This window comes from Columba livia, assembly GCF_036013475.1.
Source record: "Columba livia isolate bColLiv1 breed racing homer chromosome W unlocalized genomic scaffold, bColLiv1.pat.W.v2 SUPER_W_unloc_4, whole genome shotgun sequence".
Lineage (NCBI taxonomy): Eukaryota > Metazoa > Chordata > Aves > Columbiformes > Columbidae > Columba > Columba livia.
The window spans coordinates 1,606,301-1,678,389 of NW_027042999.1; the positions used below are offsets into that span (position 1 = coordinate 1,606,301).

Consider the following 72,089-nt stretch of genomic DNA (forward strand, 5'->3'; position numbering starts at 1 on the left):
GGTAATATACGGTAGCTGCACCAATAAAAACTGGGGAATATACAGGTAAAATACGGTAACTGCAAGACTAAAAATGTGAAAATATGCAGGTAATATACAGAAGAGTCACCGCTAAAAATTCAGAGAATACACAGGAAAAATATGGTACATTAACCACTAAAATTGTGACGAATATACAGGCAAATAATGGTAGCTGAAGTGCTAAAAGTGTTCCGAACATCCCAGAAAAACACGGAAGCTACACCACCAGAAATGTGGCAAACATATGGGTAAAATATGGCAGCTGCACCGCTGAAAAGGTGGCGAATATACAGGAAAAATACAGCACCTTCACCACTAAAAATGTAAAAATATACAGGTAATATACAGGAGCTGCACCGCTAAAAATATGGTGAATGTATAGGAAAAATATGGTACCTGCACCGCTAAAACTGTGATGAATATACAGGTAATATACGGCAGTTGCACCGCTATCAAACGTGGTGACTATACAGGTAAAATACTGTACACGCACTACTAAAAATGTGGCGAACATACGGGTAAAATACCATAGCTGCACCAATAAAGAAGTGGGGAATATACAGGTAAACTATGGTAACTGCACCACTAAAACTGTGATGAATATACAGCTAAAATATGCTACTTCCACCGATAAAAATGGGGAGACGATACTAGCAAAATACAGGAAACGCACTACTAAAAATGCGGCACATATACAGGTAAAATACGGTAGCTGAACCAATAAAAAACTGGTGAATATACTGGTAAAATATACAGGTAAAAAACTGGTGAATATACAGGTGAAAAAGCTGCATGGCTTAAAATGTGAAGAACATACAGGTAAAACACGGTAGCTGCATGGCTAAAATTTTGTCGAATATACAGGAAATATACGGTAAACACACTGCTAAAAATGTGAAAACATACAGGTAAAATACGTTACCTGCACCGCAAAATATGTGGCGGGTATACAGGCAATATACGGGACCTACACTGCTAAAAATTTCACGAAGATACAGGTAAAATACAGTACAGGAACCACTGAAATTGTGGTGAATATACAGGTAAAATACGGTAGTTGCACCGCTAAAAGTGTGATGAACATACAGGAAAAATATGGTAGCTTCAGCACTAAAAATGTGGCGATAAGGATGTCATCCATGTATTGAATGATTGTCGTGGTCGGGTCACTGCGCCAAACTGGTGTCAGCGCCCGATCCACCGTGATCTGGCAGATGGTAGGCGAGTTGATCATTCCTTGAGGCAGCACTTTCCTCTGAAAGCGTAGGTTAGGACGTTGACTGTTTGGAAACACGATAGAGAAAGCAAACCGCTCCTTGTCTTCTTCATGTGAAGGTATTGAGAAAAAGCAGTCTTTAATATCAAGAACGGCACAAGGTTGCCCCTCTGGTATCATAGAGTTCATGGGCAGCAACGTTTGAACAGGACCCATTGGTTGAATTGTCTTGTTTACTTCACGCAGATCATGGAGGAGACGAAACCCTTCACTGGTTCGCTTGGGTATTACAAAAACAGGAGTGTTCCAAGGGCTGGTAGAAGGCTCTATGTGACCCCGTTGCAGTTCGCGGTCGACTAACTCGAGAAGAGCATCCATTCGAGGCTTTGATAGGGGCCACTGCTCGACCCACACTGGATCGGACGATTTCCATGTCAGTTTGATCGGTGGAAGTGGGTATGCGGCAGTGGCCCTCACGGTAAATTTGTCACCCTGGTTTTCAATAGGGCTAAAGCGTCCCTTCCCAACAGGGGTGGGACTCCTGGCAAGACATACGGGAAGAGAATAATGTTTTTTTCCGGTCCCTTTTCTGTGTGAATTGTGATTGCAACCAATTGAACACTCTTCCGAGCTCAGGTTAGTCCCCCAACTCCACCCACCATTGGAGCATCTTCCAGTTCCCAACACGGAGGCCAGTTTGCCTCAGGGATAACTGTAACGTCTGCTCCGGTATCGATCAAGAAGGGGACACTAATGGTGGTGCTATTTGGGGTATTATAAAGGGAGCAGATCCCCCACACCACTGGCGGGCTATCACACGTTACGGCCAGAGCCACCCTGGGGTCTCGCCCCCAGGGGGTGGTGCTTGCTGTCCCTGAGATGAAGGCAGGTTTGGCTGGACAGCCGGTTGTGCTGTAAGGTTGGTCACCTCTTGAGGGGGCAGTGGATTCGGGGGAACCGGTTTTTGGGGCACCGGGTTTGGAAGCACTGGGTTCGGGAGCACCGCACTCCATGTGGGGTTGGCGTAATTGGGCCGCCTCATATCCCAAGTGGGAGAGGGCTGTGCACGGCCCAATTGCCCTCTCCCCCACCCGTTTCCCTGGGTCTTAGATCTGCATTCCCTGGCGAAGTGCCCCCTCTTTTCACAGGCCCAGCACGGTCCTTTGGGTCGGTTTTGGTGTGAGGGGAGCGCTGTTGACGGACTTGACGGATCCCCCAACTGAGGGCAATTTGCTGTGACATGGCCTGCCTGGCCACATTTAAAACATACCATCATGTTAGTTATTGCGGTGCGAACAGATGCCTGGATCGGGGCTAGGTGCTCTTCTTTTGCAACATGTTTAATCATGTCCGCGATGCTGGACCCTGCTGGCAGTGATCGCAAAATATCTTTGGTCGTTGAATTGCACTGCTGGCGTAGGCATTCTGCTGCGACTGGGCCCTTTGCCTCTGAAGGCAGTGTCGAGGAGTCGATCGCTGCCTGGAGGCGATCTACAAATTGCGTGAAGCTCTCGCTTTCACTTTGTTTTATTGTTGACCATGGCGATGGTTTGGCAATAATTCTACAGGCTGTGTGAATAGCCTCTCTGGCTGCACGTGTAGTTGCCGTGACTTCTTGGGCCCGCAAGCCCTGGGCCTGTAACTGGGGGGTGATCATTGTTGGATCCGAGCCCATTAGCCGCTGCAGGTTAGAACCATGTAGCGGGTGATCCGCCCCAGTTACTTGGGCCAGTTGTTTCGTACAGTTGTCCTCCCATTCTTTAAAAACGATCATCCCTGCTCAGTCAAAGAACAGCCTACAGGCTTGTTTAATATCAAACGGGAGCATGTTGTCTCCCCCAAAAGCACCGTCTATGAGGGTGGAGACCATGGCAGAATTAAGCCCTTTATCTGTGTGAACCCTTTGTCCCCCATCTGACACGCGGACCGGGAATGCCAGCACGGCCGATGGGGCCCAGTTGGCACACGCTATCTTAATCTTCCTCCAATCCGTAAGAGGAATTTTTTCCCCTCGCGGTTCCGCTTTATTTCAGAAGGGGATATTTTTGCTTTTAATTCTGTTTGTCCCCATTTCCTCCTCCGAATATGAATCCGTATCTGAATCGGAGTCGGAACTCGACTGATCAGTCACTTCCGTATCTGATCTGGAACCGGAACTTGACTGACCGGTTACTTCCGAGTTCCGGCCCAGCCCACCACCCTTGTGGGTGGGCCGCTCTCTGCTCCGGCCCCGCCCACTACCCTTGTGGGCTGGCCGTTCCCTCCCTCTTGGCTCGCCCCGCCTTCTGCTCCGGGAGGTGTCCACCCCCCAGTGGCACCTCTCCAGATGAACACCTTGGTCGGCTCTCCGCCCCTTGTCCATGCCTCCACCGCCCCCAAAGCTATTTTGTCCATTGTTCTCTTCCACCCGCTCACGCGCGCCAGCCAGGTCCAAAAATACCTCCACATTCCCGCCAAGAACATCTTCGTCCCGAGTTGGGGGCCATCTTGGGGGGCATATGGCGGGGGTCTCCTCCAGACTTCCTCAGACCCTGGTTTCTCAGCGGCACGCCTGGCTTCCTCAACTAACCCGCCCCAAAAGGATTTAGCTCACTCCTGCGCCTCCGTGAGCGGGTCGGGGTTCGGGGATTGGGGGTGGGTTTCGCCCTCTCACAGATCTTTGGGCTCGGCAGTATCGTCATTATCTGGGGGGTGCGGGGTCTGCGTAGCCGCCCTGACCCCCAGTTGCGGGGTGGCCCACAAGCAAGCCTGTGCTGCCTTCCAGGTCTCCTGCGCCTGCATGGCCTTCCGCAGGGCCTGTACAACTTTCCCCCACGACTTAAGGTTTTTCCCACAGCCCGAGGACATCGTTTCCTCGGCAAACGCTTTAGTGCACTTGTCCCACGCCTCAGGGTGGAGAATATCCACCGGCTGGTCAATGACCCCGATTTGCAAAAGCCTCGCAACTGCGAGAGTAAAGTCTTTAGGCTTACAATCAATACCCATTGCTTATGTAATTGAGATATGACCTTCACGAGGGCTTCCATCCTCCTCGTGGCTCCGGAAGTGTCCTCCTCGCCAGGCTGGTCCTACCGCTCCGGCCGCTGTTCACCTGAGTCCAAGCGATTTTCCCGGGTTTCGGCACCACTTGTTGCCTCTAGGAGGCAGTAGCGACCTGGTTCAGGAACAGCACGGCGACCAACCCCAGGTCGCTCGGTCCATCAGCTCACAGACACCAATGTGGTGGATGGCAAATGGCATTTATTGGCAGGTAACACAGGTTTATATACCTTGAGTTTACAATGTCACTTCCGTTTGCTTACATCACACACTCCTACCTGTCTAGGGAGGGGCTACTACCTTTCCGTACAGCGCGAGATCTTCCGGCCGCCAGACCCTAATTACCTACACCCGGATTACCCTCCATGGTGTTTCACAGGCTTTCTTCACTCTAGAATGATGAATCCAGGCATTCTGTTCTCTAATATTGGTAGCAATGAAGGATATCAGGAGGTCTTGAAACAGACCTTCCTATTATGATTCCAAAGTTCTCTGCAAAAGACTTCACATACACATAAATAAAATGTGGCCCTCTATCAGAGGATATAACAGCTGGAACTCCAAACCTTGGTGTTATTTCATGGATCAATGTTCTAGTCACCTCCTAAACTTTTGCTGTCCTGGTAGGGAATGCTTTTGGCCAACCTGAAAATGTATCAGTTAATACCAACAAATATCGGTACCCCCCTTTTCCTGGGAGTTCTGAAATCTCAATTTGCCATTGTGGTCCAGGCGCATTCCGCTTCCCCATTTGACCCATTTCTAGCTTGGGCATATTTTTGGGATTAGTCTGGAGGCAAAGATCACACTGCTGTCACCTGTTTTACAGTGATATACAAATTTCTAGCTCCTTTTTCCCTAATCAAATGTTTGCATAGTGGTTCTACTCCCCAAAATCCTTTCTTATGTTCTTCCCTTACTAAAGGCCAAACTAGGTGAAAGGGGACAATAAGTTTTCCCTGGGGGATGTGAACCCACCCTTCCTTATTATATGATTCCTCTAAATCTATGATGAGTTTCGATTCTCTTTAGTATACTCTGGCTTACATTTTAAAGAGACCTGCCCACCAAGGACTAGAGCACTTTCTGTTTTTACCTTTTGCTTAGCCGTTTGTTTTGCCTCTCTGTCCGCCAGCCTTTTCTGGTTCCGAGCTCACTTTCTGGTGTGCCTTAATATGCATGGTTGCCATTTTCTTAGGAAGTTGAACTGCTTCCGGTAGTTTCAATATCTCCTCCGCACGTTTGATATGTTTGCCTTGAGAGTTCAAAAGTCCCTTTTCTTTCCAAATTGCTCTGTGCACATGCACAAGCCTCACGTTTAGCTGCTTCCGTTTTCAGAGTTTTCAATAGGAATGTCTTTTAGATCTGGTCGATTGGATTATGTTGCTTCGATGGTCTCCAGGCAGTCATGATGAACTGGTTCTCCAAAGTTACCACTGAGGAAAGAAGCTGGGTTGACAATGTTAGTGACGATAATTTCTACACCATCTTGTTAGACACTGTGTGGGATGCTAGCACAGTCATTTTCTGACCCATGGTAAATCTCCAGGCCTCCTGTATATTCAGTACCACTGCGGCAACTGCCTGCAGGCATCCAGGCCACCCCTTTGCAGTTGCGCCTAACTGTTCGGAGAAATAGGCCACTGCTCGTTGATATGGGCCAAGATCCTGTGCCAATATACCCAAGGCTATTCCCTGTTTCTCGTGAAAGAATAGGAAAAATGGTTTACTCACATATTGGAGTCCTAGAGCAGGGGCTGACATCAAAGCCTTTTTAAGTTCTTTAAAGGCTCGTGTGGCTTCCTTATTCCATTGCAGGTGTTTCTGGTCCATAGGGTCCAGGTCATGCACATCTCCTTGGTTCTAGTAGCGATTAAAATGTCATCCACATATTGTAGCATCTGTCCCTCATCAGACGAGGATTCCCAGGATTCAAAATCTTTAGCAAGCTGATTTCCAAATATTGTCGGGCTATTCGTGAATCTTTGTGGCAACACCGTCCATGTGAGCTGGGTTTTACATTTATTTTTAGGGTTCTCTCATTCAAATGCACGTATTGTCTGGCTAGCTTCATGGAGAGGGAGGCAAAAGAAAGCATCTTTTAAATCTAAAATGATAAACCAAGTCAAATTAGGTGTTAATACTCTCAGAAGGGTGTATGGGTCTGCTACCACTGGGTAGAGGTCCTCAGCTATTTTGTTTATAGCTCATAAGTCCTGAACCACCCAATATGACCCATCTGGCTTGCGGACAGGCAACATAGGGGTGTTATAACTGGACTCACATTCCTTTAATAACCCTATTTGCAGGAATTTCTCTATTACTGGCCGAATTCCTACTTCTGCTCCTCCCCGCTTCATCCCTCGCGGGCGGCGAGCCCGGAGGAGAGGCAGTCAGCTTTTCACCTTTTTTTTTTTTTTTTTTTTTTCTTTCGCCGCAGCTTATCAAGGGGAAGCTGCTGGGCATAGGCTTGGGCTCCTCTTGCCCTTTTTCTCTCTTCATTTAATTCCTGTGACTATAAACTTTATATGCAATTCTGCAATTCCAATTAGCTGAGCAATAGTTAGGTCCCTCAGCTCCTACCTTTTGTAATTTCTTACAGATGTCAATAGACAGCATATTAAGCATCAATCCCTTACATTAATTTTAGATCCAAATCAATCTATCCACAGAACAACACTAACTGCAATACAGCTAACTCAGAATTTCACATTCAAATCACTTCCCCCACTAATTTACTCTCATGTGTACAGATGCATCTGAAGGGGGAGCAAGGTGGTACTTTAGTAACAGAACTGGTTCTCATCTTGTAATTATCTCCCCAAAGAAATTCTTTTGGTACCAAATATAAATATACAAACTAAAATACTGAGCTCAGACACGCAAACCAAATACCAAGTTCAAATATGCGAACAGATCACAATTACACTTCTTCAAGCCAATATCTCAATTTTAGCATTGCACCTTTGAACCGCTCACTGCTCAGCCAGGTGGAGGCACCGCTGGCTCTCCCTGACAAAACAGGTCAGTGCGCGCTGGAGCCCCATTGGCACCTTCCCCCCACCGCTGCCGCAGTGAGCTGGACTGGGCAAGGCTTTTATTAGTGTCTCATCTGGTGTGCTACAACTGTTATCCCAAAAACAGGATTCTTTATCCGGTGCACAAAAATACACAAACCAAACCAAAACAAATACACAAACCAAACCAAATGCCGAACCTACAGAGGTTTTCCTCTGTCTGACGGATGGCGCCTAGGCTGTACCTCGGGAGCTCCCTGCCCAACCGAGCATGGCTTTCGCCGCGTCTGACCGGCAGGCTACCAAACCAAACCAAACCAAATATTAGGTACCCGAAACCCAAATAATAAAAGCACCTTCTTACCAATCAGAGGTCCGTCGAGAGCAGCGGAGGGTCGGTTGCGTCCGATGCGCTCCCTAAGAATACCTAGGTGCTAGCCGGAGCGGGATCGAGACGCGATTCGCCTCAGCAGTGCCCACGAGGTACCACCTGGGTCGCCAAAAATGTTAGCAAGCGAAAACACATAACCACGAACGTAGTTATATGCGGTGCTTTTATTTCAGCACTGGGAAACCAGGGGTTCGCACCCAAAGCTGGTTTCAACCACTGATTTGAACTCCACTACATTTATACAATTTGGTCACATACATATTCATTAGGTTTACAACATATGTATTGCATATTCATTAGATTCCACAACTATTTCGCAATATCAATTACGACATCTTTGGAACTACTCTAAGCATGTGCAGTGTCCTCTGGTGGTCGTTTAGGTGGTCTTCAGGATGAAGTAAGTAGTCTTCTTCACTCGTGTGCTTTTCACCTCTTGTCACAGCACATGCGCACTATCCATATGCTCATTATAGAATCCTGTGAGACTCTTGGATGCACATCCTACACTTTCAAGATAAGATAAGGACTAACTTTCAGCTCTCTATTCTGAAACTAAGATAAGAACCTGAATACAACCTGCAAAGCTTCAAGATGAGGTAAGAATCTTGGACATAGTTTACAAAGCCGAATACAGCTTACAAAAAAACAGTTCAACTATAACAAATATACAGCTAAAATACGGTACTTCCACCGATAAAAACATGGAGAATATGCTAGTAAAATATAGGACACGCACTACAAAAAAAGTGGCAAATATACAGGTAAAATACGGTAGCTGTACCAATAAAAAACTGGCGAATATAGTGGTAACATACGGCAGGTGCACCGCTGGAAATGTGGCGAATACACAGGTAAAATAGGGTACGTAAACCGCTAAAATTGTGGCGAATATACAGGTAAAATACGGTAGTTACACCACAAAAGATGTGGTGAATTTACAGGTAAAATACGGTACATGCACTGTGCGTACACGTACGCAGGCACGTCGCAAGAAGAGCCACAGGCCACGAATGCATTGCAAAGAGCAAGTTTTATTTAAGTTACCTCTCTACTGGGGGATCTCCGAAGCCACACCTAAGCTCCCAGGCAGAGGTGACACAAGCGGGGACGCAGGCGCTGGTGAATTCAGCCCTGCTGGAAGATCACTGGGCCTGCTGACCTCGCCTGTATTTCAAGGCTTCAGGCAGGCGCAGCCTCCCGCTCTTTCTCAAAACAAAGCAGGAATCTCAGACATAGTGATAAGGTGCCTAGAGTTTCTCACAGGCCTACGTTATCTAACACAGAGGTTCTACTCATCAAGCACACAAGGTCAGTAAAACAATTAGTGTGACCTATGTGCTTTTTCTACAGACAGGTGCAAGTCACTTGAGCGTATTTACATTTAACTAACCTCATCACCAAATCTTCCACTATATCCCCATACACACTGCTAAAAATGTGGTGAATATTCCGGTAAAATAAGACAGCTGCACCAATAAAAAACTGGCGAATATACGGGTTTAATACGGTAACTGCACTGCTGAAAAAGGTAGCGAATATACAGATAAAATACGGTAGCTGTAGCGCTAAAAATGTGGCGAACATCCAGGTAAAGTTACACCGCTAGAAAGGTGGCGAATATACGGGTAAAACACAGGACACGCACTGCTAAAAAAGGGGCAAATATACAGGTAAAATACGGCAGCTGCATCAATAAAGATGTGGCGAATATACAGGTGAAAAAAGGCACGTGCACTGCTAAAAATGTCGTGAATGTTCAGGTAAAATAAGGTACGTGAACAACTAAAAATGTGGCGAAAATACAGGTAAAATACCGTAGCTGCACCACTAGTTACGTGGCAAAACGAGACTGTACCTGGACCGTCCCATCCCTTACACCAACTTTAAAACCTCTCCCTGCAACTCCCAGCGCCTCCCCTGCCCTGGTCCCTTCACTTAGCTTTCAGAGAGGCATGGGTCTGAATCCATCCGCAACAAAAAGAAACACCACATTGTCTAGTGGGGATCTTCTTGCAGTCACCAGACTCCTTTAAAACATCTTCGTAAACTACTCAACAGTGCAGACACACAGGCCGGAGCTGCCCTGCCCAGCACAACCTGGCATCATGCTGAAATGTTCCCTGCCCCGTTTTCCTGCCTAAAGGGGACTGTTCTGGGATGGCCCTCTCAACTATGTCAACTTTCAATATATTCATCGATGACTTGGATGAGGGAATAGAGTGTACTATCAGCAAGCTGGGACGAGTGGCTGATACGCCAGAAGGCTGTGCTGCCATCCAGCGAGACCTGGACAGGCTGGAGAGTTGGGCAGGGAAAAATTTAATGAAATATAAAAAGGCACGTATCCTGGAGCGGGACAGCTGCGTGGCGAGTGAGCCAGCGAGGCTCTGTGTCCCTGAAGCCTCGTCTCGTAGGAGTCCCGACACCCCAATGCGTTCTCCTAGGCTGAGGACAGCTGAGCGCCCGGAGTTATGGAAGAGGAAGGGAGGAGAGGAGGAGACAGTAGCACCTGAGCTGTTACAAGCCTCCTGGCAGCGCCAAGAGCGAGAGCTGCTGTGAGTCCCTGGCCCTTGGGGCCTCGGCCCCAGCTCGTGTGTCCTGTTGCCTCCCTGGCCCTCCGTCTCCTTTTTCCCCACGCTTTCTCTGGCCTGTTCTTTTCCTCTCCCTGTCCATACCTGCTGCTCTGTCTCCCCACCTTCCTGTCTTTGGCTTTCCTTCCTCCCTTCCTTCGCCTTCTCTCTCTATGCCTTTGTCGGGCTGAGTGTTGTCAGATTTTTTCCTTCTGTATGGCACTGTTCCCATCCTCATTCCTGTTCTGAGCCTTCGTGCTCCTCCCTGCCCCCCGCCCCTTTTTTCTTTTTTTCTTTTTCCTGTCCTCCGTCTCTCTGTGGGGCTCCTAATTCCTCTCTTTCTTCCTCCAACCCCCTGTGCTTCTCGCAGTCTCTCTCTCTCTGTCATTGTTTTTTGTGGGAAACTGCAGCGGGTCTGTGGAATCCTTGACAGAAAATATGAGAGTAGAGATCAGCCTTGAGATATTAAGATTTACCCTTGAGAAGGATGGGAGTAAAGGAGTATCCGGAGAGAGGAGAGATGTACCCGTGAGAGAGAAGGGGATAGAAGAATAACATGGATGATAGCAAAATTAACCAATGAGATGTTAGTGCTGTAACTTGTAACCAATAGTGAAAAGACACATGAACTGATCGAATTGTATAAAAATGCACTTGTAGCAATAAATGGCACTCTATTACTTTCATCTTGAACGAACTTGGTCCATGTCGTTTGTCTGTCTCAACCGCGACATATGGTGACCCCGACGTGATCCTGCTTGAAGAGGATCTCGCATGACAAGGTGACAGCGTGAAGCTGTGAACAGCCGAAGAAGAGCTGTGGAGACGGAGCCCGGTACAGCTGATAAGAGCAGCTGTTGTTCTCTCTCTTGCTCCCCGTTGATAAGAGGAACAAAAATCTTTTAGAAAGCTCTCGGCATAATGTAGCAAGACTAGGCCTAATGTGACAGAAACCTAACTGGGAAAAAATAGCTCTATAGAGACTGGAGGTGAGGCAAAGTGGGATGTCCTTGGCTTGCAAGCTGGGAAAATGGAACGTTCCACTAAATGGAGAAAGAGCTACCTGTTGACCATGCCAGGTTTTTTCCTCTATTTCCGCCCTGCTGCTGCCACAGTGATTTTTTGTTTTTTTTTTTTTCTTTCACTGCCCTATTCCTTGGCGCTCTTTTGGTCTCTTTTCCTCTGTCCCTGCTGCATTTTTCTCTGTCATGTTTTTTCAGATGCCTCTCCCTTTTTTCTGTCTTGCTTTTGAAGAGAAGCTGCCAAGTTAACGTATACTGTGATGAAGTTATAGAATATGTACCCATCATTAACCAATTAACATGAGGTAAAGGCTTTCTGACCACCTGCACAGTGAGGGGATATTTTTAACGTTTTAGATTCTTCTGCATGACAAGAGGGAGACAGAAGATTAAGTAACACATTGTTTAGAAGCTGAGGGCTTGGTTTATATTTAACTAATAATTAACAGATGTAATGTCAGTAAGAAACTAAACAATTATAACTAACATCATCAAATATTTCCTAGTATAGATGTATGTCAAACTTTTCAAAAATTGTAATGCAGTTTCTCTGTCCTGTTCCCTCTTTGTTTTTGTTTTTCTGTCGGTCTGCCCCGCTCCCTGTCTCGCAGCTCGGTGCCCACTTGTCCTTCATCTGTCTCTCCCGCTGCCCGTTCTAGGATATTTTTCCCCCACCGTCTCTGTCCTGCTCCCCATCTCCGATTTTGGCCTACTCTTCCCCTTGCCCTGCCTCCCTGTCCCTTTTGTCTCTCTCTGTGTCACCTTGTCTTGCTCCCTGTCCCTCTCTGACAAGCTGACCTGCTCTTTGCCCTCCTGTTTTGTGGATTCACAGGCTCATTCTGCTTGGAGAAGACATGTGCAATTTTATAATCTCTTGACCGTTTAGAGAAACGGCCTGGAAGACATCATTCCTTTTTGCCTGTTTTTTCTCTTGCCTGTTTTTTTCTCTCTCAGATAGTTCCTGAGCCTCGACGTGGAATGCCATGGGAGTTTTAAGGAAGTGGCTGTTGTGGAAATAGTTATCACTGACGGATGAGATACTTATTACCGGCACTGACTGGCTCTTCTTGTTGTTTTTGTTTGTTGCTGTTGCAGATGTTTTAAAGGAGTCTGGTGACTGCAGGAAGATGCCCACTAGACCATGCGATGTTTCTTTTTGTTGCGGATGGATTCAGACCTATGCCTCTCTGAAAGCTAAGTAAAGGGACCAGGGCAGGGGAGGCGCTGGGAGATGCAGGGAGAGGTTTTAAAGTTGGTGTAAGGGATGGGACGGTCGGGGTACAGTCCCGTTTCGCCACATAATTAGCGGTGCAGCTACGGTATTTTACCTGTATTTTCGCCACATTTTTAGTGCTGAAGCTACCATATTTTTCCTGTATGTTCATCACACTTTTAGCGGTGCAACTACCGTATTTTACCTGTATATTCACCACAATTTCAGTGGTTCCTGTACTGTATTTTACCTGTATCTTCGTGAAATTTTTAGCAGTGTAGGTCCCGTATATTGCCTGTATACCCGCCACATATTTTGCGGTGCAGGTAACGTATTTTACCTGTATGTTTTCACATTTTTAGCAGTGTGTTTACCGTATATTTCCTGTATATTCGACAAAATTTTAGCCATGCAGCTACCGTGTTTTACCTGTATGTTCTTCACATTTTAAGCCATGCAGCTTTTTCACCTGTATATTCACCAGTTTTTTACCTGTATATTTTACCAGTATATTCACCAGTTTTTTATTGGTTCAGCTACCGTATTTTACCTGTATATGTGCCGCATTTTTAGTAGTGCGTTTCCTGTATTTTGCTAGTATCGTCTCCCCATTTTTATCGGTGGAAGTAGCATATTTTAGCTGTATATTCATCACAGTTTTAGTGGTGCAGTTACCATAGTTTACCTGTATATTCCCCACTTCTTTATTGGTGCAGCTATGGTATTTTACCCGTATGTTCGCCACATTTTTAGTAGTGCGTGTACAGTATTTTACCTGTATAGTCACCACGTTTGATAGCGGTGCAACTGCCGTATATTACCTGTATATTCATCACAGTTTTAGCGGTGCAGGTACCATATTTTTCCTATACATTCACCATATTTTTAGCGGTGCAGCTCCTGTATATTACCTGTATATTTTTACATTTTTAGTGGTGAAGGTGCTGTATTTTTCCTGTATATTCGCCACCTTTTCAGCGGTGCAGCTGCCATATTTTACCCATATGTTTGCCACATTTCTGGTGGTGTAGCTTCCGTGTTTTTCTGGGATGTTCGGAACACTTTTAGCACTTCAGCTACCATTATTTGCCTGTATATTCGTCACAATTTTAGTGGTTAATGTACCATATTTTTCCTGTGTATTCTCTGAATTTTTAGCGGTGACTCTTCTGTATATTACCTGCATATTTTCACATTTTTAGTCTTGCAGTTACCGTATTTTACCTGTATATTCCCCAGTTTTTATTGGTGCAGCTACCGTATATTACCTGTATATTCGCCGTATTTTTAGTGGTGCAGCTATCCTGTTTTACTTGTATATTTTCATATTTTTAGCGGTGGAAGTACCGTATGTTATCTGTGTGTTCGCCACAGTTTTAGCTTTACGGCTGCTGTATTTTACCTGTGTTTTTGTCACGTTTTTAGTGGTTCACGTACCATATTTTACCAGTTTATTTGCCACATTCACATACCGTACTTGTTGAATGATCTTTTTCAGAAGAAGATGATGATGATGATGCACACCAAAAAGCGACAGAGGAGGTGAACTGAATGCAGTAAGAAGGTGAGTTAGCGTGCGGTGTCAGAGAGGAAGATGGGGAATCCTTGGGAGCCAGCACGATCCCTGGGGAGGAATGAGGAGCTGAAAGGAGCCGACAAGGAGCCCTGAGGATGACTGGGGGAACTGAGGCATGACCTGGGGAGCTGAGATGAGTTTTGGGGGACCGTGGCCCTTGGGAGAATGGAGGAGACCTGGGGAGGACTGGAGAGTCTTGGGGAATGGAAGTGAGTCCTGGGGAGAAGGGGGGATTCCTGGGGAATAAAGACAAGCCCTGGGGGACCCATGGAGAGCATTGCAGAGTCCTGGGGAGACCAAGGCAGATCAAGTGAGGCCTTGGGAGCCCTGGGGAAATGAGACAAGCCCTGGGGAGAACTTGGGTGCCTTGAGGAATCAAGGCAAGCCCTGGGGAGGACTGTGGATCTCAAGGGAGCCCTAGGGAGATGAGGCCCTACCTGGAGAGGGAGGGTCTGGGGAGCCCTGGAAGATGAGGGGAGGCCTTGGGAGTCCTGGAGAGGCAAGGCAAGCCCTAGTTTATTTTTTAGAAGAGATTCTTATGGAATCTAAGTCTGCTCTGTCCTTCAGTCCTTCCCAGAACATAGTTCTGGTAGAAGTTAGGTAGGATGTGTGGTCTTGCTAAAAATTCAGTGTAATGCAATAGCATTTTGATTATTTTTTTTAAGGAAATGTAAATACATAATTTCAATAATAATATAGTTACTACATTTAATGAGCTAGCTTTTTATACAGCTTAGTATGATATCTTTTTCTCTCTATGCCCTAGAAAACTGAAATTTAAATCCTTACTCAGTCACATTGCAGATGTGATAGATGTAGTTGTAGGAAAAGGGCAGGTGTTGTCATTTCCAGTAAAGGTCCAGGTGATTGGCGTAAGGGGGTGGGGGGGAGGAGGAGGAGGAGGAGGCGGCGGCGGCGGCGGCGGCGGCGGCAGCGGCGGCTACGGCGGCCCTGGCCATATGAGCCACAGCCTCTCATCAGGGAACTCATTTTGCTCCTGGGCTGCTTTGCTGTTGGTGTTCTGCTGTTCCTTTGTTCCTGCAGTAGTTTGCAGGTTCTGAGCTGGAGAAGCAGAGGTGTCTGTTTGAGGTAAGAGCTTCAGAACCAAGCCGGGTTCAGTAGCATATATGACAGAAAGTATGCTTGTCAGTGGGCTTGGTTTGGCTTTTGCTTTGCTTAGTATGTGTGGTATGTTTTGTTGTTGTTTTTATTTTTTATTTATTTGTTTTATATCCCTTTATTGCAGATATTGAAGACGCACCTGGCAATTACAGGAAGGTCCCCCTTAGCCCATGTGGTGTTTTCCTTTGTTGAGGATGGGTATAGTCCCTTAGCCCTCTGAAAGCTAAGTGGAGGGACAGGGGCTGGGGGGACTGGGAATTGCAGGAAGGGGTTTAAAGTTCACAGAATCACAGGATGTTAGGGATTGGAAGGGACCGTGAAAGATCATCTAGTTCAAGCCCCCCACCGGAGCAGGAACACCTAGATGAGGTTACACAGGAAGGTGTCCAGGCAGGTCTTGAATGCCTCCAGAGTAGGAGACTCCACAAGCTCCCCGGGCAGCCTGTTCCAGTGTTCTGTCACCCTTGCTGAGAAGAAGTTTCTTCTCAAATTTAAGTGGAACCTTTTGTGTTCCAGTTTGTACCCATTACCCCTTGTCCTATCATTGGTTGTCACCGAGAAGAGCCTGGCTCCATCCTCATGACACTCACCCTTTATCTATCTGTAAACATGAATGAGGTCACCCCTCAGTCTCCTCCAAACTAAAGAGACCCAGCTCCCTCATCCTTTCCTCATAAGGGCGTTGCTCCACTCCCTTAATCATCTTTGTTGCCCTACGCTGGACTCTCTCCAGCAGTTTCCTGTCCTTCTTGAACTGACGGGCCTAGAACTGGACACAGTATTCCAGATGTGGTCTCGCCAGGGGAGAGTAGAGGGGAAGGAGAACCTCTCTGGACCTACTAACCACCCCTCTTCTAATATATCCCAGGATGCTCTTGGCCTTCCTGGCCACAAGGGCACAGTGCTGGCTCATGGTCATCCTGCTGTCCACCAGGACCCTCATGTCCCTTTCCCCTACACTGCTCTCTAATAGGTCATTCCCAAACTTATACTGGAACCTGGGGTTGTTCCTACCCAGATGAAAGACTCTACACTTTGCCTTGTTATATTTCATTAAATTTTTCCCTGCCCAACTCTCCGGCCTGTCGAGGTCTCGCTGAATGGCAGCACAGCCTTCTGGCGTATCAGCCACTCCTCCCACTTTGTGTCATCAGCAAACTTGCTGATAGTATGCTCTCTTCCCTCATCGAAGTCACTGATGAATATATTGAAAGTTGACATAGGGGAGAGGGCCATCCTGGAACAGTCCTATGGGAAACTGCAGCGGGTCTGTGGAATCCTTGACAGAAAATATGGGAGTAGAGATCAGCCTTGAAGATATTAAGATTTACCCATGAGAACGATGGGGGTAAAGGAGTATCCGGAGATATGGAGTTGTACCCGTGAGAGAGGAGAGATGTACCCGTGAGAGAGAAGGGGATAGAAGAACAACATGGATGATAGCAAAATTAACCAATGAGATATTAGTGCTGTAACTTGCAACCAATAGTGAAAAGACACATGAACTGGTAGAATTGTATAAAAATGCACTTGTAGCAATAAATGACACCTATTACTTTCGTCTTGAAAGAATTTGGTCCATGTCGTTTGTCTGTCTCAACCACGACACAGTCCCCTTTAGGCAGGAAAATGGGGCAGGGACTCGATCTCTGAGGTCTTTTCCAACCCAGTCGATTCTGTGATTCTGTGATTTTAGCATGATGCCAGGTTGTGCTGGGCAGGGCAGCTCCGGCCTGTGTGTCTGCATTGTTGAGTAGTTTGCGAAGCCTGCTTTGCGCCTGTTAGACGATGATGGCGCCTCGTTGTGCTCAAGGCGCAGGGCAGTCTTCTCAGGTGCGTTTCTGGGCTCTGGAATGCCAGTGCCGATTGGCCTAGTGCCAATTGGGAGCTGGTGTTCTTGCGTAATGAGCCGAAAGCGTGGGTGGGTCTTGCGCCTTGGACTTTTCCAGTCAACTGTGTTTTATGGTGTCGTTCTGGGCTGCGTTGGCAGCTCTGCTCTCTAGCCATCCAATTTAAGGGACTACGCGCATGTGCGCGTTTGGCTTGGAACTGCTCTGCCTGGAGGCGTTGAGTCGTGGCTGGTGGAGTACCGCTAAGCGTCCGTTGTTAATAGGTTGGTACGCATAGATTGTGTAGGCAAAGGTTGTGCAGTTATCTGGGATGGAGCAGCCGTGGGCAGTCACTTGCGCAGCATTTTATGAGAAGGATCAGAGTCTTCTGGGAGGGGCTGTTGGGTGGGATGGAAGGCGGTTTAATCTGTAAGGTGTTAAGGCTTCTATGGGTGGGTCTTAATGTTTAGACTGTTTTTTAATGGCAGGCTGTAGCTGGACTCCAGGTGGTGTTTCTAACTGGAAAGCAGACCTCTGGAATGGTTGATCTCTTGATCGTCAGCATCTGGGTGACTTGTTTGCACAATTTTTCAGAGGCCAGGGGACAACACGTGCACTAAAGAGGGAAGGAGGAGGCGGGTGGAGCGCTGTAAGAAGGTGGGTTGGTGAGCAGTGTCAGAGGGAAGGTGTGCCAGATGCCTCTGTATAAATTTGCTTGATTGCTTCACACCTATAAAACAAAACAATGAGGAAATGTGGGTATCAGCACTGCAGCTATTCGGAGGAGGTGAGCATTGAGTGCAGGGCTGAAGCAGCAGCTCGTTTTCAGGGGCTGTGCTGCTGGTGCAGGTGTGAGCATCCTTTGGTTGTGTTTCACAGATGGTGCCTGAGCCTCCACGTGGTTGAGGTGGCAGCCCAAAGGGCTGGGGCCAAATGGGGGAGCAGCCAAGGTAAAGGAGTGGGAGGTGGGACTGGCTGCGGGCAAGCTGCACTTTTGGGCAGTGTTTGAGGATGTGCCTTTGTTTTGTTTTTGCAGGTGCTGGACACAAGCCCAGAGGGGTGAAGGCACACACCAACCAGCAGCTGAGAAGGTGGGTGCTGCTCCGTGTTAAGGAGCACGGCCTTTTCTGGTGAAATAGTGAAGCGTTTCCTTCTTGCTTTGCAGGCCGCCTTTGGAATCAGATGAGCACTTGCGCTGAGCTGGTCTAGAGGCCAGAAAGAGCGTGGGGTTGGGGACTTGTCCCAAGCACTACAGTCATTTTGTTTTTTGCTGTCTTAGGTGCTATGAGTGACAAGGGCTTCAGCGTCCCCCTCCAGAATGAGCAGGTGAATGGAATGCCATGGGAGTTTTGCGCAAGTGGCTGTTGTGGAAATAGTTATCACTGACGGATGAGATACTTATTACCGGCACTGACTGGCTCTTCTTCTTGTTTTTGTTTGTTGCTGTTGCAGATGTTTTAAAGGAGCCTGGTGACTGCAGGAAGATGCCCACTAGACGATGCGGTGTTTCTTTTTGTTGCGGATGGATTCAGACCCATGCCTCTCTGAAAGCTAAGTGAAGGGACCAGGGCAGGGGACGTGCTGGGAATTGCAGGGAGAGGTTTTAAAGTTGGTGTAAGGAATGGGACGGTCCAGGTACAGTCCCATTTTGCCATATTATTAGCGGTGCAATTACAGTATTTTACCTGTATTTTCGCCACATTTTTAGCAGTGCACGTGCCTTTTTTCACCTGTATATTCGCCACATCTTTATTGATGCAGCTGCCGTATTTTACCTGTATATTTGCCCCTATTTTAGCAGTGCGTGTCCTGTGTTTTACCTGCATATTCACCACGTTTCTAGCGGTGTAACTTTACCTGGATGTTTGCCACATAGCGCTACAGCTACTGTATTTTACCTGTATATTCACTACATTTTCAACGGTGCAGCTACTGCGTTAAACCTGTATATTCGTGTGGCAGAATGCAACCCCCCCCCCCTCCCCCTCCCTCCTTCAGTATGGAAGGAGGGGGCACATCTCCCTCTTTCTCTGCTAATTGAGGCTAACAGCTTCTTTTGTTTGGCCCCAGAGCACCCTGGCCAGGGCCATTAGGAGAAGGGAGTGCCAAGGCACACTGAGCTTCGCCCAGCGTGGGGGATGTTTGGAGGCTTCAGGGACACCCACAGCCAGTGTGGGGGGTGCAGAGAAGCTTCTAGAGTGCCTACAGTCAGATCTGATCAGATAAAAATGGGATTCTTGTCGAGACTCCGCCCATTGTCGCGGGTCTCTCGGAGCACGAGCAAGACGCCAAAATTGTCACGGAAGCACCCCGTAGGTTAATTTAAGGGACAACAAAGTCCAAGAACAACTTTTATTAAACCGGTGAGAAACAGGGTTTTAGCACTCCAAAAGTGACTTAGATACAGATTCGGATATCAGTTGAGGAAAATTATTTAAGGCAGCAACTAATACAACAGGCGGTCCACAGTGTGCATGCACGTGGCTTCACCCAAAACAATGCCGGAGCCGTCCCTGAGTCCCGGAGAAATACACACTTGCCTAAACGCGGTGCAGGATTATTTTTAAAGAGATACACGCACTCGTAGTGAGTACGGGAAGCGTACACTCGCGATTCCGCGAGGGTAAATTTATAATAATCCGCAATCCTGCGAGAGTTAATTTACTTACACGTGCAAGTGTGCACGGAATCCTACACATGCTTATGTGGAAGCACGGGAGGAAAATACACTCGCGATTGTGCAAGGGGCTCTCGGCGGCCACTTGCGATTGTGAGAGGAAATAACTTATACACGTGCTCGTATTGGGCGCGGAAAGTTACGCGTGCAAGTGTGCACAGAAGGAAAATACACTCGCGATTGTGCGAGGAAATAATTTAAAGTACGCATGCAAATGTGCACAGAAAGTTACACGTGCATATGTGCACAGAAGGAAAATACACCTGCGATTCTGCGAGGATTAATTTTACACGCACTCATACGGAGCACGGAAAGTTATATGTGCATATGTGCACAAAAAGTATAAATATACTCGCAATCCTGCGAGAAGTTTTGGAGTGCTGAAACCCTGTTTCTCACCGGTTTAATAAAAGTTGTTCTTGGACCTTGTTGTCCCTTAAATTAACCTATGGGGTGCCTCCGTGACAATTTGCTAGTTATTTATTGGTGCAGCTGTCTTATTTTACCGGAATATGCACACTGCTAAAAATGTGGTGAATGGGGATATAGTGGAAGATTTGGCGAGGAGGTTAGTTAAACGTAAATACGCTCAAGTGACTTGCACCTGTCTGTAGAAAAAGCACATAGGTCACACTAATTGTTTTACTGACCTTGTGTGCTTGATGAGTAGAACCTCTGTGTTAGATAACATAGGCCTGTGAGAAACTCTAGGCACCTTATCACTATGTCTGAGATTCCTGCTTTGTTTTGAGAGAGAGCGGGAGGTGACTTTGAACATACAACGCATCTGAATAAAGAAATAATTGCATATACCTAGGGTTAGACAGACGATCGTTATTTCACTGTATTTGCTGCCATCTAGCTTATTTACAGAGATTGCAGTCTGTTTTGGCGGAGCTTCTGAAGAGCTTCATGTCTCAGGTGATCGAGCTCTCCATGTTACTGGAACCGCAACTAGTACACAGTCACATAAGTAAAAGATTGGTTCCTTACAATGTTTAATAGTTATAGGGAGAGAAAGAGAGCGTGGGAAATCTTGCCTTCTGCCTTCTTCAGTGTAGGAACCTAGTTGCCACGCCTTCTGTTTGTCCACGTGCACACACACCATTCCTCACTGAAAAACAGGCAGAAACCTTTCCACAATCACCCAGGCTCTGTCAGGCCTTGTCTATCCGTGTTGGGTTTCCTGGGCTCTGTCAAGCTCCTCTGGCTCTGTCAGGCTTTGTTTGGCAATGTGAAACTCTGTCCAGCTTTACTGGGCTGTGTCCTACTCAGTTGGGCCCTGTCACGCTCTGTCAGGATTTGGCTTGCTCGGGATAGCTTTGTGGAAATCTGTTGTTCTCTGTTGTGCTCTGTCAGGATTTGTATGGCTCTGTGGGCCCTGTTGAGTGTTGTCAGGCACTGTGAGGCTTAGTCAGGCTCTGTCAACACCTGTCAGGCTCTGTCAAGCTTTGCCGGGCTTTGTCAGGCTTTCTTCCCTTATGCAGGACTTATCAGGCTGTGTCAGACTTAGGCAGGGTCTATCAGGCTTTCCCAGGCTATGTCAGGATTTGTAGGGCTCTGTTGGATTTTGTGGAGCCCTGTTGGGTATGGTCGGGCTCCATCAGGCTCCGTTTGGCCCTGTTGGGGTCTTTCAAGCTTTCCTGGGACTTGTTGGGCTCTGTAATGCTTTGGTGAGCTCTTTCAGGCTCTGTCGTGCTTTGATAGCCTCTGTTGGGCCCTGCCAGACTCCACTGTTCGCTGTCAAGTGCTGTCAGGATTTGTGGGGCCCTGTGGAATTCTATTAGGCTCTGCCAAGCCCTGTTGGGCTCTGTGGGGCTTTGTCAGACTCTGTCTGGCTTTGTCATGCTCCATAAGTGCTCCAAAAACTGGATGCTCTTGCGATGCTTGTATTCAAACAATTATTGCAGATTCATTACAATTTGTGGGACTTTTTAACATCCAATGCATCTATAGTAAGAAACAACTGCATATACCTAGGGTTAGACTGAGGTTAATTATTTCACGGTCTTTGCTGCAATGTAGTGCCTTGTACAGAGAATGCACTACAACACACCGAACAGAGAAAATACCAGCAGCTCCTCTGTTCACACCTTGTTTCTGATATACGCTTGAACGCAAATACGTTCGTGCTTCTGTGAGATTAAAGACGCCCCTCTGAATATGTGATTGTGCACACGGGTGCAATTGGTTGTTTATACATTCAAGTCCTGGGGTGCGGGGCTTTCAGAGCTGGATCTGTGGAGACGTCTGCGTAGATGCTGCTGCCTGAACACGCACACTCGATTGTTTACCAAAACATATGCAAACGTGTTGTACCACTTAGCTTTGCATGCATAGACCTACCTCTGTCGGCAAGCGAGAACGTAGTCGCATGTGCACGCACAGAAGAAAAACCGGACCATTTACCTTTGTGTGAACATGAAACAGCCGTCTATACACTCACAGACACGGGAACGTGCATCAATGCAGTCACATAGGCACTAGCTTTTGAAGACAGGCTGTGCTGGTTTGGGCACCTTTCAGGCACACTCCTGAAAGCCGCGCACACTGCTGTTCATTCGCTAAATGCCCTCTTCGGAAACATTTCTCCGGTCGATCTACCGCTCAGCTTTCTTCTCGTGTAACTGAGAAATGTCAGCGCAGGGAATCCGTCTCTGTCTAGCAAACGTCAATCCTGCCTCGGCTTTCCTTTGTTGCCTCTACCTAGATGGTTTCCCTTTTCTCTGTTCACTTGAGCAGTCATGACTGTGCTGTGTTACACACAGGCACAGCCAACGCACACCAAGTGTCAACAGACACACTCCGCTGAGCTCAATACTAACGCAGATGCACTTGTGCGAGGAAATCAACCCACATGCTCGTGGAGAGAAAGACATGGACTCACATGCGTGTGGAGCAACGCATAGATACAGCAGGCGCTAACGAACCCAGACTTTCAGGCACACTGTCTCCACGCAAACAGGGACCGGTCTGCAGGTATCCTAGACGTTAATTATCAAGCCTACCACATGGACCTGCGCAAACCTCGCAAGATTTACTTGTTAAGTAAATAAGAGATGCAGATTTATCAAGTCCAATGCATTGAAGCCTTGTGCCAGCTGCCTGTTAAATTTGCATTTTCTTTAATTACGCTTGAGAAATGTAGTATTTAGTTTTAACGCTCATTTTCTGAGAAAGAGTTAAGCTAGTCCCCAGAAGTCTTCTTTCAGTGGCATAGAAAACACTTTCTTCTTTGAAAACATAAAGGAAGGATTCAAGACAGCTTTTTGATTTCTTAGGGTAGAGGAAAGGAAAGGAAAAAACTCTGAAACTGCTTTCAGGTCAATAAGGCTGAAAATTCTTTTCCCTTGAGGTTTCTGCTCATGTAGAGCAAATTCCAGGCTTGCAAGAGCCTGCTGGCAACTGCTAAGGGTGTTGTTACCTTTTTAAGACACCAACAGTAAAACATTCCATCCTTCCATGCTTCATCCACAACCAGAAAAGCCCTTTAAATATAAAAATTCTGATAACTGTATTGCTTCTGGAAACTGGCTCACTTCCTCTCTTGGGATCTCAGCACTATTATAATCTTTCCTTGGTCAGCCACTGCCTTAGCTCCATGCTCCATGGCAGCACTGCTATCTTATCACAAAAGTTAGATACAGATATCTAACCTGTTTGGCTGCTGCCACATATCTCCTTCCTCAAAAATTTAGTGTAAACCTTCCAATTTCATATATACCACTGATGGATAAACACACATGTAGAAGGAACTTCATAGTAAGTGTGAGTTACCATCTACTAGAAAATGAGTACTCAACACAGGCACTTCCAGGTTTTTTAACTATTCCACTCTGTAGATTGCACAATGTATATTCAAGACAAAAACATACAAACAAAAAAGCAACACCCCCCCCCTACATCCATAACATACTTCTCCCCTTCCCCCCTTTCTGTACACTAATATCAAGCTAAGGAAGACTTAGCTAAGCCCAAAGAAAGAAATTTGAGACCTGCGCTCTTCTTTCTAAGTATGCGTTTCCTCCCTAAGGTAGAGTTGTCTTTCATGCCTACTTTAGGATGCTTCTCCTTGTCTTTCTCTAAAACAACAAACAAAATACTATCTCATAAGCTCTTTTTTTTTTTTTTTTTTACTTTGTCAAGTGTTGTCTCAGTCAGCTTCACTCAGTCATGTAAGCCCTTAGCCAAACATTACTGTTTGCTTGACTCCATTTGAGCAGACGTACTCCTTCATATACAGCTGTGCACATCAATATTTAATAATACTCCATTTACCTTCTCCAAGCACTTAAATACCGACAGCTATTCCCAGCCAAGTCACATGTCCACTTGACACAGATTCTTACCTTGGAGACATCAGCAGCATATGTTTACCAAAGATCACATAAGTAGCCAAGCAGTCAGAGATACTTTCCCAGAATATGCACCCAGCAGTTTATAGCTTGGGGACTTTGAAAAGAAGAGGAAATGTCTTTGTGCACAATAGATGTGGATGGAATAATATTACCTTATGTCCCATCTTTCTAAAATTGGACTTGATTTGACCTTGTCTCTATCATCCCGAATAACAGCACGTTAAGCACGCTACTGGCTCACTAATTTTTTTAATGTAACACTGATATAAAGAACAAGAAAGAAAAGTAAGAAGTCCTTCATATTCACAATGGATTTTACAGCCTGCAGCAAATAATTTCTTGCTATTGAAGACAGCTTCCATTCTGTTGCAGGCTGCTCAAAATAGCATACCAAGCTCGTGTCCAATCCAATAGACATTGCTTCTGTAGCCAGTCAAAGCTGACACTGTACAACAGTGATTTCCTCTTGGAGAGCAGATTTATTAACACACCGCCAGGACCACAAACCCAGAAATCCTTTGCTGCATTCTCAGTGTTCACCTTTCCATTATGCCCCTAATTATCTCCAAAGGAGTTTATTCCTTGTAAGCTTCTTGTTCAGGCTGAGAAGCATTTCATTCTGAAGATAAATGTAGTCATGTGATTCACTTTTTCTGTTAAGATATCGTTCTGCCTTCTACATTATGCACGATTGGAAATAAAATCGTCTGCTCTGCAAAAGCAAACAAATAAAGAAAAACCATAAAAAAAACAAGCCCTCAGAAGTTAACAGAAAACTTCTTTGATGGTTCTCAGAGTGCAATCTTCCTCTGGAAGAAGCTAATCCAATGGCTTCTCCACCCAAACATGGGCATGTTTCATTAAATTTTAAAGATAAATACACATTGTAAGCCACATGCTGATGTACCTTGTCTTTCCACAAATGTTCTGGATTGTGGGTCCAGATTTATAGACTTTAAAAAATAGAGGAAACATATCATTATATCCTAACCTGACCTTCCAGAGCTGGCAATGGTATCATTTTTGCATCGTGCCTCTGAATCCTATTTCAGCTAAACCATAGTCTCTCTCGGAGATGAACTTTCAGGCTTGGTTTAGAAATCTCAAGAGATAAAGAGTCAAAGAGCACACCTAGGTAATATAGATCTGTAATTTAGTTTAAGAGGTATCTAAATACTTTTGTTGAATTCAACACAACATCACAAACAGGAAGACTTAGAGCGTGGGTCTCATGTGAATATCACAAAAGCAGGTTTGTATCACATAAAATGGAACTAATATTCCTGTACATGCTCTTCTGTGGCAAGGCAGGTGGATAATAAATACACTAATAAATACATACATAATTACATATGCAAATGAATTTCAAATTCCTTTGAAGGAAATTACACATTTGAATGAGGCAAACACTGAAGGAGACTGTCAGTTTGCTAGTGAGGTTGCATAAGCCTGAACCACGCTTCCTGTTTTTAAGAAAGCTGGTGGAAAAAAAAAGGCTGGAGACCTTAAAGACTGGTGGCAGCTGTAGAGATAGATTCATGCTGCCAGGTCCAACACAAAAGAGCATCCAAGGTTTGCCAACATAACTTGATTGTCTGTTGGATAAAGGGTGGGGAGTATTCCTAGAAACAACAAAAACAGGCAAGTGTTATCTTTTCAGTATTATAAACTTGTAAACAAATCAGCAGTAAAAACACACTGGTAGAGCACTAGTATTCCAAGCAAGTTGGTCAGGGTTCTGAATTCAAATTATTAATAATAATCATGATGATGATGAGTCATCATCGACAGCTTAAACCTTCCTTAATTAAGCTTTATTAATGAAGACTAAGGATTGGTGTTAGTTTTGTGCTTAATATATTTACTGTGCTGAAGGCTTATTTTACAATGTGCTGCTTCCCTTCTGAAGTATGAAGCTGATAACTTACAAAGCAATTAGTTGTGCACTAATTAATTGCAGTTTAAGGAATCCTTTCCGTAGAATTAATCTTGCCTTAAAAACTCACACAGGTGGAAGCATGTTTAATGCTAATTTAACATTCATCAGTCTTTTAATGGGTTTCTTTATCTAAGGGTCATTAGTATGTAATATTATTTATCTCACCATTCAGTTGGAGAGGGGGGAAAACACTAATTTTATCTCATCTTGACAAATTTGCAGAAAGAACAGGAAGCAAATAATTTTGTGCTCCAGATGATCATTTTAAATCCGGTAGCGACCAAAGTAATTAATCTGCTTGTATGAATGATGAGTCGATACCATAGATGGCATGTCCAGCTAGACATGTATCTGTATTCCGCACCTCACGTTCCTTTTCAGTAGGAGAAACTGGTCGAAGTATGGTATCTTCCTGTTAGCCTTTGTGAGAGATTCTCTAAACAAAATACATTAGAACAAGAAGGAACCAAACATAGTACTTCTGCTACCTATTCTTATGCTGTTAGGAGGACAAACACCTATTTCTAGCCCCAAATTGTTAAATCTGTCCCCTGCCCCCAAAGGTAAGTACAAGATTATATCTTCTCCTTTGAGTTGCAGTAGTATTGAATTGCAGAAATTAATCCAGGAAAGTTTAGAATGTCTGGGGGGCTTCTCTTTGTTTGGTTATTCTTTTTGGTTTGCTTCCTCCTCTCCACCCCCCTCCAATTACAGTATAACGAGCCCTGCAAAGAGAAAACCTGACAAGTGACCAAAAGTTTATTTGTTCCCGTGTTTTTTCTCTGTTGGTAGAGAAAGTCGTCAATAATAGATTTAATAAAGGAGAAAAGGCAGAAGTAACTATGTCTTTAGAAAGTCTTTTACTTGCCTGTATTTTGTTGTTGAATATAGTCTACAGCAATGTAAAATATACTAAGAGGAGACGAGTAACTCCATCCCTAAGCTCAGAAAAGTAAAAACATCATCCAGATGGAGCAAATTACCGAAGGTAGGTGTTTACTTGGGTGCAACTCCAAGTTTGACCCTGTTTCCAAATAGAAGTGAAAGAACAGCAGAACAGGAATATATAATTAATACTAGAGAGATTCAGGTATTAGATAGTCAAAACACTCTCACCTTTATAATGATTAAATATAGTACTTCTGCCACTTACACTTCCCAGCTTGGAACAATAAAATGAGAATCGTCCTTCTCATGAAACCTTTGGCTATATGATGAACTCTTTCACAGAGGAGCGCATTAGTCTAAGAATAGCTTCAATATAGTTTCTTATGAACAAACTACCATGGCTCTGGCTTTTTCCCATCGGAGATAGACTATGACAGAAAACCCTGATGAAATTTGAGCTTATCCCATTAGAATCATAATGTACTATTTCCAGGGGCCTAATTTTTGCTTAGGACTTTTTTTTTTCAAAGATATAACAATTTTTTTTTAAAATATGCAATTTGATTGCAATAGAGTGAGAATGCCCCTGAACACAGTGCTACAGGTTCTTTGGAAGAAATATGTAATACGTAAAAAATAATAATCTGCTTTTGCTACATTTGACAGTAAATTACTTGAATGATAATTAAAATTAGAGTATAGAATACAAGAGACTATTTCAGAACAGACTATAATTAGTCTAATAGACTTCTCTTTCTGTTTATTTCTCACTCTCCATCAACAACCAGCACAACCAGTTAACCGTCATGGGTTGCATCTGCTATTATACATAAAGGGACAGCAGTGCAGTTATCTGAAGAGGCGAATTTTTTTCTTCGCACAGGTATTCAGCTTTTCTTCTATTGCTGCTGTTGCCAAAGTAGTAAATATTTAATGTATTCAGTTATAAATGTAAACAGCAAACTGGCAACAGCTGTAAGGGTAGTACAAGAACACGTGGGAAAGAGCTGCCAGTTGTATATCTGTAAAGCTAAGATATATAATCAAAATCTCGCGTATTTTGTACTTAGAACGTAAGATTAACTTGAAACGGACATTGGAAAAACATAGAGAACTCAGAGTGGCACCTGTATGTCTCAGATCATGCCTTTACTATGGTTTTATAGGGTAAATGAAAACTGCTGTTGTTTCTCAGATACAACTAGTGTTGTCTGACAAACAAATAGCTCCTATGGCAAAGACAAAAACCAAAACAACCTGAAGCCACACGTATGTTTGTATACATTCCCCTGAAATACAACCAGGTGTTTAAGTCAGAGTTGTGGAAAATAAATTTAAAAATAAACTCAGTTGTGTTCAGCTAGGAATACATATAAATATTGTTTTCTTAATCTCCCCACACCTATGCAATTTCCTAAATCATGTTTAAGAAAGAACTATAGATAGTGAGGTTTAACACATTGGTACGTTGTATTAGAAATCCAAGTTTCATGCCTTTTGTTTTGCTAGAATATTTTTAAAGTCCTAGAGAAGTGGGACTGCTCAAATACTGTAGATGTTAAACCTGAGACTGAAAAGGGAAACAACTTTTTTTTCAAACCTTTACATTTCCCAGACAATAATTCCAATTTAAATCAGAATCGGAAACACAAAAATAATACTTGTCATCAAAAATTTGTTTTCCTCCTGCACTTCAATTAAGGGCTGAAAATATTAAAATAAAAAATTAAAACTAAGACAGCATTTAGGATCAAGAAAAAGGTACATACTTAGATCAGAACTTTATTTTAGGTATTGACTCTCTTTCAAACGAATCACAGGGTTGTAGTTTCTATCGCAGTTACACGTGCTTCACTTCTCTTATGCAACAATACTGGTTTTGTTCCCTGAAAAAAAAAAAAAAAAGAAAGAGATTTTGTAGGAGAAGAAGGAAGGAGGACAAGGATGACCCTTATTATTTAGGCACTACCTTGAGATTTAAAAGCTCTTGCCTTTGCAAGTTTTGGACAGGTTGCATAGGATGCAAATGCCGAGTGACTAATTGTAGACTAACCACGTTCCAAGCACTGATGGTTCTTGACGTGGCCTGACAACATCTTCTCAAGGTATGATGTCCCTTTCTTTTAACTCCTTCTCTGAAAAATCAGAATGATATGTAGCTGCTTCATGGAGGTGTCATCCCTCCTCAAGAATGTCTGTACCTTGTAAAAAAGTGCCTCTCAACATGAAAAGTAGTATTGCTGTGATGGACAACCCTCAAACACCTTTGGGAGAACTCTAGGAGAAAAGAAAGGACTGGAAATTGGTTGTTTAGTATAAAAGGAAGGAAGGATAAATGGCCACTGGAAGTAGAATGTGATAAAAACAGCTACAAGCCTGTCAGAAAGTTACATCTCTGTTTTGTCCCTTTTAAAAGAGAGTTCTGACATGAAGGAAACCTGCATCATAGAATTCCATGTGATTTGTGATTTTTTTCTACCAAGGATTATCTTCTCTTGTTTCAACATCATAAACACATCTCTGGCTTGAAATAAAACAAAACTAAGAGAGCTTTTGCAACCCCAGCATAATTAGGGAACAAAGCCCGTAAAGGAGCTGTCCCCAAGATGAGCTGGAGCCAGTCAACCAGGGAAAAAAATCTCTGTCTTCTCAGCAGGAGCACATCCATTGCCTCCGCCACCTGTGGCTGGCAACACGGGAAACCTGTTTTCCTGTATTCTTTTACCTCAGCTTTCCTTTACGGACCAAACAAAACATCAGCCCCCTGAAGGAATCCAGCTACAGCAAAACCAAATAAGTGTGTTAAGAACCTGCTCTAATCTCATTCTGCGAGTACCATCTAGTCTCTCCCCTTGACTGCTCTGTTCCAGCTAGACCTTTTAATGCATAAGTTAAATGCATAAGTTTAATGCATAAGTTAACGACAATTACAAAAATAATTTCAAAGCTATTGACTTTTTTCTTTATCGATTTCTGACTTTTACTGCATCTTACAGGTAAACCAATAGTCCAACCTTTGGCCGAATTCCTATGAAATAGTAGTTCTGTTAACAGCTTATTGGCATTGTTCTCTTATTATTTAGCATCTGGTTTTGATATTAATTATTTAGCTTGTATAGCAATGGCTGTCACAGAGTAAACAACAAAATAGTAGCTTCAATTACAGAAAGCAAAAATCAGCCCACCACAAAGAATACAGTAAAATTGTTGACAACACAAACTATGGAATTCTTTTCTCTCAGTTGCAGAAATGGACTGCCATTTTTCTGTCTGGGGAGTTTTGGCTTTTCTGAGTTTGGCTCTTGTTTCGTTGATACTGAACATTTCATACTATATGAAAAAGAAGCAAGGTAAGTAATGTCTCTGTAAGGAATGGAGTTTGAGTGGTTAAAGTGTTTGCAGAGAAAGCCATCACTGCTTGGAGATTTCAAGCCAACAAATGGATTAATTATCTTTCGGCAAGAATGATTCTAGTAGAGAGCATGCAACTTTTAAACATGTTTAGGGGAGCCAGGTATGATTATACAATGGTTGCTAGCTGCCCAGTCCACTGCCAAACACAGCTGAGTCCATTCTCTGAAGAAAAACCAACAGAACACGTACAAGTTGAGGAATTAAGTTTTGGCTAAATTTGTATTTTTAATGTACATTTTTAACATCTGCAACTTCTTTATTGAGGTGTACTTTTCATGTAAGTGGTTGTTATTCGTACTTTAGTTTAAAAAGAATTTTAAGTAGCTGCACTGATACAAAATACATTTGAGAAAATTTTATCTTCCCAAAATTCCTGAATGCTTGTTTGAATTTCAGATTTCATACACATTTTATGCTTAATTAGTTTGTTTTGAGAAAGTCCAAATTGCTTTTCATTGTGGGATGCTCATGTAGCTCTTAAATCAATGTGTCACTCACAATAAGGAACTGGCTTGTTTAATTCACGTTAGAGGGTGACTACAGTCATACTCTTGTTTCAGTTAAAATTAACTATGACTTTCAACAGATTTGATGATGCCATTGCAACCTCTCTTATGCATGCAATTCTGTAGATTTAAGTTGCAATCCTCACCACGCCCATTCAGAGAAAAAGTGCGTTTCCACAGGGAAAACTGCACCTGTGCTATATGCACATGGGTGCTCAGGCAAACACTAGCGGGTTCAATCATGTTAAACACACATACGTACATAACCTACATAAACAGGCCTATGCTTATAAACTAAACTCACCAAGTACAAGAGAATTAGAATATGACAGGATATTAAAAGAGCTGCTGGAGAGCTGTGGGATGAGGGAGTGCCTTTTTGGTTTGTCTTTTAGTGCTGCTAGGCAGAGATTTCTACGATGAAAAATCACAGTCATTTACAAAACTAATGCTGAGCAAGGTTTTGGTAAGGTTGGCTGATGTTGCATTGCTCATGTAATTGGAGCTTACAGTGCTAAATTCAGGAGTTCTGGAGCAGAAGATAGAAAGTCAAGCGTTCCTGAGTTATTAATCAAGCTCTAGCAACAAATCCCTTTGGAGCCAATGCCTCTCTGCCTCAGTTTTTTTTTCTGCGTGGTCACAGGATATATATCCCTCTTTCAGAGATATAAGCAGCAGAACTAGCAACGTAAACATTTTAGTTGAATCAAGACTGGAGTTTTTAAGAACACTGCCCCAAGAGACCCATTTAGTGCTTTAGTTTGTATTGCAAAGCGGGCTCAGAGGACATGAAGTGGGTTCGTTTCAGTGATCAATAATACCTCTAGAACTACATCAAACGGTAGCTTAGTGGTCTTGAGATTAGCTTTATACTTAAGTAAGTTCCAGGAAAGAAGAGTTCTATTCTTGGCTAGATAACAAATCTCTCTTCAGAACATGCACATAGCCATTTCTGTGCTGTGTCCCCACACTTGTTTCCCCCACCCCTATATTTTTGGTCTTGTTTTTCGGATTACATACAATCTGCTTGCTACTGCCACATGCGTGTAAAATGTTTAAAGTCTAATAGTGAAGTCCTAAATCAAGCATATTCTGTGAATTAAAAGTATTTTTCCGTTGCACTTCTAGCTATGATGGCTACTACACAGAAGATGACCCAATTTATGGCAATCTCAATCAAGATATTTTAGGTAAGCTTCACTTTGAGAACACGTGTCTGTTCAGAGGATGTGATAAATGTGTAGTTAAAAACTGACTGACCAACGCTTTCTGTGTTTCTCAACACAGAATTAATACCAGCTTGGGATAGAACTGCAAACCATCATACTGCACTACTCTTTTTAAGACCAGGTCTCATACTGAATTGGATTTTTTGCAGTCCAAATGATCCTGTTCAGCCAGATATCTCAAAACCAAGAGCTGTTCTTCATGTAAAGCTGCACCAGTTGAAATAACAGCTTCATCCATGCAGTTACAGCAATCTAAGACACATATTACTCCCTGCCCAAAGTCAATGCTCCCACACAAGCTGGTAGAAACAGACACAGGCCAGTTCTCTGTTGTGGCTGTCCACAGATCATCAGCAATGTTGACAAATATGCTGGAACAAGTCTGAAAACTGTGAGGAAATAATCTGTTTTACTGATGGCTAAAATGAGATACGTGATGAAAAAAATGACTTACACCAGATTTTTCAGAAAACTGGAAGTAGAGTCAGGAATACAATTTAATCACCAGCTGCTGCAACTCACAGCCTCTTTCGTGGCCCAGTATAAGTTTGCTCGTGTTGAAAAATACATTAATATGTGGTTACGCTCTAATTGCAAGATGTACCCCTAGCAGTGTAAAATGACGCCCACTTAGTGAATAATGAGAAACTTTCTATCCATATGAACAGAAAATGCTTTTCATTTTCACAGTATGCATGTCTGAATTTCTTAGCTATTTGCCCTTCTGTTAATAGAGAAAGAGATCTGTGTGTGAATTCAAAAAAAACCAAACTTCTACCAAAGTAAACTGGGGGAAGTTGGTTCTGTAACAGGGAGGATCTGTTAATTTGATCTTTTAAGACTCAGTAGTGTGCCTTAATAACTAAAACATTTTTCTGCTTTGATAAACTGTAGAGGAATGTCGTTACGAGCAGATGAAGTCCCAGCCTCAAAGGCCAGTTAACCAGCTACAGGTATCTCTAAGTTTAATTCTGGATTTCTGAATTAGGGTAATGTGGTCTGTCTCAGAATTTTTGTGTGTATCCCATGACAATATATAACAAAAATTTTCACGCTGCTCCTCACGAAAATTACCATGCATTAGTGTCGTAGTTCATCAAGAAATTTAAGCACGGACTTGACCCTTTGTTCCATCTGGGACATTAATGAGGGAGCAGGAGAATTATAGACAGCTCATTTCCATCCATATGGCATAATAAAGCTCGGTCACAGGCATGCAGATCAGGCTGAATTGAGCCTACATCTAATGCCATGGCTTATGGAAAGAATTACTTGTATTTATTTTGGACATCATTCAAGTGAAAACACAAGCGGCATCACGTGATAATCATGAGTTTGACTGGCTCTCTCTTGCCCAACACAAAATCTATATGCCTTAAATAAATGCCTGGTTTTGTATCGATTTATATTTTGTTGAGATACCTGGATGCCTAAAAGCATGCAAACTTCAGCTGAAATTTGTCTGTAATCGAAGCATTCCTAGCATCGATTTCCTGAGTTGATTTCCAGCTTCTCTCTCAGGATACTTCCAGGTGGTGGAAAATTTATTTTTTTTTTTCTCTTTTAAATCTAGACATTTGCTTTATTATACTTCACAGAAACAGACTAACCTATGAAAATTCCAATATGAAAAATGTTTGATAATTTGGCTTGAAAAACACAGAGAAAAACACGGGAAAGACACACGAGGCATACATTTTGCACTGCAAATGAGATCATATTTACAGACAAGAATCACCCATCTTTAGTTTTCTGCACAGACCAAGCCTATGAAAAATGTTGCTAGTAACTGGATTATAATTTAAAAAACAAACAAACAAAAACAGTAAGAAGAAAAAGAGATCAAATAATGTCTTACATCCCAAAGAACTTGGTCCAATTATATAAAGTACCCTCAGTCCCACAGCAAGTCTTTCCAATAATAGCTGCCACTACCCTGTGGAGGGATTTTGATAGATAAATATTTGTTGCTGAATTAGTCTGGCTCAAAGGAATCTCAAGGCCGCTTCAAGAAGCTGAGAACAGAATCTCCTGTGAGAAAGAGGTGTGTTCCTCAATCAGCGGGGTCCCATCATCGGATGTATCATCAGTGAGACTCCAGCGCATGGACAGCCCATGATACTCATTTAGTGAATCCATGCTTGGAGCGTGGACGCGTGATTAGAATATAGTTGCATATATAAGGAGGCTTGTTTCTGTAATAAATGTCTCTGCGTGATTCACATTGAATCGGAATGCTGAGTCCTTTTTCGTTCCAACACTACCCCAAGAACACGAGTCATTTACTGTTAGGTTACGTTGGTCTGTTTTCTGTGCTGCCACAGCTGAATCATTTGTGCTTTTAATGAGCTAATTTGGGTAAACTTCAGCCACTATTATGATTACGGTGTAGACATACTCAAAGTCTTAGACATAACTTTAAAGCAAGCATAACTACTGAATGTTAAAGTGCATGTTCATCTAGGTGGAGTCTGCCCATCAGATGTGTTATGCCTCACTTGATCACAGTGTCAAGGGAAAACGCAGAAAGCCGAGGAGAAAGAAAGGCCCTTCATTAGAGGAGGATGAAGAAGCAAGATCATCTAACCCCGCCATGATGGCTTCCAAAGTTAGCATTTATCTCAACAGTGAGCAGCTGGCTGCTGAAAACACGACAAACGTAGAAGCCATTCATGATGATCCCATGAGATTAATGGGCTTGATTCATACTACAAAGGAGAGAACATTTGAAGTGGCTTCATAAACCAAATATGTAATCATAAAGTGATATCTGCTTCTTCGTTCTGGAAAAACAGTGAATGATTAGAGGCAATAACCTGACAAACTGACATACCAAACCATGTTAGAAAATGGGTAAGTTAAGTGTTCTAAAGTGTCTTCCAAGCACATTTAGAGACTGAGCAAGAAATAAGATCCAGACTGCCACTTTGAAGGACCTGCCCTTCTGAAGACATTTTGGAAAGGAGTTGTAGAAGCTGGTATCTCAGCATTCACATGGTATTGATTCCAGTAAAATTAATCCTTAGTTTAAAACAACCATCAACTTTCAAACAGTCCCAAAAGACCCACCCTGTTGTCTGTAGAGCTCTAGCAGAGTATAACTACTCTTCTATATAGGTTTGAACACCACCTTTGGAAGGAAATTGTGTTTCATGCTTGCACACTTAACGATTTAGTTAAACTAAAAACCGATCATCTGTTCGACATTTTATACTTCCTTACGGTGACTGGTCTATGGTAATAACACAACATATCTAAAGCTAATTGGAGAATAAGTTAATAGCTTGTTTAAAGTAGTAATTGCACATCTTGCAAGATTTAACAATATCCTTATATATCTTTAGTTTCCTTCTCTGAGCAATACCAGGATACATCTCAAATCTCAACTCCTCTACTAATGTTATGTTGTATCCAGCCCACATTAAAGATATTAGCCAAATATCTGTAACATTAAATCTCCTAGGGAGGATTTTTTCCTTCTAATATTCTATGTGATGTTTAATATTCTGTGTGGGTTTTTCACTGCCATTGTTTCATCTATTTTACAAAAGTAGAAAGAGCCTTTTTATTTCCCCAAATAATTCACATATTGTGTGCACATTCATCTTAAGACTTTAAACTCATCAGATGGTAACCTTTTATAGAGTGGGGTTTTATTTTTATGTTCCAGGAGTCATTAAGTAGTAGAAGCAGGAAACAGTAAGGCATCGTGATGTATTAGGCTAGTGCAAAAGGAATTGTGGCTTTCACACTGTTGAAATTTTCCGTTTGATATTGGGATACATTCTTAAATAAATGTGGTTATTTTATGCATCATTTTAATGTTATTTTCTTGCTTTATGTTTTTTCTTCTTTTTTCTTCTCTTTTTTTTTTTTTTTTTTTTTTTTTTTGCTAATGACTTATTACTTGCTATATATTTTATGTTTATTTTAGACTATGGAAATGTTAGACAAAAATCAAATTTGAGTGGTTTTCTTATTCAAGTTCAAAATGAGTCATAAAGCAGTGAAGACAGCTCACAACATCAACCAGGCATTTGGCCCAGGAACTGCTAAGGAACGTACAGTGCAATGGTGGTTTAAGAAGTTTCACAAAGAAGATGAGAGCCTTGAAGATGAGGAGGGTAGCGGCCAGCCATTGCAAGTTGACAATAACCAGTTCAGAGCAATCATCAAAGCTGATCATCTTACAACTACAGGAGAAGTTGCTGAAGAACTTAGCGTCAACCATCCTAAGGTTGTTTGGCATTTGAAGCAAATTGGAAAGGTGAAAAAGGTGATGGATTGATGAAAAGTGAAATTTGTACAAAAACTGACGATGACCAGCTCTGTGGTTGGACAGAGAAGAACCTCCAAAAGACTTCCCAAAGCCAAACTTGCACCAAAAAAAGGTCATGGTCACTGTTTGGTGGTCTGCTGCCGGTCTGATCCACTACAGCTTTCTGAATCCTGGCGAAACCTAAAAAGTATGCTCAGCAAATCAATGAGATGCACTGAAAACTGCAAAGCCCGCAGCCAGCCCTTGGTCAATGGAAAGCGCCCAATTCCTCTCCACGACAATGCCCAACCGCACGTTGCCCAATGCTTCAGAAGTTGAATAAATTGGGCTACGAAGTTTTGCCTCATCTGCCATAGTCGCCTGACTGTCACTTCTTCAAGCATCTTGACAACTTTTTGCAGGGAAAAAGCTTCCAATACCAGCAGGATGCAGAAAATGCTTTCCAAGAGTTTCTCAAATCCCGAAGCATGGATTTTTATGCCGCAGGAATAAACAAACTTATTTATTATTGGCAAAAATGTGTTGACTGTAATGGTTCCTATTTTGATTTTTAAAGATGTGTTTGAGTCTAGTTATAATGATTTAAAATTCACAGTCCAAACCGACAATTACTTTTGCACCAACTAATAATGTGCCTACCTCTAAGTGTCAGAGAGTTCTGCCTTCTCAAAATAAGGATGTTAGAGCCTTTAAAATCCATGCAGAGCACAGTGTCAATGAGTCTGAAACTCTCAAGCACATAGAGCCCTGCAAGTGTTTCAGGTCCTGAAAAATAAAACCCTAAAAGCAGTTACAAGAAACAAACAAAAAAACGCACAGTACAAAGAACCAACACCTCTTGTAAAGGCAGAAGTGGGTGGACATATCCAGAGATGTGACAAATTTAACAAGGAAAAAAAAAAAAGAAATAGTTCTTTGACAGCCTGGTTCATGTTTTGTTTAGCTCATAGTTAACGAGCCTCTTTAACTTGCCTTAACTTCTATGCAAGACCAAAAGGCCAGCCCTTGCATCCAAAGCTGCCCAGTGTCACTGCCTGTCTTGCGCTAGCACTTGCTTTTGTGCGCAGAAATCAAGTCAGTATATGCTTGATTCTTAGGCTGCAGAAACCAGGCAGACTTGGAATTAAAGCAACCATATTATCATGGTCTTAGACTGACTACCATTGGATAAGCAAAAGTAAATACTGTCAAAGCATTGATAAAACCCATTTTAATGAAGAAACGTTAAATGACGACCCTTACTAAGAGCCTAAACGGGGGGAAGGAGGATGGCAAATCCAATGCCAAAGATCCAAAGCTAAACACAGAGATATCAGTGCATGAGATACTAACTTAATTTAATTAGATTGGAAAGACTTCTACTTTGTTCCTTAGTAGCAACAAAATAAGTAGTAAAATATTTATCATACAGTCTTGCTTAAACTTGCATATCAAAATTGTTTGAATACCATTAATATGCAAAACATTTATAGAAAATTTCAGTTTAGCTGGCACCAATCAGATCCAATACTCAGCCCTCTGAGATGATTAAAAAAGAAAGCCGTCTTAATCTCTCAAGCAAATAAACACATGCCCAAGAGTCCATTTTCTACTGTTTTCCAACATACAGCATCCCTCGTTTCATGTGTATTTTAATGCAACTTGTGTACATTTTGTATAAAAGTCGCTATTTCCCAATTTTCTGACAGCATTTGCACTCTTGATTATGCCTTTCCTCTAAAAATCTCAAAGCCAAAGAACTTCTACGGGTTACCCAGCTTCCATCCGTCATTTCAGCCTGATCATTAATTTAATGGAAATGAAGTACACACTCCTCTCATCCAAGTATACATAATACAGTAAGTCCACTTCACAGCCTTTAGGTGCATCTAGTTTCCTCTGTATTCATAGTCTCTACTGTTTAGTCTAGCTATTTATTTATGCCAATTTTCAGCAGCTGCTTTCCCTTGCAACATAGCTTGCTAAAAGCAGGGCACTTCTGTAAATATTCTCTTTCAATGCATGCTTCCCTTCCACATTCAGTGACTGCTTCCATTAAATTATTCACTGCTGCTCTCACAGACTCTCCCCGCTGCAGGATCATCTTTAATGGCCTATCAACTGTTTCCAACGAAATAGCGCTACCACATTCCAGATTTAGTTTTATTCCTTGAGCTCGTTGCCCTCTGTCTGCTTAAATAAGCAACTTAACGACCTATTTTTCTTTTTCTTCTTTTTTTTTTTTTTTTAAATGACTTTTGGGGATAGTTTTCAAATGACTACTGAATTCTTACACGAAATAGCACATTCAACATTGCTTCATCTTCATGTCATTGGAGAAAGACCTATATAAACTATCACAGATTAGTTAAATTCTAGCTTCAACTAATTACAACAAAATAAGGAGATACTAGGTTCTAGGTTTATACTGTCTCAGCAACCTAACCTGTTTTTCCAGTGCTCTTCATAAAAATTTTGAAGCAGAGGGAAGCAGTATGAAGCTGTTTTTATTAACAGTAAGCTTCGCATTCAAGTATCGTGCGGAAAGAGTAAACAAGACGAAACATGGTAGAAGAAGCAAAATTCGTTGGAAGGGAAGAAGAATGGAGCTCAAAACAGAAGAGAGATCAAGTATCACCACGAAATTTTGGTGAGTCTCACACAGGTATACTCCAGTAGTCATGATAGCATCTGACAATCACTGCAGATGCATCTGTTTAAACAGTATTGTTAGGAAAAAAACACCACAGACTTTTGGTTATATCATACTTTTAAGAGTCTTAAGACTCAAGTGGATGTCGGAGGATCAAACTGTAAAAATAATTGTGTAAGCTTCTCCCATTTTTCTTTGCTATTGCTAGCAATAAAAAGGGATGTGCTTACCTTCCAACACCTCAAGGTTTTTCAAGAACCACCTCTTAAAATTATTTCAAAGTAATTTTCATGGAGACAATGAACTATTGCTGTGTAGCTTAAACAAACTTACCTTCCTACTTTGGTAAGCCTATATTCAGGTTGCAGTGTAGACATCATATCTAGAGTCAGAACGTGTCCAAAACCCAATTCCAGTTTACATTTAATTTACTTTAGAACAGAAAACATTGAGTTATGTAATCTCTCAGTATTGGTGTATCAAGCAATACTGGGAAATAACTACCTCAACAAATTCAAGGAGAAGGTAGTTCATAAAGCATATTTCCTACAGTTCATTCATGTCTGGAACTGGAAGAAAAATGAGCCACAAAAGCATTTCTAAAAGACAATCTTTTTTGCTGTTGTTGAAGGAAACATAATACACAAATTATGAGGGACAGAATGTGTGTGCATATTGCAGAAGTTCTTGTCTTACTGTAAACCTCACTGAAACTGGCTTCTTGTTCCTTTCAAGAAAAACACTTCAGATAACAAGATTTTGGTTTTAAGAGCTAAAATATCATAAAAACTCCTGTGTGCCCAGAAATGAAGTAAAGCCAAAGGAATGTGATTTTTTTCCTTTTCTGGAGCTCAGAAAGCTGACAAGGGGCAGGGTTGATAAAACAGAGTGTACTTGACCTGACACCACTAAAATAATCTCCTTGCCAAGAAAGAATGCAGCAATGAAAACCTGTGGGACCCAGCCACATCACTCTGATGTATTTGCTGTAGGGATACAAACTCCTCATGAGCATTCACATACCTGAAATAAAATGTTGAAAGCAGATAGTTGTTGAGAACGGGTTTTTATTTAGAACATATATTTTGTCAGAACACAGAATATAACTGTCAAATTCACTGAAACATATAAAGTTTTATTGAACAATCCACTCTGTGAGCTATGTAGAAAATTTAACATAGCAGGCATATAACAAGTCATAGTGCCTAATACTGCATTTCAATCATCCATCCCAGTTTAGAATTTTTCATGTAGTGTCAATACCCTTATAAAGCACAAACAGGCAGGAATCCAGCAAAAAGAGCTTGATTCTCATCTTACGACTAATATGTTAAGAATCAAAGCTTATTAGCAGATAACAAGAAAATACTGATCACACTGTTAGAACAAACACTACTAACTGTGGAGGGGTTTTGATAGATAAAGATTTGTTGCTGAATTAGTCAGGCTCAAAGGAATCTCAAGGCCGCTTCGAGAAGCTGAGAACAGAATCTGCTGTGAGAGAGAGGGGCATTCCTCAATCACTGGGGTCCTGGCGCGGCGTGAATCATCGGACGGATCATCAGTGAGACTCCAGCGCATGGACAGCCCACGATACTCATTTAGCGAATTCATGCTTGGAGCATGGACGCGTGATTAGAATATAGTTACGTATATAAGGAGACTTGTTTCTGTATTAAATGGCTTTAGCGTGATTCACATTGAATCGACTTGTTTTGCTGAGCCCTTATTTCGCTCTAACAACTAACTACAAAATTTAAACTTTGCCATAGAACGGAACCCTGATTCCCTGCAATACCTGATGAAGCCAAAGGACTAAGCGCCCTGTCAGAAGGGATGAACCAGTCCTGAAGATTTACATTACAGGTAAGCATAAAACAGGACTAACTGCATGACACGTACATAAAATACATCCCTGATTCTTGGAAGAAGAAAGAAAAACAAAACAAACCCAAACTTTATAAAGCAAAGTTTTTTCTGTAGCAGTCCATGAATGCTCCTTGGTGGGTTTCAACCAGGAAGTCACCCAAGCGATTGCTGGGATTTGTCATCTTTACCCACAGTGTAGCTTAATTTTCTGGATACCCTATAGAAAAGAATTGTTAAGATGACAAAGTAAATTACACAAAAATACTATGCCTGCCAAAACTCTGATGAACAGAATGAAATTGAAACAAATCATCAAAGCAAGATATCTGAACATCTTGACTGTAAACAGCAGTAGGACTCCTTGTCCACATTCCTATGTGCTCTCAGCTAGAGAGAAAACTTTTCATCCTATGTCATTTTAATGTCTCCGTAATGCTACTCTCTTAACCTAAATTATATAAGTATCTCTTAAACTTCCCGATGTAAGCTCGGAATGTATTCACCAATAGCTAAAAAGGAAAGATACAAGTGAGAATGTAATTATTTCCTTGCAAATTACTTAAGAAATGGCATATTTTGAACCATTTTGGTTTACATCTGACAATTCAGTATAGCACTATAGCTGTACAACAGCAGTCACACAGAGCTCAAGAAAAGTTTTAGTTATGAACATTGCTTTTTCTGAAATACGTCTTTCATAATCACCTTCTCCAGAAAGGCTATCAAGTTTGAGACAGGAAGACAATACTGGTTTCTTTCCACCACCATTCATTACAAATGCAACATTTTGCCACGTGGCTTAAGCATAAAACTTCTGAGGGCTCTGTAGCCATTAAACAAGAGCTTCACTCCTTGGAACCATATACAAGAACGACACACTACAGGCCCAAGGAAGCTTGTCAGCTGGCAGTCCATCTGAGTTATATCTAAAATAATAAATGCGTCTACAAGGAACAGAAAGAAGGACTAGAGTAGCTATTCAGTCAAGCCATCTTACTACCTTAAGTTCACTGGCCAGCCATGCTGAAGTCTGGCTAGTTTTGTCCAGACACTTACCTCCCAGTGTTTGAGTCTGCAGGTCTGATTAGCTTGGGCTTTCCCAAGCATCCGATCTGATTTTCATTCTAGAAGGACACATGTAAGCAACAGCCTCCACACCTTTAATATAGATGTAAAGCACCAAGAATTTCTTTTGGATTTTCTTTTTGAGGAAGAACTTACCTTTTGCGACAGTACTGTGCATTTCTGGGACTGCTGTAATTCTTCACTGCACTAGGCGAACCAGAGTTGGTACCTGCAATCCCAGATTCTGGTGGTAGAAAACAGTAGTATGAAAAGGGTAAGAACAATGCTGAGTAGCATGGACACTACTGTATGTTGTTAAAATGTTAGCCTGTTAAGACATGGGTAATACTTCACTGGCATACTTCAATGAGCAAGTTTCCTTACAAAAATATTCTAATGCAAAAGGTGCTGGCAAAACTTAATTTCCAATACATTTTGCACACTGTACTTAAGTATAAGCTGTATTTCTGCAAAAATGCTTATGCCATTAGAAAAACGTAGAAGGAACTGCTGATACCAGAAAAAAAAAAAAACATAATACATAAAGTATTAGTTAAAATTTGAGGAAGGCAAAATAAACAGATGTTCACCTCAAATAAACAAATTATTTACAATTAACCAGCAATGAAAATGCAACAAGGCAAGAAACATGCAAAGAAGTACATTTCTTCTGCTATTTTCTTCTTGTATACCAGTTGACAATATTTCAAGGCATCTTCTTCAGTATTTTCCTTTACATGTTAGTTGTTATCTTGATGACAAGGTTCATAAAAATAAAACAAACATTTTACTTAGTAGGAACAAAAGTTCATGTTATGTTACAGACATGCTTTAAACCAAAATTAGATTTTAAAAAGAAAATCAGAAGATTAGCATTTTTGAATCTTAAACTAAGCTAGTTTTGGTGGTGTATTTTTAAAATTCTAAAATTCTACTGTCCTGAATTAGCAAAAGCCTTTTTATCCAGGCTAACAATCTAATTCACCTAAGCAAGTGACAGTAGCATGCAACAACTCAATTGCAAGTTTTTGTAAAGATGAAGAATCCAAACAAAAGCATGTGGTTACTCAAGTGTAGGATTAATAAAGTATGCATTTCCTGCTGAACAGGTAGATATGTAAAGTAAAAGCAACAGCAAATTTTAAATAAAATAGAAAAAAGGAAGGGAGAAAACCAATGGGTATAAGCAACACTTTAGTAGGAAAAGTCCCAGTTAACCTAAAGAAAAGCTTCTTAAATTGCTGTTTACATGTGATTCAGAAAACCCTTTTCTGTATAGATTCCTTAAAGGAACACTTGAACATACCCAACTGTTACTGAGGAAGAAGAGCTGTCACCTAGACAGCGGTCTATTGAGATTTGTAGATCTACCCTTGAAGAAGTGCTTGTGATTGCTAAAGCAGTAATTCATAAAGTCTCTGAAACTAACCTTGCAAGGAAGTACCAGGAACACCAAGAAAAGTTTTATCTGACGCAGCATGAAATCCAGAGCCCTGAGAATAAAGCATTAACAGATTACATCGATGGAAAAACTCATGTATTATGTCACAGCTTGCCTCAGAAGAAATGACCGGGAACCTGGAAATAAGGGCTGGATTTAATGTTTAAATCAACAAGTCTAATGATTTCAGTGGAACCAGGTAAAGTTTAATTTGTTCGCCTCAATTCGTTCACCTACAAAGTGTTATCATTTCAGAAGGACACCACCTTAATTAACAGGCTCACTGTCTGAGATTATTTAAACCAGTGACACAGTCCATTAAAACACAATCTATTATTGAGCATTGTATAACCACTTTCAAGGTTATTAAATATAGTGAACTTCCTCACATGATCCAGGAGACCTGATACGACTTATATTTTAGCAAATTAAAATCCCCCAAACCCCAAAGATGTAAAACAACTCTACTGACCAAATAGCACAAGAAGAAAGCTGCCACTTGCTTAAAAAGCTTCCAGCTCTAATCTATTTTTAAGCCCTTTTCCAAATATCAAAGATTGCACAATATTATTGTTTTACAAGGTCCTTTAACTACCTCACTCTGGCAGTTGTGACTGTCAAAAATGCTAGGGTTACTGACAATGTATGGGTTCAAAAACCTCATGCCGTTGGTCTGAAGTTCAGCTTGTTTTCTGTGAGCAATCTGTTCACATTTTGTTGAAGATAGATAACGTTCCGGTATACCTCTCAGTCGCTTTACTGGTGAACAAAGAGGATCGTTTTGGAAATTCCCCAGTCTTTTAACTCTGGGAGATGCAGATAAAGTTTGAACAGGCAAGTTAACCAGAGCATTTACAGTTTCTGACATCTGTATTCCATCATACTTCTTTAAATTTGAAGCTCTCTGAAACCCAGGAAGTTTTGGAACACCCCCACTACACAATTGCTCATAGATCCTGTCAAATTCTCTATCACACGGTGTATGGGACCTCACAGAATGACTTAAATTACTCTTCACTAATCTTCCTTTATCTTCAAGGTTCTGTGAATTTGCAAGAGATCTTGTCAATGTGAAAGGCTTTTGGATTTCTTGGGGACACAGCTTGTAGTAGAGCTTTTCAAATGCATCTTTGTATTTCTGGGGCATCTTTGAAGGACTCCGCTTTGTAGACAACAAGGAAAATAAGTGCTTGTGCTCGAAAGGAATTTGTCTTTCAGAGGTTATTTTTTCGGGATTTATGAGCAAAGTATTTGATGCTCTTGCAAGAGAACAGTTTGCAACAGGTGTAAAAGCATGACTATTGCCATAGGAACTGCAAGTAGATGAACACAACTCTGAGGTATCACCACAAGAAAAGTAATTTTTTTGAGTTTTACTCTCTTTTACCGGATGAAGTCCTGTTGACCCTGAACTGGCAGCAGACGTTATAAAACAGTATTCTGAAGGACACTGGTAAGCAAATTTTTCACTTTCTTTGCATTTTGGATTAAGTGAGACAGTAGTCTGTGTAACTCATCTTCAACTAGAAACGTCTCTCCCATTGTAGTTATAACATCAGGAAAAACAGTCCGTTTGGAGACTTTTGGGCCTTTTCTAGGTACTAAACTTGAGTCAGAGCAGTCCATTTTGATTTCATTTGTATCAATGTAAGAATAAGGTCCCACACCAGACAACTTATTAATGGACCTCTTGTCATCACGAAGTTCTCTATTCTCATTTCCGAAAGTTTGATTCTGTGTGTCTTCATGTCTACTGCTGCATATGCTAGGCTGTGCTCGCTTCAGTTTAGGAGGTCTGAACCCTCTTATTTTGACTAAGGTGACACTGAGCTTTGGTCTTCCAGAAGGGTGTCTTCTGTGCCTTAATTGTCCAAACATGTATTTTGACTCTTTTCTCCGAGTCTGCTTTGTCATGAGCCTTGTAAGTAACTCTAACATCCCTGGATACAAGTCTGCAAGAGTTACATTGCTCCAGGAGCATCCCTCATCTGCAGACTGGTATTCTTCCAAGATACTATCACACCAAGTTTTATTCAGTTCTGGGGAAGTCTGATGCCTGGGTATGGTGACTGTCTTTGTTGATATGGGAACATCAGAAAATCCTAACTGTGGAGGTCTGGATGAAGAACATTCATTTGACAATTCTACTTTCCTTCTGCAAACAGCAGCTTGGTTGCCTATTAAAAAAACCCAACCAAATTAATGACAAAACAAAACAAGAAGAAGAAAAAAAGCCCCAAATCTATTAGGGCAATTCCACTAATGTATATGACTTAGAAACAAGCCTTACTGTAATAGCATATTTCATTAAGCTTTTTTGCCAGGCTAAATGGATTATTACCATACAATCTATTAGGAAGAAAAAAATAAAAGGTTTTTCCTAACCATATTGATTTCACAGACTATAGAAGACAGAAAAGAGAAGTGTTGGAGCCCCTCCCCCCATCTTAAAATAGCTTGATAGATAGATAGATAGACAGAGATCTAAAATGTTTTCATTGTAGAGGAAGACTGCTTTGCTCTTCGTGATTTCTGATCAGAAGGAACAGCCTTATCCAACAGGTTTTGTTACTCTATTTTTATATTACTTTAAAGCATTGTAGTTGGCTAGTACCAGCGCAGCTTTGCTTGCCATAAAGCATGATTAACATAATGCTTTTTGTAGTTGTTAGGCTTGAAGTATTTACACCTAAATTCTATTTTAGGTTTGCATCAAGTCTGGAGAACTTCTGAAAAAAGGAAGTTTACTAGTAAAGTACCACTTTGAGTACCAGTTACCAGCCAACCCAAAGCCATTCATGACATTCCAGAAACAAAAAACTACGCTTTCATTTAATGGAGCATAATGCTTCTGAATTTTGTAACTATGCATTTTCTTTTTTCCTGGGGCTATTTAAGAAAAGCTGCTTTTATGTATACAAGTTATTTATTTTCTATTTTTTCAAACACATTTTGCCATAAGCAAAATCATGTCTGTCTTCTCTTCAAGAATCCAGTCCGTTGAACTTTACTGTTGGATAAACAGTGCCTCTGTGTTTTCAATACATTAAATATTTCTAATAAATTTTAATAGAAACATCTTTTGTAACTAAAATATTTGACCAACCTCCAAAAGATTTAGCTGTACCAATCAGTTCTTGCACTGGTGAAGCTAAATGCAGACCTTTGGACGAACCTTGACATTCTCACTGAAAAACAAACAGAAGACACAATCTAATATCCTCAATTTTTTGCACATTAGAAGTAACAACCAAACCTTATTTGTGACTTCTCCTACTCTCTCCTTGCTATAATAGGTCCTGTATAGTTATGGTCCTAAGGGCCTTCATAAGTTTCAGACAAGGAAGAAAATGTCTAGTCAGACTTCAGTAACAATTTTTAAGAGTTAGCAGTTTAATCTTGGAAAGGCTATTTATTTTTGCAAATTCTACATTATGTGTCATATTTTAATCCCTTTCCCAAATATGAGAATTTATACATCTCCATGTATATCTACCTGGATAATCTATACATCCCTGGCAACTTGAGTAGGAAACAGAAGCCATACCATGTAACAGAATCCTTCGTGCCCCTAATCTCCCTTATCCCCAAACCCAAAATAAAGCTAAAACTCCCTTTTTCTCTACAACCTTCAAATTTAGGCTTTTCAGGAAACTTACTGAAGTGAGGATCAACTCACACCTCACGGTTCAAAGGACAAAGTAGGAAAAAAAAAAAAAAAAAAAAAAAGAAAAAAAATTTGGATATAGTCTGCACTGTTTCTTACAAATCATGTCTATTGAACATAAAATTATTCCATTGCGTTAGACATCAGAAATTTTTACCTGTAAGTGAATGTCTTGAAATTTTCTTCTTACTGAAACTGTATCGGTATCACTTTCTTCACCTACAATTTGAAAATAAATACTAAATAAAACCTAGTTGAACTCAAAACCAAACCAGAAATGTTTTTAAACACACCCTGTATGACTCATTTGCTAACAGGTTTCATTTTAGAAAACTCTTTTCTACACTCTAACTGTTTATCTGTATTACCTTTCCATTTCAAGTCAAATTTAAAAGCATGGCTTATAGAGTCCTAAGTGGCATGAGTGGAACAAAGAGTGGAGATAACTTGTTTGCAACCAGTTCTTCAAGATTTACGCTAACAATTTCAGATGGGAAATATTTTCTAAGTACTGAACGGCAAGATTCACTATTAATTAAGGTATCGTTCCCACTTATTTCCTACTACATTCCTAAATTTCCCAACAAAGACAGTGAGGACCTTCTGCTATGCTTCCTTTTCCTAGTTGCTTCTTGTCAAGACTGCCTTAGAACTGCCAAGGCAAGAAATAAGACAGACTTAATAATATTAAAAAGCAAGTCCAAATCTTCCAACTTAATTTTTAGGTATTCTATGTGGTATGTTTGTGAATGAAACACAATAAAGCATTTCTTTGCTAGGTGTATCAGACCTTCCAATTCATCACTAGCTAAAGCCTTAGTCTTTCATGATCAGAAAACATGTAGCTGCATTCTAGGTTCTCATTTCTGAAATTCCCTGGCTGTTATGTCATTGTCCCATGATCGTGTTCATCACAGGGAGGGAAAGGGGAAAGGAGAATACCCCTGAAAATGGAAAAAAAGAGTGAAAGATCTGGTTATGATACCTATGACATCGCTGCCTCTTGACACTATCCCTAAATTATTAAAAAGCAAATGAAAATGAAAATATATTACAACTTATCCCATCTTCCGTTTTTGTCCCCTGTCATTGCAGTCATCACCTAAAGCTTTGTGGACACCTGCTGCCATAGAGCTAAAATAAAGACACATATGAAAGAAACTGTATCTTTGTGGGAAACAACACAATTTCACATCATCTGGTGAAAATGTTGAGCAAACGGAGGGTCGTCTTTGACAGTTTACCTGACCCCAGCAGAATTGTTTTATTAGAACTGAAACCCATACTTGTCAGATTATCAAAGTTTCTTCCCACATGACTAAAAGAAAAAAAAGTTATCACTTTATCCACAGGAAACCAGTTACCAAGCATCAATAGTGGAGGAAGCAGTAAAAATGTTAATGTTATCATCTGGAAAAGTTTCAGCCTCCAATTGCTGCTCTAACAGCTGATACTCGCTTTCTGCCATTCAGTATTCTTTATCCAGTAGAACTGGGCACAAATCTGGCACACTGCTCCCTAAACAGTCAGAAATTACTAGACTGCTATAGAAATGAGAGGTTCTTGTATAAAGGTAACTCAAGTGTCCAAGAATGGTTGACTCCATCATGTCAATTACAAGTTATTAGAAGGAGGTTGTATCGTACAAGTTGATCTGCATACAAATTGAATATCCTTCTAGGTGTGAAACATCACAAAAGTGTAATTTTAAATATGTTTTCAATGTATTGTCAATCATACTTCAAAACACTAGAACTTTATTAGCAGAGGATCACGGCACGGCACAAAACAGAAAAAAAATCAAGTATCTGCTCCAGGGATCCCTGAAGTGTTTTTAAGGGCCAAAAGGGAAATTCGGGAACACCTTTGTTGCTCAAGTGCAGGAGAGAGAGAAAAAATGAAAACTTCTACCATTCTCTCTGAAAAATTTGACCAATAATACAGGAAGTTATTTCACTGGAAATGCACTCAATACAATGTCATCTAAAAGAGATATCATTACCTAAAAGAGATATCTTACAGAAGAGTTGAACATATTAGTAGGGAGGTAACTGTAAACATTATGTTTTGACTTTGATACAATCTTCTAAACTTAAATACACTTAGATAAATATACAACGCAGATTGAACTTTCCCCTTTCTCTCCAAATTAATTATTCTGTGATACTACCCTAATAGATACAGGGAATTGTTCAGATATCACTATACTTTGCCATGCTACTTCCTCTGAAACCAAAGGAGGTAGACCTAATAATTTTCCCAATTAAGGGAAGACCAATACTTTCATGTATAGGTGAGAGCTGTTTGGTTTATTTGTACCTGCTGTTGATAGGCTTCGCATACTTTCAGAACAAAAGTACTGTATAAAACCTGGAAGAAACACTGCCTTCGCTAAGAAGTGTCTCTGAATGAATACTAAAGATGGAAGAAACCTGCTAAAACTAAAATTTTAGCTAAAGCAGCTAGAAATACTCTTTTTTTCTTCAGAGTTGGCATGTCCTGTTGCTAACCTTTTGTATATTAAAAAAACCCAAACACACACACACAAAAAAACAAACCAAACCAAACTCCACAAACCCCCAAACCAGAACACCTAGGTGAATTTACAAGAGGAGGAGGAGGAGGAGGAGTGGATAATCATATTATCGCACACTGCTATGAAGCTACCAGAGTCTGAACTGCATCACTCATTTAACCCGAGTGCAAAAGACACAAAGGACACTTAAAGAAGCTAAGCTACAGACGCCTCTGAAATTCGTTTCCTGTATTTCACTACACGAGTTGAGAAAACACAAGGTTACATTTTCTAACTTTGCAGAAATTATTTTATCATTCAAATACATATTTGAAATTACACTCTCAAATGACAGGAGGACAAATTTCAGATGATTAATATTTTCTGTTTTCCCTCAAGAAGGAAGCAATCATCTGCCTTGGTGACAGCTATGCGTGTGAAGTACCTAGTATATACCAGAGTATTTAAACACCAGCTAACCATATTTTGCTGCAGCTGCTTTGTTCATCATTACATGCTGGTAACCGCCTAGCCATAGTTTAATTTATGCAAAATAGCAAGTTTTCATATGCACAAGAATAAAAAGATCATGAGCAATACAAGTTTCAAAAAGCAAAAAAAAATATCTAAAAAGTAAATTAAAACACCCACCTGTATCAGATGTATTCACACAAGAGGTCTCAGGAGATTCCTTAAAAGAACATTAAAGGAATTTTAAGACCTGTTAGCATAAGATATATTAACCAGTCTGTTGTATTCAGCGCTGGTGAGGCCCCACCTTGAATACTGTGCTCAGTTTTGGGCCCCTCACTACAAGAAAAACATTGAGGTGCTGGAGAGAGTGCAGAGGAGGGTGACGAAGCTGGCGAGGGGTCTGGAGCACAAGTCTGATGAGAAGCGGCTGAGGTAACTGGGGCTGTTTAGCCTGGAGAAAAGGAGGCTGAGGGGAGACCTTATCGCTCTCTACAACCCTGAAAGGAGGCTGTTGCATGGAGTGTGTTGGTCTCTTCTCCCAGGTAACAAGTGATAGGACAAGAGGAAATGGCCTCAAGTTGTCCCAGGGGAGGTTTAGGTTGGATATTAGGAAAAAATTCTTCACAGAAAGGGTTGTCAGGCTGCCCAGGGAAGTGGTGGAGTCACCATTCCCGGAAGCATTCAAAAGATGTGTAGATGAACTTCTTAAGGACATGGTTTAGTGACAGAGTTAGGTTAATGGTTGGACACAATGATCTTGAGGGTCTTTTCCAACCAAAATGATTCTATGATTCTGTGCACCTAGCAAGTAAAGACACATTTTTCCTAAAATAATGCAGAAGTTCTTACTTAAGGAGAACAAAGTGATTCAATTTAGCAATGAGTAGGCCTTTAAAAATCTGTAGGTATGGTACAGGATCACCTGTTCATGATTATTTTCTCAACTTTTGAGTACATAAATACTTTTTCCTAAAGAGGCTTTGTAACAGTAGACGCAATGTGGTGCCCATACCTGATGTCCCGTTGAATGTCCATCCTCAAAATCACTGTTATGTTGCTTTGACATTTCTTAGCATGCACAGGAGGAACAAAATAATTCTATTTCAATTTGATAAGTCACAGACCAATATTATACCCGAACTCATTAATTCATCATTTGTATATACTCTTACTTGGAAAAATATTTAACATTGACATTTTGCAAATGGAGAACTTACATAGGACTGATACAAAGAGCAGATAAGTGACAGAACAACGTTCTAGTCAAATACAGCAGACTAATTCTCATCAGAGATGCACATCTACCATATTGTTTTCTTCTTAACCCATGAAGCACTACAGAAAATAAAATTTACCCTTTTATCGGTTGGTATCACTTGTAGAAAAGGAAGACAACTGCAGACTTTTTCTGCATTTTTCTTGACGTGTGTTGAAAAGGATGAGAAAAAGATGAACTACTCCTGAAGCCTGAGGATGGAGCCCCAAACCTCTATTGCATCTTTTTAATGATTTTTGGCAAGGGGACATTCCAAAAGTGCTGTGCCTGTCTTCCTGCACAGATAGACCCACTCACAATCTTTTTGGGTTGTTCCCCCTCCATTTATCTCAGAAGCAGCAGAAGAAATATGAAGACTATAAGAGCTGCCTATTTCAGCAGAGATCTCTATTTTTTACATTTGCTACCGCAACTCAAATGGATTTAAATAAAACCGACAAGACATCCACAGAGAAGCAGCCATCTTCAAATAAATGTGACTTCCACACAAGTTTATTTCATAATGATCCTCTAAGACAAATAGTGTTGCTATTAAAATTAATCCGACTGAAAACTGTTTTGATATTGCAGAAAAATGTTACATTTCTAACCACTGCCTTGTTAGATGTAAAAACTTACCTATAGCAAGCCACAACCTCTCAAGTCTGTATAGAGTGAATATGATAAGGTGTGTATAAAAAAAAATATTGCTTAAATCTATTGCTAATGCTGCATAAATTACAGAAACTTAATCTTTCCCAAAAGAGAAGATCTGTATCCCCAAACATATGACTCTGCTGGTACTAAAGCTGTAGCAGGACTTCTCATGATTGAATGCATGTGACTTAAATAATAAAAATAGTACATGTGCTTAAGCAGCTATGTTTACCCGACTCAAGACTGTCACTAAACAAAGGGTTAACTAATAAGTATTTGGATCTCATAAAGATATTTTAAAAGTTCACACTTAATAGCATAGAACTTTATGCATCCGAAGTGAAAATACATATCAGGCCCACTTAAGAATATAGAAGAACAGGTAAAATGTGCACAGTAGCTTTAATAATCCATAGCCAGAGGCTTTTTTTTTTAAAGGGTTACACCAACCATAATCAGCGATTTCAAATGCTCACTCCATTTACTTTTGCATTTCAAATAAAAAAAAGTCAATACAATATATGATTTCCTTAAATTGAAAAAAATCTGAGATTCCATCTTTTATAGCATATATAAATATACAGGTATAAATACTAATCTGTAAAAGTAGGTTTTTCCTCATAACAAAAGCTGTTAACGCCTTCAATAATCAGTTAAATATATCTTCCCTAGCATAATTTAAAACATAACTAAATAATAAAGACTTTGCTCAAGTTATATTCAAAGTCGGAAAAAATAAGACAGACATCGGGGTTTTTTGCTTTTCTACCTTATCTGTGATGCAGTACATTTAAAATTAATTAGATCAAGTCTTGATAGAGAGACAGAGACACTAGATTGTGTTTTGTCCTCAGATGTTCAGCTAAGGGTTTCTTAGATGAATGTCATGAAATAAGCAACACCAAAAAAAAAAGAAATAAAGACTGCAAAGCCTTAAGAAAATCAAGCCCAACATATCTGTGCTGTACTACACATCAGCTTTTCCCCCCAATCATTTATTCCAGTAAAAACTTGTATTTTATTGGAACATACAGGACCTTTTCAGAACAATGAGAAAATCTTCATATGGCATACATCTCCCTAAGTAGTATCAGAATTACACTTAGCTGTGCAGTCTTGATTTGACTTTCATCGTGATACTTGGTCTCTAATGAACCTTTTCCTGCAGGCAGCCTGATTCATTCAGTATACAGAATAATCTGCTAAATTTTTGATAGTTCATCATGCAACTTAATGAGATTCTTTGAACACTCATTTTTTAATATGCCTGCTTATCTAATTACTTCAAAAAGTTAGCAACTTCCAAATCTCTCCACTTGAACATCCATGTAACTTAGGGCTGGAATTTTCAGATTCAATGAACATCTGCCGAAACTGACATATACAACAAAAAGCTGTTTAACTGATCAGGTGAGATTATTTTAAACAACTTGTGGTGACAGCAATATAAATTATAATGTATTTACTGAAGCTTTTAATTACGAACATTATTGGTTTTGTGTGGTTCCCCCCACAAAAAACAGTGAGTATCCTAGAGAGTTTGGCATAAAACCAGGATGTCTTCTATTAAGTCAAGACTCTTTGGATAAGATAATCTATGGCACTTATTTTCTTAAACACTTTACCTGCATTCCTTTCACTTCCTCTGTTACACTGCAATTAGAAACAGGAAAAGAAGAAACATCAGAAGAATATTGGAATAGTAATTAATAGATGCCTTTGTTTACTTTGGTACATCTCACAACTAGGCACTTCCTAAATAATAATTCCGTTTCCATCAGGTTTCCCACGGCCTGATCAGAAAAGCCACAAATACTATACATGTTAAAGGTTACCTGATCACTTACTTCTTGTCACACTATTGCTGTTAAAATCGCTACAAGAATGTAAGCTTTAGCTACCTTGGCCCAGGCTAAGACAGATAATTCCTCTTACAGTCCTTAATGTATTTAGTCTGTAAAGTTGTGCAGCAAGGATTAGTAGATGATGCACAAGGTATTACCCAGGAGTGGAAAAGGAAAGGGAAATACAGCCCCTTTGCTCTCTCCATTAGCTACTCTCTTGTTTCCCAAGACTGAATTTTACCCCTTGTCCCCTCACTCTGTGGGGTTCCAAACAGCTTCTGTGTTAACTACCAAGGCACACCACCTAACTTAGCTTTTTAGGCAGATATTAGGAATGTAGCAACAAGGTGACTTTTGGCAGTTACGGCAGAAACACTGAGATTTAGAATAAATTCACTGTTGAGTTCTTACGAGGGAGTTCAGGAAATAGAAAAAGAAGTAACAACTTGTTTAATGTAAGTACTCAGAATAAAAAAATACAGATCACACAACAGTAATGGCTTTAGTCTGGCAAAGACAGCAAGTGTTGAGACTGCAAAGATACTTTAATTACTGTAGCATTATTTTGCAGGAAAAAAAAAAAAAAGAAAAAAAAAAGAAAAAAAAAATCTAATGATGAAACCAGTAAGCCCTCTGGAATTGAAGAGCTGATTACCTGAACCAAGATCAATTGATTCAATGCTTGTTAACTTCAATGACTATATTCTGATGAGATCCAAAAGTACACATCCCCATCAGTCAGGATGTAAAATAAAAATATTTATTTTTTCCAGGTTTACTAGTGGTGCTTACCACTGGTAAATGGTCATCTATTTTAGTCTGTCTCATCTGACAGTCTTAACCAATTTATCCTAAACCCCTGTTTTAAGGCAGATGTTGAATTAATTGATTAATACCTCTTGCAAATATGATATGGCACAGCGAGATTTGAATTTCTTCCTATAGATATTATATATGAAGGAAAAAGAAACATTACTACAAACTGCATAGTAGGACTACATTAATAGCTACCTCAAGTACTTCCTCCTGCCATTTTCTAAGGTCCTCGGTTGACACATCCTCCCATGATTTTGGTCCTAGAAATAACAAGAGACATCAGTATAAACACAGCTTTTCTTATAGCACTATATATACACCCAGTATCATTCTAACAAACATAAACATTTAGGAAGAACATATTACATAGTAACAACACATTATCAAATCTGAACAGCCTCCAATACAATTGTAGAAGCAAAAACTCTCAGGTAAACAAGCCAAGAGAACGTTGTAATTCTAAGTTAATTGAGAAGTCAGGCAAAACAAAACAAAACAACAACAAAATCACATGCTAAGTCTAACAACACTAAGCTAAAATCCAAGGAGCATTACAGCCGCACATGCCATGAAGAGGGGAAAAAAAGCAAATTATTTTACGCTTAAAATTTTATTGAATGCATGCTGACTACATGGTATCTGACGTTATTTAAAGCCATAGTTAAGGCTTGACAGGACTGAGATCCATATTAATTCCATACTGAATAGAGGTTAGTAAACCAAAAGTATAACCAACCTTTACAAATCAACGGTTGTGAATTACAGTGCTGTATGCCACCCTCTCCTTCTCTTGATGGATAACGTATACAAAATGCTATGAAATGCAATTTTTCCAGTCTGTAAAAGCCTTTAAAAGGTAAATCATATTTGGTGCAATGATTAGATAAGGCTTGGTACTGTGGTAGCACATCACGTGTACGTGTGGTAAGTTCTATTTTACAAGAATTGATAAAGTAACTTACGAAACATAATCATCACTTCAGTGATAATAAAAACTGGTAGAACATTTCATTTCCCTGTAAAGCCACCAATACAGTGCACACACAGGATGAGATTAATTACTTTCTTTTGACATTCCCTAGCTTAGGAGTCACTCAGTTTACAACCATCTTCTAATTTCTTAATATGTAATTTTAAACTAGAAATAGAAGTAGCCTCAGACATGTTGTATTTGAGGTAATCACTAACCTGGGAAAATAAGGGTGTGTTCCTGTTATTTCAGTTTCATGGGGAGAAGATCAGTCTTTCAGCCAGTCTACCCAGTAGTTACTTTTGGCTGTTTGGAATTCCTGCAACACTTCACTAGACTGACAGGAGCCCTCAATTGAAACCTGTGGTTCTTCTCAAGGTGAATATGGTGACAAAATCATTAGCCATTCTCAGCACACATCTACCTTAAATAAAACCTACCCCCCCTGTGATGATGATATAGGCAGCCCAGCTTCTCCAGACACTCACAGCTGGCATCTGCATCAATCTTGTTGACAAAGACACTTCTTGAGAGCAAGTGCTAGACTGTTTTTTTCTCTCCTAGGCGGGGCTTTGAAGCAAAAGCATTTCTGTGGGCTCTGGCAGCCCTCAGGATCAGCGGCTCAGCTCTGCCCTTTCACAGCTCGTATTTGCTAAGCGTTATAATGTAACATGAGCTAACATTAGGCTTTCTTTTTCCTTTTCTGATGCCTATTAAACTAGCAAGAAGCATTCCGATAATCAGGTCAACTTACAATATACCTTCATGACTTCAAAGCACCTCCCCAACAACAAGTTGCAGCTTCACGTTGGTTCAGAACAAGACTTTGGGGAGTCACACTTGAGAGGTTTTTTTTCATGTGCCACTTGTTTTCGCTGACACACTTGATGAACAGCTGATGAATTCAGAAGAATGACACCAATAGAAAATGGTGACCATAATGCATTTATCTCAAACAGCTGTGTATCAAATGATGCTTAAGTAGTTAAAGGAAATTTATGTCAATCAGCTTATAAAAAACTAGATAGAATCTTATCTTATGACTAGTCCCAAACACATGTGGAGTCACTGTAGGTAAATATTTTTTGATATGATGTGCCAGAGTGTTTACATTAAGCAGTAAAGGTATTTGCTTCTTAATTACACAGGTTTCTGCTAAATGATTTTAGAACAAAGTGTGGAAAATTACCATGTCAGCTACTTTAAAATTTAGCTTAACAAAAAATGACTAAGAAATTCCTTACATACATAATTTTTTTTAATGCAACACAACACTCCTCCTGAATAGGTAATTCACTTCATATAATTACACAGACAAATTAGACAAGTTTAAATTGAAATATTCTCTTTAAAATGCCTTTATAAAAAAGAGTCTGTGTAGATAGATAGTTTTCATTTTTTCAATGCCCATGACTTCGTTAGTTTAAAAACCCAGTTTAAACTAGCAATATGCGTTGGATCTTGACTATGTACTCAGAATCACAAATCAAATTTAGAGGTTCCTCCTTAAAAAACTCTAAGTAATTTAAAGCTGTGCCAAGTACTGCTAATTGGGTTGAAACTTCAATAATTTTTACAGAATGATGCCAATCGTTATCTTCACACCAAACCACTACAGCTTTATGAGACTTCCCAGAACCATCAACAAAAACTTTGCAAGTATGTAGGATCAGACCAAATACAAGTATGGCCTATGACCTGATGTTAAAGACTTGCAGGTTCTGCAGCAATTTACATTTGTGCATGCCAAAATCTGTGCTGTTAAAAAAAAAAAAAACAGGTAGTGCAATTTACAAAGACATAGATTACAAATTAAAAAAAAAAAATAAATCAGAATTAAATTTCACAAATGGTACATATATGACAAAAGGATCATGGCCTATTAAGACTTAAATTCATTCCCTGCATTTTCTTGATCAGAGTGACAATTGAACAGTCGGTATATCAGTCTGCTAGCAATGTAAGCACACTATCCCACAACAGCCACAGGCTGTTTCATAGACAAATCTGCAAATCCAATCGAATGCAGTCAGCCTGTAAGGTTGTCATAAATTTATTCCTCAACATTTCTAACTCCATTTTGGCTGTCATATTTATTGGGTATTGTTTTCCCTTACCGGATCGAAGTCCTGTTTCAGATCTATTAGTGCAGTATTTGCTTTATCAAAACATTGGCTGTTAATACTAGTGGAAATACAGCATTCGAAATTTCCTTGGAGATTTCTCACTTGCAGCGAGCAGATCTGCGCCATCCAAGCAGCTTCTTGTAGGCCATGCAACTAAACAGTATTCTCAGAAAACGTTATTTGAGCTTACAATTTACTTAACAAATCTTAACGTAAAAGAGGTATAGGACTTTCTGGCAACTATAAGAATTCATGTATTAAAACTTTGTTCCAAATTTGGCATTCTATTGGTCTCAAAAAAAAGCCTTTCTTTCATTCTCTCCCATGACCTCAAAAACTAGCATGGTGAATTTACTGAGAAGTCTCTTACAACTAATTACCACAGAATAAGTCTATTAACAAATTTTTGGTTTTATTTTTCAGTTTCATTAGAACTAGGGGTCTGCTAGGGATGCCTTTAAACTTCACCCTCAGACTGCTCCATTCACTATTACATCGCTGCAGTGGGGGGGGAAAGAAAACCCCCCTTTCACCGCTTTAAAAGCGAGCAGCCAGGTTTTTCCTTTTTTTTTTTTTTTTTCTTTCTCTTCTTGCTGCAGTTTAGATATACCCAAGGTCATGCAGCTGGCATAATGGCTGGTACGAAGTGGGAGGCTCTTCTGGGAAATTTCTCAGTTAAAATGAGCTGCACACAGGCCTGGGATATTTTGCTCTTTTGTTTTCCCTTTTCATTCCAACCATAATACACTTTATACGCAATTCCAAGTAGCTCAGCAATAGTTACATTCCTTAGCTCCATTTACCTTTTACAATTTACAGCAGATGTCAAAAAACATTATAATAAACATCAATCCATTATTCTATTCTCCTAGATCCAAATCAGTTAATATTCTAGCAACTTTTAAATACAACCTCTTCCAAATTCACATCTATCATAGCATTTAGGTGTTTTGGGTTTTTTCTGTTTGTTTTGTTTTTGTTTTTGTTTTCAAAGCAGAGTTTAACAATTTAAATGCTTTTCTGGTCTCAAAATTACTAGATAACAATATAAGCAATTACTCTAATGTGTAAGGATGCATCGTAAGGGGGAGCAAGGTGGAATTTTAGCAGTGGAACTGGTTCCCATTTTGCAATTATCTCCCCAAACAAGATTCTTTTGGTACCAAATATAAATATGCAAACTAAAATACTGAGCTCAGATATGAAAACCAAACACCAAGTTCAAATATGCAGATGGATCAAAGTTACACTAATTTAAGACAATATCTCCATTTTTGCATTGCACCTTTGGGCCGCTTACTGCCCAGCCAGGTGGAGGCACTTCTGGGTCTCCCTCACAAAAGAGGTCAGTGAGCGCTGGAGCCCCATTGGCACCCGCGCCCCCGCCACCGCATCAAGCTGGACTGGGCAAGGCTTTTTTTTCTTTTTGAAGTGTCTCATCTGGTGCAGTACAGCTGTTATTCCAAAACCAGGATTCTTTACATGGTGTGCATACGGAAAAGCCAAATCCAGCACACCGAGATGAGACACAGCCTGTCACAGAGTTGAATGCTGGAATAAATACTAATAAATACTAATGCTTCCTTAGCGTCTAAGATTTCAACCTGCTTATTGATGGCGTCTTGGAAGTGGTCAATAAATTGTATGTAATTCTCATTGGGACCCTGATTAATAGTTGCAAATGATTTGGCTGTTTTGTTGGTTTCAGACACCTCTACTATAGCTTGATATGCGAGGTCTGTTGACTGCCTCAGGATTTCAGAAACTTATCGTGCCTGTAGTTGTGGTGTGTCAATTAGTGTCTCTTCCAGGAGTTGTGGGATACCTGCCCCTTTCAACGAATCCCCATCGTTCTGTCCTAAATGATCTATAGCTGTTACATTGCATAGGTCTAATTTTGCTTTGAGTCTTTCATGGTTTTTATCTGATCTCGGGGCAACTCGTACACATACTTAACTTTTCAAGAAAAATGCTTCAAACCCTCATTCTCTTCCGAGTCATCAGATAACACGGACTTGAACAGTGCAGGAGAATCATTAGTAACTGTAACAGGGAGGTTTGGAACGGTGCACATTCTCGCCAATACTTTGTAGCATCATAATTGTTCGTATAACCTGAGTCCCCAAGCGCATCCCCTTTCCCGTCACGATCAGCATGACCGCATAGCTGACTGTTGGATTCACTCGCTAATAGCTGATGTGATCTTTCACACAGTTCTTTTGCCCAGTTCTTATCCAGCGACTCCTTCTGCTCTCTCGTAGGAGTTAGAGGGGTAGAAGGCGGTAAAGGCAGACATGAATCAGTAAAAGGACTGATATTACACTTATTTACGAGTTTAGCATTCTCGGCTTTCACCAGTTCTTTTGACAAATTGTCTGATTCCAGTCCTTTAGACTTCTTGATCTCTCTAGAGTCGGGTAATGGTATAGGAGTCCATCCACTCGGTAATTTTCCTCCCTCCACCCCAGACTGCTGTATCATCGGGGGTGCCGACGGCACAACAGGGGATGGAGTGGGGAGGGGGTCAAAAGACACGATCCGGGTAAACTTTACGGTTATTTTTAGGTTTGCTATCAGGCTGCAAGGCTGAAAAAATTTCGGCAACTGCAGCCCGCTCAGCCTTAAAGTCTTTTAAGGTGGAAATTATAAGCTTCCATGTAGTCGCTAATGATTTATTTTCTTTATCATCTCCATTGCTGACCTTATTCCATAATTTCTGCCCGTTATCGTCCCAAAGTTAACGTTTAAAAGCCTTCTCGTTTTCTCCCGGGTAGTCGTTAATTCTATGCCAAATTAATAGTCTACATATGTTACTTTTTTCCTATGTAAGTCCTCTCATAGAGAGAATATGCAGGAGGAACTTAACTGCAGCTTGTGCTTCAGAGAACACGTTCTGCCCCATAACTTTACTCTTCCCTCCTCCTGCTCCCAGCCACTCACCTCTTCCCTTTGCTGCATCGACGACTTTATTCCCGGGGCGTCCTTACGCCTCCGTCCAGTCTTGAGTCCAGCTGAAGCCGCTCCCGGCTGGGCCACTCCAGGCTTTTCCCCGATCGTAGTGGTACGCCAGAGTATCACGTCGGGGTCACCATTTGTTGGAACGATAAAGGACTCAGCATTCTGATTCAATGTGAATCACGCAGAGACATTTATTACAGAAACAAGCCTCCTTATATATGCAACTATGTTCTAATCACGTGCCCAGGCTCCAAGCATGGATTCGCTAAATGAGTATCATGGGCTGTCCATGCGCTGGAGTCTCACTGATGATACGTCCGATGATGTGACCCAGCTGATTGAGGAACACACCTCTTTCTCACAGGAGATTCTGTTCTCAGCTTCTCGAAGTGGCCTTGAGATTCCTTTGAGCCAGACTAATTCAGCAACAAATCTTTATCCATCAAAACCCCTCCACAGGGTAGTGGCAGCTATTATTGGAAAGACTTGCTGTGGGACTGAGGGTACTTTATATAATTGGTCCAAGTTCTTTGGGATGTAAGACATTATTTGATCTCTTTTTCTTCTTACTGTTTTTGTTTGTTTGTTTTTTAAATTATAATCCAGTTACTAGCAACATTTTTCATAGGCTTGGTCTGTGCAGAAAACTAAAGATGGGTGATTCTTGTCTGTAAATATGATCTCATTTGCAGTGCAAAATGTATGCCTCGTGTGTCTTTCCCCTGTTTTTCTCTGTGTTTTTCAAGCCAAATTATCAAACATTTTTCATATTGGAATTTTCATAGGTTAGTCTGTTTCTGTGAAGTATAATAAAGCAAATGTCTAGATTTAAAAGAGAAAAAAAAAAATAAATTTTCCACCACCTGGAAGTATCCTGAGAGAGAAGCTGGAAATCAACTCAGGAAATCGATGCTAGGAATGCTTCGATTACAGACAAATTTCAGCTGAAGGTTGCATGCTTTTAGGCATCCAGGTATCTCAACAAAATATAAATTGATACAAAACCAGGCATTTATTTAAGGCATATAGATTTTGTGTTGGGCAAGAGAGAGCCAGTCAAACTCATGATTATCACATGATGCCGCTTGTGTTTTCACTTGAATGATGTCCAAAATAAATACAAGTAATTCTTCACATAAGCCATGGCATTAGATGTAGGCTCAATTCAGCCTGATCTGCATGCCTGTGACCGAGCTTTATTATGCCATATGGATGGAAATGAGCTGTCTATAATTCTCCTGCTCCCTCATTAATGTCTCAGATGGAACAAAGGGTCGAGTCTGTGCTTAAATTTCTTGATGAACTACGACACTAATGCATGGTAATTTTCGTGAGGAGCAGCGTGAAAATTTTTGTTATATATTGTCATGGGATACACACAAAAATTCTGAGACAGACCACATTACCCTAATTCAGAAATCCAGAATTAAACTTAGAGATACCTGTAGCTGGTTAACTGGCCTTTGAGGCTGGGACTTCATCTGCTCGTAACAACATTCCTCTACAGTTTATCAAAGTAGAAAAATGTTTTAGTTATTAAGGCACACTACTGAGTCTTAAAAGATCAAATTAACAGCTCCTCCCTGTTACAGAACCAACTTTGCCCAGTTTACTTTGGTAGAAGTTTGTTTTGGTTTGAATTCACACACAGATCTCTTTCTCTATTAACAGAAGGGCGAATAGCTAAGAAATTCAGACACGCATACTGTGAAAATGAAAAGCATTTTCTGTTCATATGGACGGAAAGTTTCTCATTATTCACTAAGTGGGCGTCATTTTAGACTGCTAAGGGTACATCTTGCAATTAGAGCGTAACCACATAATAAGGTATTTTTCAGCATGGGCAAACTTATACTGGGCCACGAAAGAGGCTGTGAGTTGCAGCAGCTGGTGATTAAATTGTATTCCTGACTCTACTTCCAGTTTTCTGAAAAATCTGGTGTAAGTCATTTTTTTCATCACGTATCTCATTTTAGCCATCAGAAAAACAGATTATTTCCTCACAGTTTTCAGACTTGTTCCAGCATATTTGTCAACATTGCTGATGATCTGTGGACAGCCACAACAGAGAACTGGTCTGTGTCTGTTTCTACCAGCTTGTGTGGGAGCATTGACTTTGGGCAGGGAGTAATATGTGTCTTAGATTGCTGTAACTGCATGGATGAAGCTGTTATTTCAACTGGTGCAGCTTTACATGAAGAACAGCTCTTGGTTTTGAGATATCTGGCTGAACAGGATCATTTGGACTGCAAAAAATCCAATTCAGTATGAGACCTGGTCTTAAAAAGAGTAGTGCAGTATGATGGTTTGCAGTTCTATCCCAAGCTGGTATTAATTCTGTGTTGAGAAACACAGAAAGCGTTGGTCAGTCAGTTTTTAACTACACATTTATCACAGCCTCTGAACAGACACGTGTTCTCAAAGTGAAGCTTACCTAAAATATCTTGATTGAGATTGCCATAAACTGGGTCATCTTCTGTGTAGTAGCCATCATAGCTAGAAGGGCAACGGAAAAAAACTTTTAATTCACAGAATATGCTTGATTTAGGACTTCACTATTAGACTTTAAACATTTTAAACGCATGTGGCAGTAGCAAGCAGATTGTATGTCATCCGAAAAACAAGACCAAAAATATAGGGGTGGGGGAAACAAGTGTGGGGACACAGCACAGAAATGGCTATGTGCATGTTCTGAAGAGAGATTTGTTATCTAGCCAAGAATAGAACTCTTCTTTCCTGGAACTTACTTAATTATAAAGCTAATCTCATGACCACTAAGCTACCGTTTGATGTAGTTCTAGAGGTATTATTGATCGCTGAAACAAACCCACTTCATGTCCTCTGAGTCCGCTTTGCAATACAAACTAAAGCACTAAATGGGTCTCTTGGGGCAGTGTTCTTAAAAACTCCAGTCTTGATTCAACTAAAATGTTTACGTTGCTAGTTCTGCTGCTTATATCTCTGAAAGAGGGATATATATCCTGTGACCACGCAGAAAAAGAAACTGAGGCAGAGAGGCATTGGCTCCAAAGAGATTTGTTGCTAGAGCTTGATTAATAACTCAGGAACGCTTGACTTTCTATCTTCTGCTCCAGAACTCCTGAATTTAGCACTGTAAGCTCCAATTACATGAGCAATGCAACATCAGCCAACCTTACCAAAACCTTGCTCAGCATTAGTTTTGTAAATGACTGTGATTTTTCATCGTAGAAATCTCTGCCTAGCAGCACTAAAAGAGAAACCAAAAAGGCACTCCCTCATCCCACAGCTCTCCAGCAGCTCTTTTAATATCCTGTCATATTCTAATTCTCTTGTACTTGGTGAGTTTAGTTTATAAGCATAGGCCTGTTTATGTAGGTTATGTACGTATGTGTGTTTAACATGATTGAACCCGCTAGTGTTTGCCTGAGCACCCATGTGCATATAGCACAGGTGCAGTTTTCCCTGTGGAAACGCACTTTTTCTCTGAATGGGCGTGGTGAGGATGTGCAACTGAAATCTACAGAATTGCATGCATAAGAGAGGTTGCAATGCCATCATCAAATCTGTTGAAAGTCATAGTTAATTTTAACTGAAACAAGAGTATGACTGTAGTCACCCTCTAACGTGAATTAAACAAGCCAGTTCCTTATTGTGAGTGACACATTGATTTAAGAGCTACATGAGCATCCCACAATGAAAAGCAATTTGGACTTTCTCAAAACAAACTAATTAAGCATAAAATGTGTATGAAATCTGAAATTCAAACAAGCATTCAGGAATTTTGGGAAGATAAAATTTTCTCAAATGTATTTTGTATCAGTGCAGCTACTTAAAATTCTTTTTAAACTAAAGTACGAATAACAACCACTTACATGAAAAGTACACCTCAATAAAGAAGTTGCAGATGTTAAAAATGTACATTAAAAATACAAATTTAGCCAAAACTTAATTCCTCAACTTGTACGTGTTCTGTTGGTTTTTCTTCAGAGAATGGACTCCGGTAGCTGTGTTTGGCAGTGGACTGGGCAGCTAGCAACCATTGTATAATCATACCTGGCTCCCCTAAACATGTTTAAAAGTTGCATGCTCTCTACTAGAATCATTCTTGCCGAAAGATAATTAATCCATTTGTTGGCTTGAAATCTCCAAGCAGTGATGGCTTTCTCTGCAAACACTTTAACCCCTCAAACTCCATTCCTTACAGAGACATTACTTACCTTGCTTCTTTTTCATATAGTATGAAATGTTCAGTATCAACGAAACAACAAGAGCCAAACTCAGAAAGGCCAAAACTCCCCAGACAGAAAAATGGCAGTCCATTTCTGCAACTGAGAGAAAATAATTCCATAGTTTGTGTTGTCAACAATTTTACTGTATTCTTTGTGGTGGGCTGATTTTTGCTTTCTGTAATCGAAGCTACTATTTTGTTGTTTACTCTGCGACAGCCATTGCTAAACAAGCTAAATAATTAATATCAAAACCAGATGCTAAATAATAAGAGAGCAATGTCAATAAGCTGTTAACAGAACTACTATTTCATAGGAATTCGGCCAAAGGTTGGACTATTGATTTACCTGTAAGATGCAGTAAAAGTCAGAAATTGATAAAGAAAAAAGTCAATAGCTTTGAAATTATTTTTGTAATTGTCGTTAACTTATGCATTAAACTTATGCATTTAACTTATGCATTAAAAGGTCTAGCTGGAACAGAGCAGTCAAGGGGAGAGACTAGATGGTATTCTCAGAATGAGATTAGAGCAGGTTCTTAACACACTTATTTGGTTTTGCTGTAGCTGGATTCCTTCAGGGGGCTGATGTTTTGTTTGGTCCTTAAAGGAAAGCTGAGGTAAAAGAATACAGGAATACACGTTTCCCGTGTTGCCAGCCACAGGTGGCGGAGGCAATGGATGTGCTCCTGCTGAGAAGACAGATTTTTTCCCTGGTTGACTGGCTCCAGCTCATCTTGGGGACAGCTCCTTTACGGGCTTTGTTCCCTAATTATGCTGGGGTTGCAAAAGCTCTCTTAGTTTTGTTTTATTTCAAGCCAGAGATGTGTTTACGATGTTGAAACAAGAGAAGATAATCCTTGGTAGTAAAAAATCACAAATCACATGGAATTCTATGATGCAGGTTTCCTTCATGTCAGAACTCTCTTTTAAAAGGGACAAAACAGAGATGTAACTTTCTGACAGGCTTGTAGCTGTTTTTATCACATTCTACTTCCAGTGGCCATTTATCCTTTCTTCCTTTTATACTAAACAACCAATTTCCAGTCCTTTCTTTTCTCCTAGAGTTCTCCCAAAGGTGTTTGAGGGTTCTCCATCACAGCAATACTACTTTTCATGTTGAGAGGCAATTTTTTACAAGGTACAGACATTCTTGAGGAGGGATGACACCTCCATGAAGCAGCTACATATCATTCTGATTTTTCAGAGAAGGAGTTAAAAGAAAGGGACATCATACCTTGAGAAGATGTTGTCAGGCCACGTCAAGAACCATCAGTGCTTGGAACGTGGTTAGTCTACAATTAGTCACTTGGCATTTGCATCCTATGCAACCTGTCCAAAACTACGAGAAGTCTGTGTCAAAGGCAAGAGCTTTTAAATCTCAAGGTAGTGCCTAAATAATAAGGGTCATCTTTGTCCTCCTTCCTTCTTCTCCTACAAAATCTCTTTATTTATTTTATTTTTTTTTTTTTCAGGGAACAAAACCAGTATTGTTGCATAAGAGAAATGAAGCACGTGTAACTGAGATAAAAACTACAACCCTGTGATTCATTTGAAAGAGAGTCAATACCTAAAATAAAGTTCTGATCTAAGTATGTACCTTTTTCTTGATCCTGAATGCTGTCATTTATTTTTCTGATTCAGGAATCCTTTTTTTTTCCCTGGTGTTTCCAGGCAGAAGGAGAACTCTTAGTTTTAATTTTTTATTTTAATATTTTCAGCCCTTAATTGAAGTGCAGGAGGAAAACAAATTTTTGATGACAAGTATTATTTTTGTGTTTCCGATTCTGATTTAAATTGGAATTATTGTCTGGGAAATGTAAAGGTTTGAAAAAAAAGTTGTTTCCCTTTTCAGTCTCAGGTTTAACATCTACAGTATTTGAGCAGTCCCACTTCTCTAGGACTTTAAAAATATTCTAGCAAAACAAAAGGCATGAAACTTGGATTTCTAATACAACGTACCAATGTGTTAAACCTCACTATCTATAGTTCTTTCTTAAACATGATTTAGGAAATTGCATAGGTGTGGGGAGATTAAGAAAACAATATTTATATGTATTCCTAGCTGAACACAACTGAGTTTATTTTTAAATTTATTTTCCACAACTCTGACTTAAACACCTGGTTGTATTTCAGGGGAATGTATACAAACATACGTGTGACTTCAGGTTGTTTTGGTTTTTGTCTTTGCCATAGGAGCTATTTGTTTGTCAGACAACACTAGTTGTATCTGAGAAACAACAGCAGTTTTCATTTACCCTATAAAACCATAGTAAAGGCATGATCTGAGACATACAGGTGCCACTCTGAGTTCTCTATGTTTTCCCAATGTCCGTTTCAAGTTAATCTTACGTTCCAAGTACAAAATACGCAAGATTTTGATTATATATCTTAGCTTTACAGATATACAACTCGCAGCTCTTTCCCACGTGTTCTTGTACTACCCTTACAGCTGTTGCCAGTTTGCTGTTTACATTTATAACTGAATACATTAAATATTTACTACTTTGGCAACAACAGCAGCAATAGAAGAAAAGCTGAATGCCTGTGCGAAGAAAAAAATTCGCCTCTTCAGATAACTACACTGCTGTCCCTTTATGTATAATAGCAGATGCAACCCATGACGGTTAACTGGTTGTGCTGGTTGTTGATGGAGAGTGAGAAATAAACAGAAAGAGAAGTCTATTAGACTAATTATAGTCTGTTCTGAAATAGTCTCTTGCATTCCATACTCTAATTTTAATTATCATTCAAGTAATTTACTGTCAAATGTAGCAAAAGCAGATTATTATTTTTTACGTATTACATATTTCTTCCAAAGAACCTGTAGCACTGTGTTCAGGGTCATTCTCACTCTATTGCAATCAAATTGCATATTTTTTAAAAAATTTGTTATATCTTTGAAAAAAAAAAAGTCCTAAGCAAAAATTAGGCCCCTGGAAATAGTACATTATGATTCTAATGGGATAAGCTCAAATTTCATCAGGGTTTTCTGTCATAGTCTATCTCCGATGGGGAAAAGCCAGAGCCATGGTAGTTTGTTCATAAGAAACTATATTGAAGCTATTCTTAGACTAATGCGCTCCTCTGTGAAAGAGATCATCATATAGCCAAAGGTTTCATGAGAAGGACGATTCTCGTTTTATTGTTCCAAGCTGGGAAGTGTAAGTGGCAGAAGTACTATATTTAATCATTATAAAGGTGAGAGTGTTTTGACTATCTAATACCTGAATCTCTCTAGTATTAATTATATATTCCTGTTCTGCTGTTCTTTCACTTCTATTTGGAAACAGGGTCAAACTTGGAGTTGCAGCCAAGTAAACACCTACCTTCGGTAATTTGCTCCATCTGGATGATATTTTTACTTTTCTGAGCTTAGGGATGGAGTTACTCGTCTCCTCTTAGTATATTTCACAGTGCTGTAAACTATATTCAACAACAAAATACAGGCAAGTAAAAGACTTTCTAAAGACATAGTTATTTGTGCCTTTTCTCCTTTTTAAATCTATTATTGACGACTTTCTCTACCAACAGAGAAAAAACACGGGAACAAATAAACTTTTGGTCACTTGTCAGGTTTTCTCTTTGCAGGGCTTGTTATACTGTAATTGGAGGGGGGTGGAGAGGAGGAAGCAAACAAAAAAGAATAACCAAACAAACAGAAGCCCCCCAGACATTCTAAACTTTCCTGGATTAATTTCTGCAATTCAATACTACTGCAACTCAAAGGAGAAGATATAATCTTGTACTTACCTTTGGGGGCAGGGGACGGATTTAACAATTTGGGGCTAGAAATAGGTGTTTGTCCTCCTAACAGCATAAGAATAGGTAGCAGAAGTACTATGTTTGGTTCCTTCTTGTTGTAATGTATTTTGTTTAGAGAATCTCTCACAAAGGCTAACAGGAAGATACCATACTTCGACCAGTTTCTCCTACGGAAAAGGAACGTGAGGTGCGCAATATAGATGCATGTCTAGCTGGACATGCCATCTATGGTATCGACTCATCATTCATACAAGCAGATTAATTACTTTGGTCGCTACCGGATTTAAAATGATCATCTGGAGCACAAAATTATTTGCTTCCTGTTCTTTCTGCAAATTTGTCAAGATGAGATAAAATTAGTGTTTTCCCCCCTCTCCAACTGAATGGTGAGATAAATAATATTACATACTAATGACCCTTAGATAAAGAAACCCATTAAAAGACTGATGAATGTTAAATTAGCATTAAACATGCTTCCACCTGTGTGAGTTTTTAAGGCAAGATTAATTCTACGGAAAGGATTCCTTAAACTGCAATTAATTAGTGCACAACTAATTGCTTTGTAAGTTATCAGCTTCATACTTCAGAAGGGAAACAGCGCATTGTAAAATAAGCCTTCAGCACAGTAAATATATTAAGCACAAAACTAACACCAATCCTTAGTCTTCATTAATAAAGCTTAATTAAGGAAGGTTTAAGCTGTCGATGATGACTCATCATCATCATGATTATTATTAATAATTTGAATTCAGAACCCTGACCAACTTGCTTGGAATACTAGTGCTCTACCAGTGTGTTTTTACTGCTGATTTGTTTACAAGTTTATAATACTGAAAAGATAACACTTGCCTGTTTTTGTTGTTTCTAGGAATACTCCCCACCCTTTATCCAACAGACAATCAAGTTATGTTGGCAAACCTTGGATGCTCTTTTGTGTTGGACCTGGCAGCATGAATCTATCTCTACAGCTGCCACCAGTCTTTAAGGTCTCCAGCCTTTTTTTTTCCACCAGCTTTCTTAAAAACAGGAAGCGTGGTTCAGGCTTATGCAACCTCACTAGCAAACTGACAGTCTCCTTCAGTGTTTGCCTCATTCAAATGTGTAATTTCCTTCAAAGGAATTTGAAATTCATTTGCATATGTAATTATGTATGTATTTATTAGTGTATTTATTATCCACCTGCCTTGCCACAGAAGAGCATGTACAGGAATATTAGTTCCATTTTATGTGATACAAACCTGCTTTTGTGATATTCACATGAGACCCACGCTCTAAGTCTTCCTGTTTGTGATGTTGTGTTGAATTCAACAAAAGTATTTAGATACCTCTTAAACTAAATTACAGATCTATATTACCTAGGTGTGCTCTTTGACTCTTTATCTCTTGAGATTTCTAAACCAAGCCTGAAAGTTCATCTTTGAGAGAGACTATAGTTTAGCTGAAATAGGATTCAGAGGCACGATGCAAAAATGATACCATTGCCAGCTCTGGAAGGTCAGGTTAGGATATCATGATATGTTTCCTCTATTCTTTAAAGTCTATAAATCTGGACCCACAATCCAGAACATTTGTGGAAAGACAGGGTGTGGGTTATCTAGGCTTATAGGATATTAGCAAAAATATATATCTATAGTTAATATGCTAGTTCTAGCTACTGGACCTGTTGTGTTAGCATGGAAAATTACTAAGGGTCGTGAAAAGTTACAACATGTGGATGTAAGAACAAAGAACAGGAACTGGTGGTCGAGCAACAGGATCTTGTTACAGTGAGGAATGCAGAGCCTTCCCAGCACGTAGGGCACGTAGCCACAAGGAACTAAGATAAGATATGCATGCTCTCTTACTAACCTATCATGAGCTCAGCTTTTGTAATATGTATGAACTAATTAGTTGGTATACCAATCAGTATAATCCACGATAGTGATTGTAATGTATGTAACAGTATAAAAGGACTGTGTAAAGAGCAATAAAGTGGACACTTTGCTTGCATCAAGTTGCGTCCCCGTCTCTCAATCGCGGCAAATTGGTGACCTCCGACGTGATCGTCAGCGACGAAACCGCCGAGGATTGAAAAACCGCCTTCCTGGTGGCATGTCGCGAGTCCCGCAGAACGTGGAATGAGCTGCTGAAAGGAAGCAGGATAAGCCGGCCGGCCAAACAATCCCTCCGTCTGGAACGAGAGGTGAGCTGCGGGAAACTAGCAAAATGGGGAATCAGGAGTCTTCCCCTGAGAGAGACGTTTATGAACTTATGAAAGCTCTACTTAAGAAGCATGGGAAAAAGACTCTTTCGGAACAAGATCTTAAGTTAATCCTTAAATGGGTGCAGGTTAAGATCCCCGCGGTGACTGCTTCTTCTATTTTTACGCGTGAACTTTGGGACGATGTGGGGGTAAAGTTATGGGACGCAGCTACCTCAGGAGATGAGGAAGCGCAGTATATGCTTCCCAGTTGGAGAAAAATCTTTGAAACCATAAAGGCACAAGAGCAAAATCAGCGAGGCTCCGAGGAGGGAGCTCAGTCACCTCCCTCCTGCCCTTCTAAAATCGCTGGTGGGGCGGAACCCTCTGCGCCACCGTTAGCTTGTGCTGCTGGATATCCCCCGGAGGGTGATCCCTTTGACCCGGGTCCGATTGACCCTGAAAAGGAACCTGATCTTTTTCCCCCTGATCCTCATGAGGTTTGGGGAAAGATTAAGCGCCAAGCGATAAACGAGGGGGAGTTGGAAATAGCCAGAACTATAGTAGCCCCCGTTATATACCAAGGACGGGGGAGGGCTCAAGCTCAGTGGGAAGCTCTTTCTTTTTCGGTCATTAAGGAGTTGCGCCGTACAGTTACCGAGCATGGGTTGTCTTCCCCTTATTTTGCAAGCCTTTTATCTTCTGTATTCGATACATATGTCATGACCCCACATGATTTAAAATCTCTCGCGCGATTGTTATTAACCCCAACACAATATACAATGTGGGAGTCTCAATGGAGAACGGGATTGCAGACAGTTTTGTTGGGGTATGCAGGACACGCGAATGCTGCCCTAGCTGCCTTAACCTTAGAACATCTCACTGGGACTGGGCAACATGCAGACCCAGCTGGCCAGGCAAGGGATATCCCCCGAGAAGCCTTAGAAGCGGTCCGGGAGGAAGCGAAAAAGGCCTTATTGAAAGTTCCTGATTCTCAAAAGCCTCAGAAAGCGTTTACTAATATCACCCAAGAGCCCCGAGAGCCGTATATGCAAGTTATAGACAGGTTGAAACAAGCCTTAGATCGGCAGATAGATAATACCGAGGCTCGAGATATCCTATTACTTAAATTAGCAGTGGAAAATGCCAACGCTGATCGCAAAAAACTTTTAAAATCGCTTCCAAATCAAAACCCCACTTTGATTGACATGATTGAGGCGTGTAACAGAATTGGCACTATGGATCATAAATATGAGGCCATGGCTGCTGCTTTTGCGGCCATGCACGGCCCGATGGGCGCCGACCCACAGCGAAACTGCTATGGGTGTGGAAAACCGGGA

The 72,089-nt window shown here is 40.7% G+C and overlaps 2 protein-coding genes and 1 long non-coding RNA gene across 3 annotated transcripts; 1 reads left to right on the forward strand and 2 right to left on the reverse strand.

Moving 5' to 3' along the window:
- Nucleotides 1–31,936: 31,936 nt before the first annotated feature.
- On the forward strand, nucleotides 31,937–34,843 carry LOC135577488 (T-cell receptor-associated transmembrane adapter 1-like; the record flags this gene model as incomplete). Its single annotated transcript, XM_065047628.1, has 3 exons — nucleotides 31,937–31,991; nucleotides 32,925–32,983; nucleotides 34,495–34,843. Coding segments are annotated over 3 exons (393 nt in total), but the record flags the coding sequence as incomplete, so codon positions are not given.
- An 8,026-nt stretch (nucleotides 34,844–42,869) lies between these two features.
- On the reverse strand, nucleotides 42,870–47,089 carry LOC135577485 (uncharacterized). Its single transcript, XM_065047626.1, is given in 5 exon segments — nucleotides 42,870–43,368; nucleotides 43,912–44,823; nucleotides 44,826–45,493; nucleotides 46,444–46,479; nucleotides 47,083–47,089. Coding segments are annotated over 5 exon segments (1,692 nt in total). The 3' UTR covers nucleotides 42,870–43,299.
- Nucleotides 47,090–47,139: 50 nt separating this feature from the next.
- Nucleotides 47,140–54,809, reverse strand: LOC135577477 (uncharacterized). Its single transcript, XR_010469290.1, has 5 exons — nucleotides 54,740–54,809; nucleotides 53,510–53,537; nucleotides 50,985–51,040; nucleotides 50,150–50,189; nucleotides 47,140–47,202 (listed from the first exon to the last, which is right to left on the reverse strand). It is a non-coding gene; the product is annotated as an uncharacterized LOC135577477 (long non-coding RNA).
- Nucleotides 54,810–72,089: the final 17,280 nt, after the last annotated feature.